Raw genomic sequence first — 72089 nt, 5'->3', positions numbered from 1 at the left:
CTCTGTTGTCTACCCAGCCACCATGTTTGCCCCCCTGTCTGCCAGGAGGGTGCCAGTGACCAAATTTAACGTGGAGACCACCCCAGCCACAAACAGATCCAGAGGACCCTGTGGTAGGACTTTTCCTGAGGCCCTTGCCTGTCATGAAACTGAAACTACTTATGTGTGCTGGAGAAGGAAGAAACTACAGTATATATAAGAACTAGGCAACAAACAGAGGAGAGATGGTCTGATGGGTGGTGAGCTGTATATTGGAAGATCTGAAAATATCTTCTGATTACCTACCTGGCAGGACCTGTTGATAAATGATGGGGCTTGGAAGTGGCAACAGCAAATGTAATTGGAAGTTAGAGACTGTAAAGTGAATGCATGCTGTTTGGTTTGAACTGAAATGTACGATACTTTTGATATGTTTGGCTGGTTAGTGGGAGGACAAAATTTTTATAATTGGATTGTCTAAAAAAAAGTAATTATTCTGATTATATTTTTTGCTGTTTGGGCAAAAATAGAAATTGTGGGGCAAAACCCTAGTACTTAATTCTGATTTTTGTACAAGTTTTGGTGGAAAATAAAACTCTCTATAGTAGGTAATTATTGTAAAAAAAAAATATTAACACTCAAAGCACTAATATATTCTGAAGCAATAATGAGTGTTTATCCTAATAAATTTAGAATTTAAAAAATTTAAATATTAAATTAGTAGTCTGATTATGAAATTTTATTAAAATGAATTTTATTCAAATATTGCTTTATGAAAGGGAAGAAGAGTTTTACAGATTCATCTAGTATTTTTTTATACCTCTTCAAAGGTAACAACTCTGAGAAGTAGACAGAGCTGATATCACTTTCCCTGATTGACAGATTGTATGACTTGCCTAAGGTCATGTGGCTACTTAAAAATTACAAGGATTAAAGGATTATAAGGAGTATACAAAGATATATAAGGATTATAAACTTGTGTTCTGTTCCAGATACTTCCAACTAAATCATATTGCCTTGCTTATTATTTTTTTCTTTCCATAAACTAAGGTCTGTGCCAGAAATGTTTTCCAACATATTTATCCATAGTACTGAGTAAAGAAAAGGGTTATTTAGGCTTTATATTTAACTACTTTTTTCAGAAAGTCTCAAATTGTTTTAAATGCTATATATTTCATCACTTGTGATATTTCACAAATAGAGCAAATGAGCCCCAGAGAGCATAGGCAAGTTGTCCAACATTACATACAAGATACATATGAAATCTTTGACAAAAAAGAAAGGCCTGCTCTTCTATATATGTTCAATACTGTGTGGGAGTGTGCTTATATATGATGATGAATAGAGCTAATTGTTAATAGCTGTGTCTAGGTCCCAGAAGAGTCAGCAAGTTCCTGTACCACTGATGGATAAATATCCAGATCCAGAAATGAGGCTAAGCAGGGAGAAAAGAGTAGCTAATGAAAAAAATATATACATCGGTTGACTTTAAGAGTTGTAGAGACCAAGAAAGACCAACAACTAGGGAATCAGAAGCATTCATTTATATGCCAAAATTTAGCCCAGAGGAAACAAAAATGGGAGTTACTGTTTCATCAGTGGTGGCAAGAGCTGATAGAAAGTTCAGGTCGCGTTGATAGAAGCATGTGGAGGCAAAAAAAGAATTCAGATTTCTGGGTGGGAAGGACTCCAACTAGAAAGAGGCTAAATTCACAGGGTGGAGTAGAGCATTGTTCTAAGCTGAACTTAGATTACTCTAAAGTAACCAGCAGATGTTAAATGATATGATTCTCTCCAGATGACACAAACTTAAGGACAAGTAAATGTATCGGTGACTCTTCCATTCTTATGGTTTACTGGTGATTTTTAAGACTTCTCAAGTGACCATTATAGATTTTATATTGTAGTCTAGATTGCAGATTGTAGATTTTGCTCTCCTAGAGTTATTCTTTTCCACCTTTGAAATATTTGGGTCGTTGTCTTTGTCTTTGCTGCTTATAAAGTTGGAGTAGGGTCTTCAAGTAACTATAGTTATTTTAATTAACTTTAAATTGTCTGGTCTTTATGTGGCCATAGCTAAGTTATTCATCCCAAAAGTATTTTCTTTGAGCTTAAATTTTTCCTTTCTCTCTACCAGGAATGATACATTTATGAAAGAGAGTGTCACCTCTCTCCTGGCATCACACCAAGCATTGCTAATTGATTACATGATTTTGCCACTGGGTCCAAGACAATGATAACAATATAGTACTTATTACATGCCAGGTACTGTTATAAGCACTTTAAAGGTATTAACTAATTTCATCCCTAGATAAACGTATAAGAGGGCTATTTTCATTGTATCTATTTTCTAGATGGGGCAACTAGGGTATAGCAAGGTTAAAAAACTTGACCCTAATCACACAGTTAATAACTTATAGAGCTAGAATTTGAATCCAGGCAGTCTAGCTGCAGATTCTATGTGCTTTACCACTAATGCTATATTATCTGATATTTTCTAACAGAAAAAGCTATGTTCTCAACCCCAAATGTCCACAGGCCTTAGTCTTATAGATTCCACATTTGTCACACTGATACAGAAGAAAGGAAAACAAATGACTAGCATGGTAGCCACACCGAGTCATAGTTCTCACTGGGTTTGCTTCCTGCATGGAGGTGTTGAATAAGGAATTAATCACACGGTCACACAACAGCTAAGTTCAACTGTGGTATACAAACTTGATTGTTTAACCCTGGGACCTAGAATGAGAGTTTGTTACTACTGTATTAACTTCCTGATGTGAAGGCTACCGTGAATGATTCTTCAGAATTTGGTGGCTGCATCTCTTATTGGAGGGTCTGCAGCAAGGAAATTAATAAAGTTGGAGACAATATTTAATAGGCAGGGAAATTAATAAAGTTGGAGACAAAACATGCAATGATTAGTGATTAGACAGGGGCACATAGATTAAGATAGCCTCTTAACAATTAATACGACATTGAATTAGTTTGCTAGAAGCCATGACTTTGGAAAACAGAGATCTGGGTTCTTCTTAGGACAGGGAAGTTTTGATATCTGAGGTCTTAGGGAGGGATAAAGAAAAGGGAAAGCAAAAGGTCAAGACAAGATGCATGTCTGGAGATGCTAGAATGCTAAAATAGTATCAGAGAACACTGTGTAGCTAGGAGCCAAGGTATGTCAAAAATAAAAACACTCAAGAAAGCTAAGTGAAAAAACACCAGACTAGGGCAGTAGTTGAGGTTTGGTTATCATTCCTGGCTCTTCTGCCAGCATTATTACTCTGTACACTGTATTATAAAATATTTTGGTTTCAGAGTTCTTGTTTATTAAATGATGAGTATTTTACTAAATAACCTCTAAAGACTCTTCTTACTGTATCTTTCTATGATTCTATGATTCATAATTCTACTAAAAACTTGAAATTCTCCCTTCTCTGTACTCCATAATACAGTCACCATAAAAGCATTGGATTTTTGCAGCTGCTCAGTTCAAAGAATTGAATTATTACCAAAAAGACCATGTCAGGCCGAGCCCGTGGCACACTCGGGAGAGTGTGGCGCTGGGAGTGCAGCAGTGCTCCCGCTGCGAGTTTGGATCCTATATGGGGATGACTGGTGCGCTCACAGCGCTCACTGGCTGAGCGCGGTGTAGCCGGTCTCAAAAAGGACAAAAAAAAAAAAAAAAAAAAAGACCATGTCACCTGGGAATTTTTTTCTTAACATCCTACCACAGGAATTCAATCTTAGGACCCTTGCCTTTGACTTTTTCCAAGGGACTTAGAAGTCTGCCATTTTGTCAAAGATCATTTATTGAATTCTTACAGTATGTGTGGATACTGGGTTAGGCATTTGGAACAGAAAGATGAGTTGTGGTTTCAAAGGCAATCAGTCTAGTGGGAGAGATAGAAATGTATGCCGTATAGACAATACCATGATAGAGACATGCATAGAATATTATGGGCACAGGGGAAAAGGGTATAGGACTCAACCCTAAAGGGGTGAGAATGAAAGGTTCCCAAGTAGATATTTTACTTTATGTGGTTCTTCAAGCATTCTAAACAAAGAGAAAAGCATGAGCAGATGAACAGAGGTGAGAAGTGGCATTATGGAAAAGGTGGACTTTATTGATTTTGTCCATCCTGTACCCCTTTTTCCTTTCTTTTTTTAGCCATAATGCCAACTGTATGATGGAACCAAGTATATTACACTGCTCCCTTGGCTATAGGGGTGGGCATATGACCCAGACATAGCCAATCTTATATACCATTCCTGAGGCCATTAAAGTTCACCCAAGAAATGGCATATAATCTAAGCCAGATCAGTTGTATTCTTTCTCTACGGTTTTAATATATGAAAATAACAAGTTAAGAACAGTGTCAAAAAATATGAGAACATATATTCTGAAGTGAGATTGCATGGATTCAAATATAAGTTCCACCACTTAGCCGTTATAACTTAGAAAATTGATTGATTGAATGATCAATTATACCTATCCATGGGGCATAGAGCTGACTGTCAGCACCTGTGTCCAAGATGTAACCATCAGATCAATACTATCAGCATGCCTACCACCTCAGATTGCAATTATTCCCCATGTCCCCCACCCAACCTCTCCCCAATCCCCATCCCCCACTCTGACCTCAGCAACTCTAGGTCTGTTCTCTCCCTCTGCAAATCAAACACACCACCATGGTCTTTCTTTCTTTCCTTCTTTCTCTCTTAGTTCCCACTTATGAGTGAGGACATGTGGTATTTTTCCTTCTGTGCCTGGCTTATTTCACTTAATGTAATTTTCTCCAAGCTCATCCATGTTGCTGCAAATGGCAGAATTTCATTACATTTTATGGCTGGGTAGTATTCCATTGCATATATATACCACATTTTCCTTATCCACTCATTTTGGTGGACATTTAGGTTGGTTCTAACTCTCAGCTATTGTAAATAGAGCTGTGATAAACATGGAAGTGCAGGTATAGCTTTGATGTAATGATTTCTGTTTCTTTGGGTATATTCACAGAAGTGGGATTGCTGAATTGTGTGGTAGATCTATCTGTAGTTGTTTGAGAAAACTCTGTACTGTTTTTCACAGTGGCTGTACTAATTTACATCCCATAAACACTGTAGGAGAGTTTCCCTTCCTCTGTATCCATGCCAACATTTGTTATTCTTAGTCATTTTGGTAATAGCCAGTCTAACTGGGGTGAAATAATATCTCAGTGTGGTTTTAATTTGCATTTCTTTCATGATTAGTGACATTGAGCATTTTTTCAAGAACCTGTTGGCCATTTGTATGTCTTCCTTTGAGAAATGTCTATTCAGCTCCTTTGCCCATTTTTTAATTGGGTTATTTGTTTTTTTACTGTGTAGTTGTTTGAGTTCTTTGTATACTCTGGATATTAATCCCTTGTCAGATGTATAGTTTGCAAATATTTTCTCCCATTCTGTAGGGTGTCTTTCTGCTCCATTGATTGCTTCCTTTGCTGTGCAGAAGCTTTTTAGTTTGATATAATCCTATTTATTATTTTTTTTTCTTTTGTTGCTTGTGCTTTCAGGATCTAATGCATAAAGTCTTTGCCCAGTCCTCCTTCCTGAAGTGTTTCCCCTATGTTTTCCTTTAGAGGTTTATAGTTTCAGGTCTTATGTTTAAGTCTTTAATCCATTTTGACTTGCTTTTGGTCTGTGGTGAGAGGAGCAGGTCTAGTTTCATTCTTCTTCATGTGGATGTCCAATTTTCCCAGCACCATTTACTGAAGAGGCAGTCTTTTCCTCAATGTACATTCTTGGTGCCTTTGTCAAAGATCAGTTGGCTGTAAGTATGTGGATTGATTTATGGATTCTCTATTCTGTTCCATTGGTCTGAGTGTTTATTTTTATGCCAGTACCATGCTATTTTGGTTACTATAGCTTTGTAGTATAATTTAAATTCAAGCAGTGTTATGCCCCCCAGCTTTATTTATTTATTCATTTGCTCAGGATTGCTTTGGCTATTTGTGGTCTCTTGTTGTTTCATGTGAATGTTAGCATTGCTTTTTCTATTTCTGTGAAGAATGTCATTGGTATTTTGATGGGGATTGCATTGACTCTGTAGATCACTTTGGGTAGTATGGACATTTTCACAATGTTGATTCTTCCAATCCAAGAGCATGGGCTATCTTTCCATGTTTTTGTGTCTTTAATTTCTTTCAGCAGTGATTTGTAGTTCTTATTGTAGAGATCTTTCGCCTCCTCGGTATTTTATTTTTTGGTTGACTATTATAAATGGGCTTGCATTAGAACTCAGAAAAATTACTCAAACTTTCTGTGCTTCAGTTTCTTCATTTGTAAAATGAAAATAACAATCGTACCTACATCATAGTCTTGCTGTGAGGATTAATGTGTTAGTACATGTAAATCACTTAAAATATTTCCTGGCACATAGTAAGTACTTACTGAATATTTTTGGTATTACTGTTGTACCATATACGCTATTGTCATATTTGTTACACACTACTGATTACTATGGAATTTTTACATTTGGATGGTGGTAGCTTTGGATCACCCCTAGAGGAAGGATTCTCAATATTGGCATTCTTGACATTGTAGGTAGTTGTTTCTTCTGAGCAGTTGTCCTGCGCATTGTAGGATGTTTAGCAGCATTCATGGCCTCTACCCATTAGATGCCAGTAGCATCACCTTAGTTGTGATAACCAAAAATATCTTTAAACATGTTCAAATGTTTTCTGGTAGTCAAAATTGTCTCTGGTTGAGAACCCTAATGTAGCCATTTTACCTTCCATCTGGAGGAAGACCATTTACTCTAGGAAAGAATGAAGTGAAAATGTAAAGAACGACAGAACAAGAGATGGGGAGATTTAGAGAGAATTAGTCCTTAGGGCAACTATGTCTTTAATTCCCATCCCTGAATCCCCTAAATTCTTCTGGTACTTGCAGGGCCCTTCTGATTTTCTTCATCCTTCTATTAAATTCTTTTGTAAATTAGTTTACTTAGGATTCCATCACTTCAACTGGAAGAAACCTGAATATTGATGCATAGAGGTTATCATTACCAGATATATATATTCTGTGTCCCCTCTGGAATGTAAGCATTATGAGAGCAGGGACATTACCTGCCATGTTCACTGCTATATTTCCAGAATTTAGAACAGTGACTGGCATATAAGAGATACTAAGTAAACATTCATGGATGCATCAGGGAAGAAACTACAAGTAGTTGGATGTTGCTAGAGCTAAAAATGTGTGAATATAAGCAAGTTATACATTTTAGGGGCAGTTAAATAGTGTTAGAAGTGCACTAACGGGAATCATCATTCCAGGGGGGGTGAAATAACATGTGAAATATCATAGCCAGGTATTATCATTTTAAGGACTGGTTGCTTAATATTGACCCTCTTTAACAAAACCTATACCCCAAAGCTACTAAAAAAACTACAGGGTCTACCTACTCGCCATCTCCAGGGATGTAAGAAATAAACTTTAGTTGATAAAACCAATGGTGCACAAGGGTACTTCAAAAAAATCATGGAAAAACAGAATTGAAAGATGTTATGAATCTTCCATGAACTTTTTGATGTACCCTTGTACAGGACCCACTTGCTCTTGCAGGAAGGAAGTTTTAGAATACATCAAGGAGTTGGAGGTCTAGGGCCTCTTTGGTCTTATTTATCTCGTTTTATTAAAGCCTTTTGCTCCCTAACTGACTGCAAAGCTCTCTGGTCCTATCATCCCTACCTCATTGTATCCTCCTTAAAATGTGTTTTTAATGCAAAGTGCTAGTTTGTGAATTTCAGTCAGAGAGTGGGATCTCCCAGAGCTATAGAACAGGTTATATAGATTTTTTTTTGTCTCCTTCTTAAGGCACATTTGTACAATATATGGAATTTAACTTAAGTCTTTCTTTCATTGTAACATACCATGTAATAGCCAGGATGTGGGAGAGAGAACATGTAGTTCCCACCTACCTCTCACCACCAGATGCTACTAATATTTAAACAAAACAAAACAAAACAAAACTTGGCATTTGCTGAATTATCCAAATTGTTTTCAACTCATTTGTAACACATAGACATGGACTTAAACAGAAAGATAGGGTAGTTTTAGCTTATCCTAAGTTTGGAAGGGCCACTAAAGAATTTAAAAGAAGTGAGTGACATAGTAAGATTTGAATTTTAGACGTCATTCTTTTGTTTATTTATTTTGTTGTATTTTTTGGCAGCTGGCTGGTACGGGCATCTGACCCCTTGACTTTGGTGTTACCAGCACTGTACTCTCCCAAGTGAGCTAACCAGCCAGCCCTAGATGTCATTCTTGTAACTGTGCAGACAAAGGACCTAAAATGAGGAAGAGACTGAAGGCAGGGAAATTAGTTTAAAAGGTTTTAATCTGGGTGAGAAATAGAACAGGCAGTGGATGCAGGGAGAAGAAGAGGAGACAGATTACAAAAATATACACAGTATTTAGAATAGGCAAGTGATTAATTAGGATGGGGGAGGTAAAGAAGGAAGAATCATACATCATACATGCCTCCTAGGTTTCTGGAATGATGGTGGCACCGAATAAAATAGAGAACACAAAGGAAGTGTAGGAGCTTGGGCTTATTTCCTGATTTTTTTGTTTTGTTTTGTTTTCTCTCCCCTGCTTTCTTATTCTGTCAGCTTTCTTTGATTGCCAAATTCCATTTTAACACTCTGACCTCCCGACTGGCTTCCTTGTAGGTATGGTCAGCATTTACTTTTCAGTTCTCTTCGAGCTATGTGTACTCATAAATCTACTCATAAATCATTTTGACAATAAACAAAATAAAACAATAGCTGGATTTAATCAAAACTTGCTATTAAAAAGAACAACATTGAAATAAAACAATATTGAACTGCAGCAACTTGGTGTTTTATTAGTATCATCAACATTACAGTCAACAAGTATTTGAGTGCCATCTCTGTGCTAAGCATTGTCCTGGGCCCTATGGAAATAAAGACCCAGAGAAGCAGCCTGGTAGAGTGGAGAGTGCTGATTTTGTAGTTAGAACTGGATTATATCTCTCTTCCACAACCTACTGGGTTTGTGACCTTGGGCTAGTAGTTAGCTCCTCAGGGACTCACTCATCTCCATCTGTAAAATGGAGACACTTGCATAATACAGACATCATTCAACTGTCATTTTAAGTGAGATAACAAATCTAAAAGCACAGTAGCTGACATACTGTATGAAGTTGATAAATGTTAGCTGCTGTGGAAATAAAATCATAATTGTGCTCTCAAGAAGCTTATAACCTTTTATATATTTTTTCTATATGAGACCTTTTATATATTTTTTCTATATGAGACTCCCACATCTTTTTTTATTATCAATTCAGAGAACAGAATAGCATTGGATTGTACTCTTATCACAGAGAGGACATAATGATTCAAATGTTAGTATCTCGTAGTCTTAGAACAGCATTCCTTCAAATCTCTGAGTATAATCAAGTACACCATTTAAAGTCTTTTGGGACTTACTTGAATGATCTGAAAAAGAAAATGAAAAAAAAGCAAATTTTTTTACAACGGTAATAAAAAAATGATTTACTACAAACAAGCAGTTAAAATACGTTAATTGGTTGTAATGTACCACCAAGAGTGTGATGGGGTTTGGATGTGAGGAAAAAGACTTTAAAAAGAAGAATCACATGAGGTAATACAAACCCAGTGTAATGAGAGTTTCTGCCAGATTGGGTTATAATGAACTTACTATGTTTTAATAAAGCTGGTAACTGAGTATCTTATTAAATTTCACTAGAATCCATTTCAGGCCATTTTATGGTAGCCCTGTTAAAATCTTTTATAAATTCAGAATTGTGCCAGATATTATGAAAAAGAAAACCTAACTGTATTACTTTACTCCCATCATATAATTTGTTTAAGATATTTGTCAATAGTTAATAAACAATATTCTTTCTCATCTCAATTTTTTGTTATAATAAGTGAGGAAAAATGTTGAAAAATAAAAACATGCATCTAAAATACTTTGCTGTCATGCAATCGGAGGAACTAAATTTTGAATGAAGCATATGTTTTAGTAAAGTTTTAAGTTAAAGAGGTAAAAAACCTTTTAGGCTCAGATTCTCAAAACTCAATGACTGAGAATTTGCAAAGTCCAAATTTATATATTACATGAAAACCTGAGTAAACTCTGCAGAATAACAAATGCCAGTAAAACAGATGGCAATGACTTCTGTGTGGGTTTGTACACGTGATGCCTTTCAACATTCAGCAATAGATTCTTTGACCATCCACATGGAAGGCCAGTGCTTGGCAGTGCTATCCAGTTGGCAAATTCTTTCTTTGTTGTCTACTATTTCTGGTTTTGTACCCTTTCCCAGACTTCCAGCTGCCTCCCCATTTATTGACAGTCAGCAGTTCTGGCTATGCTGCTGTCCTCAAACCTTCTCAGTCGAGAATTTCTCACATCAGAGTAATATATCATTTTCCCAAGGGCATTTTATTTCATAAGTTAATGCTTCAAGAGTCTCTACTGAACACAAAGCAGAAATGTACACTTAGTTCGAGTCTTGGGCAATTTTAATGGAGCATTGGACTTCTGTAAATCCGTATGATCTCCTAATCTGATGTGAAAGAGGTTCAGTTCAGACAGAAAGAGAAAGGGAGAAAACATTTCATCTATTCTTGGTGTTTTGTGGGTAGAAGAAGAGGAAGAAAGGCAGGGGAACAGGTGGTCATAAGTCTGTCCCATCATCCCTCTCTGGGTAAAAGTCCTGGAGGGAGAGGATTATTGGGCAGGAGGCTTCTGTTCTACTTCCTACTTATACTCTGCAAGAAGACAGTTTTACAGCCTGACCCAGCCCCTGCCTAATTACACAAGCTTTGAGAGTCAGAGATGATCAATGGCATCTGAGGCTTAGCAGCTTTCTTTTTTCCCGGAAAAATAGGCCTCATGGGTAAGCTTGACAAGTGGAAAACTTCAGCAGAATATGATTTAAGAGGGGCATTAAATAATGCTATAGTAGTTAAGAAAGTGTGGTACTGGCATAAAGACAGACATATAGACCAGTGGAATAGAATAGACAACTAAAAAAAACACCTCATATATATGGTCATTGATTTTTGACAGGATTACTAAGACCATTCAGTGGAGGACAGATAGTTGAAAGGACAGATAGTTCAATGATGTTGAGAAAACTGGATATGCACATGCAAAGGAATAAAGCTGGACCTTTAAATTATACTGTATACAATAATTAATTCAAAATGGATCAAAAACCTAAATGTAAGAGATAAAATATAACACTCTTAGAAGCAAACATAAGGGAAAATCTTCATGGCATTGGACTTGGCAATGATCTCTTGGGTATGACACCAAAAACACAGGCAACAAAAGGAAAAAAGAAAGGTAAATTGGACTTCATCAAAGTTAAAAATGTGCATGCATCAAAGGACACTATCAAGAGAGTGAAAGGACAACCTATGGAATGAGAGATAATATTTGCAAATCACATATCTGATATGGAATTAACAGGCAAAATATGCAAAGAACTACAACTAGACAACAACAAATAACCCAATACAAAATGGACAAAGAATAATAGATACTTCTCCAGAGAAGATATACAGATGGCCAATAAGCACATGAAAAGATGACGGTCAGTAATCATTAGAGAAATGCAAATCAAAACCACAATAAGATACCATTTCACACCCATTAGGATGTCTGTTATTTTAAAAAACAAAACAAAAGGCACCAGAAATCAGCAGGTATTGGCAAGGATGTGGAAAAATTGGAAACTTTGCGTACTTTGGTGGGAACATAAAATGATGTAACCGCTATGGAAAACAGTATGGCAATTCTTCAAAAAATTAAATGTAGAATTACTATATGATCCAGCAATTCCACTTCTGGATTTACACCCAAAATGATTGAAAGCAGGAATTCAAAATTTATATGTCCACATTACAGCAGCATTATTTACAATAACCGAAGGGTGGAAGCAACCAAAATGTCCATTGACAGACAAACGAATAAACAAAATATGGTATATCCATACAATGGAATATTATTCATCCTTAAAATGAAGTGAAATTCCGACAAATGCTACAATGTGGATGAAACTTGAAAACATTATGTTGAGTGAAATAAGCTAGTCACAGAAAGACAGATACTGTATGATTCCTGTTTTATGAGGTATCTAAAGTAGTTAAATTTATAGAGACAGAAATTAGAATAGTGGTCACCAGGGGCTGGGAGAAGGGGAGAATGGAGAGTTATTGTTTAATCACTACAGAGTTTCAGTTTGAAAAGATAAAAAAGCTTGCAAAAATAGATAGTGGTAATGGTTGCACAACAATGTGAATCTCTTTTATGCCACTGAACTGTACATTTCAAAATAGTTAAAATAAATTTTATGTTATGTGCATTTTACTTCAATAGAAAGAGGGGTATTAAAATAAATCAGTTACATATTACAAATATGTTATTCTTGTTACAAGTGTCCTAGTTACTGTGCTCACTCCCAATGTCAGCTATTCATTGGAACATTCTCTTTAAGTCTGATACCCTCCTGCTTCTCCCTTTACTGTCAACAACAGAGCCTACCTTCTTAGATGCCTTAATGCCATAACTTCATAACATGATTTCCCCTAACACTTGTTCCTCACCTCTACTCCATACCTAAATGTGCATCTATCCTTATATCCTGCTCAGTTTCCCTCCTTCTGATAAAGGCCTTGTTCCCTTTTGCAATACACAACATAAAATCCAGGCATTTACAGACACAAGAAAGATTTCCTGAGTTTATTTTATTCCCAATTAACATACCAAAAGGCAATGGTACTTGATCTAGAACTTTACCTAAGGGAAATCATGGTCAGATAGGAAGAGAAAGGGAAGAGTCTGTTCCTACCAGCTCCAGTGGAAAATGGGAATTAGGAAGGGGGTACGAGAAGCCAGCAGGCAGGGGGATGTTTATCTCCCCTCTCTGGACTGAAGTTTCAGAAAGGAGAAAGGTAATATATTGTGGCAAATCCCACGAGGCAGGGGGGATTCTGTCTTACTTCTTGTTTGGAACACTGAACGATTCTGGAGGGAGAAGGCACTGAGTTTACCTCCTTACTAGAGTCTCCCAGAGCCTCCCTGTGTTGTGAAATGTACACAGTAGTTACTGCTTCCTATGTTGAGTTGTGGAATATAGCTGTAGGTTCTGAATGGGGAGCTTATCTGTGAGAGTTCTGGCAAAGATAAAGTAGCTCTGAATATTAGTCTATTTTGTGTTGCTATACCACAATACCTGAGACTGAGTAATTTATAAAGAAAAGAAATTTATTTCTCACAGTTCTAGAGACTAAGTCCAATATTAAAGTGCTGGTATCTGGTGAGGGCCTTTTTACTGCATCATCCCATGGTGGAAGGTGAGAGAGCTTTTGTAATAAGTCCACTCTTGTGATAACTGACCTCACCCCCTTATAATGACATCAATCCATTCATGAGAGCAGAGTCCTTACAACCTAATCACCTCTTAAAGGTCTCACTTCTCAACACTATTGCATTGGAGATTAAGTTTCCAACACGTGAACACTGAAGACACATTCAAACCATAACACCCTGGATCCCATGGCCACATGATGCTAAGGCTTTTGAGCCTTTATTGTGACAGATATTGTTCTAAGCACTTACACACTTATACTCATTCATGCATCACAGCATTTTCCTGTATTAGTACCATTATAATTATTTCAAAACCCCAAATCTTATACAACTCAGCTTTGAATATCGTGCCTGCACAGTATACTCAAAATACAGCATTAGCAGGGGAATGATGTATAGTCTATTTGAGAAAGTATAATGTTGGCACATTGCAGAGTAAAGCTTTACTGCATTCACCTTATAGTTTGAGTCACTAATGCAGTTCAGTAACTTTGATTTCATTTCCTACTTCACTGGATAATTGAAGGAACCTTGGCTCTTATATCCCAGTTTCAAGTGGTGATCGTATCTTTCAAGTAGGCTTAAATCCTTCACTTGGCTGACTGTCATTATTTTGTTTCAGACTAATTTCCCACTGAGGGAATGTCCATTCTCTTTGAAGACTCATCTATGTATTGTCAGGTGCCAGTGCACTCAATCTTTTGTAATGTTGCAATGTGCCTCTTGTATCTTTGGTAGGGAGTACACTTGCAAAGGGGCCTTACTTCTTAATGTAAATAAGAAAAGGTCTCAACTGTACAGATCACTTTCTTCAATTGTTGGAGAACTATAGACATTCTCTAAATAACATTCCTCACAAAGATTTTACTTAATGTCAATTATGTGAATGATATTTGGAGACTTGCCAGAGCTATTTCTCATTCTTATGTTTATGCTCAAAGACTGAAACCATGAAATATAAAATCTCTCCCTATGTCAAAAAAGACTGCTTCCCCTACCCCCAGTGATTCTGAACAATTACTCTTTGATTCATACTCATATTCTTTCTCTCGCTGATTGCTTATGACACAGATGTTATTCTTGTTTCCCAATTTCAGTGATATGATAGGGTTCCATTACATTCTTTGCCCTTGTTTTCAGAAAACCAGAGAAGTTTACTCAATTGGACATCCCTCTGACTTGGATCCAAAATCACTCCCATCAACATCTGTGTGGTATTTGATAAATTATGTCCCCTTTCCAAATCTGACTTGCATGCATGTACCTTCTTGATCTTTATTATCTTTTTTTCTAAACTTAATCCATTAAGACATGTTGATGCCTTTATATTTTTATGTAACTTCTATTTTGACTTAGCTGCTGTGAAATCATCATTATTAACTAGGTTGTTACTTGATCCCAGTTCCTTGGAACTAGATTTGCATTTGTATTTTTCCCAGAAGTGTTATGGAAACAAACACATTGCTCTTATCTCATTCTTTTATGCTCACGGACAACTTTATCTGTACCTCTATTTTACCATTAACCACAATTTGCCTTGCATTATTTTCATATATAAGTGTCCAGCTAAGTGATTGCCCCATATCTTTCTTATTTTCTAGAGGGTAGGGACCACATATTAATCATTCCCTAGAACCTGGCACAGTGCTGTGAGTATAGAAAGCATTTAATAAAGCGATAGGTGATGCAATTTGGCTGATAATGAGCACATAGTAGTATCTGATTCTTGAAATAGCCATTATTTACCTTTCCCTCTCCCTTGCTTTCTGCTAACACATGTGGTCAAATGCCAGTACTTGCTCTAGACCATGTTTGTTTCGGGGCATGGCTCAAAGCAAGAGGCTTTGCTATTTATTGTTTAGAGTGGGGGAAGTTTGTGGTTCACTGTGTAGTTATCATGAGTGTTTTATTATGATTGTGGTTAATAATAATCATTGTGATAACTAATCCTTTTGTAGCCCTTTGCAATACTGATTATTGAATGCCAATTATGTGCTAGAAACTTTACATATTTTATCACAAATCTTCATAGCAGATATAAGGAAGTTATTATTACCAATAACATTATAAACAATGATAATATTTATTGATACCAAATATTGTGATAAGTGTTTTACAAGCATTTTCTCATTGAACTCTCATAGCAACCCTATTACATTAGAACTACTGACATATTCAGCTTACAGATAACTGAACAGGTTCAGACAGGTTAAGCAACTAGCTCCGTATCACACAGCTAGTAAAATAGACTAGAAGAAGTGGAAAAAAAATTAATGAGTAAAGATATAATAGAATTAAAGTTTAATGAGTTTAATGAAGAACAAATTCTAGGGGCCGGCCCAGTGACGCACTGCTACAGTGCACCGCTTGGGAGTGCGGTGGCGCTCCCGCCGAGGGTTCAGATCCCACATACAGACCGGCCGCTCACTGGCTGAGTGAGGTGCAGCGCAACACCGAGGGTTGCGATCCCGTTGCCGGTCCCGGTCCAGTACGGGCACGACACTGAGGGTTGCGATCCGTTGCCGGTCACGAAAAAAGACAAAAAGGAAAAAAAAAAAAAAAGAACAAATTCTATAAGTTGAAAGGACTTATCATAGACCAGAAAAATAATGAAAACATATTAAAATCTAAATTAGTTTATCTGAAAGTTTAAAATTTTATGAACAAAGGAAGAATTCTAAAAGAATCCAGCATCCCAGCTCCCAAATCAGATTACTTTAAAGGAATAAATATTAGGATGGCCTTTCAGATACCCTCCACATCATCAAATGCTAGAAGACAATGCAACTACCTAACATTTATTATTACTTATTATGTACCAGGCACTGTCCTACATAGTTAACGCTGCCTATTTCATTTAATCTTCACTACAACGTTCTGAAGTTGGTATTATTTTTTATCTTCATTTGAAGTTGAAGAACGAAGCACAATGTTTAGTCATTTCTCAAGTTCACACAGCCAGTAAGTTGCAGAAACAGAACCTCTACCTAGCTGTTTGAATCCCACACCTATCCTCCTACCACTTCAGTGCTCTGCCTAACATGCTTTAACATCTTTGTTCTCAATTGATTAAAGTCGTATCTTATGCTACTTCTTGCTTGGTTTAACGCAACACATGGACTATGTCCTGATATCAAGATTTGGATGTTTGTTTTAACACTTATTCTTCTACCGCATCCCACACCCCATGTCCAAAGTAACCCGAGGTTTAGACTTTAAACCTATTCTTGGTGCTTCCTATTTCATAAGTGAGACAGTAATTCTGAAATCTGACCCTGACAATGATTCAAAAGTCATCATTTATTGTAGCACATTTACTCTTCTGTTTTTCTCATATCTACCTTCACTCTTCCATCTTCTACCTCAGCATAAGGCTCACTAGGCTGTACTTCCTGCCTGAAACACTCTCTGTAACATCCTCCTAATGGACAGGTAGATCTGGTGCCCAAAGAGAGTCTGAATGTTAAATTTGGCTAAAATATTGCTCTGTGTATTACTTTATTGATTGAATGTTATTTCCCCCAACTATTTGTCATACTAAAAATCTCTCTTCTTGACATGAAAGTGTTATCAAAGAACAAGGACTTCAAGAATGGAACTGTGTATTCTTCTAAGGCATTGTTCTTCAGGCTTTTAGGAAACAGAGTAGGCTTAAAAATAAAACAGCTGTGAATAGAAATTATTTGTGTCAATACTTGCTATCTATATTTGCATACATGCCAATTTATAAAACAAACAATTCAAATTCATTTCTAAAAAATTTAATAACTGCCTACTCTAGGCAAAACTGTATTATCCTCTAAAGAAACCTTAATTGTTCCCTACAAAGCAGAATGCTTCTGGAACAAGATAGAACAGGCTCTGAAAGAAAACAGACTTAGTTTGAATATTGACTCCTATGCTTGACACCAGTGTGACCCTGGGCAAAATACATAAAAGTCTATTGTTACACTTCTCACTTTGTAACGGAGATGAAAAAAATATTACTCAAAGCAACATGAATGGGGCCGGCCTGTGGCTCACTCGGGAGAGTGCGGTGCTGATAACACCAAGGCCGCGGGTTCGGATCCTATATAGGGATGGCCGGTTCGCTCACTGGCTGAGCGTGGTGCTGACAACACCAAGCCAAGAGTTAAGATCCCCTTACCGGACATCTTTTAAAAAAAAAAAAAAAAAAGCAAAAAAGCAACATGAATGCAATGAGAAGCCTGAAGGGACAGCACCTCAGCAACTCCTCTATTGGAAGGAGAAAACTGGGTACAGACTTGATTCAAAATCAGCTTCTGTTTTTATTGTAAAGAAAAGGAAATTTCACAAGAAAAATCAGTTGATTCAATTATTTCAAAAGGACACAAAGACATGGGCAGCGTGACAAAAGCTACCGCTAAGTATAGCTTAAACAATAGAAATTAGTAACATCATTTAAATTAACAAGGTGACATTCAAAGTTTAATTTCTGAAATACTAAATTGATCAGACTGTGATCATTATCTAACCCAAAATATAACCTTTCCCCAATGATTTAAGCAAGTTACATTCTTATAATAATTGTCTCTAAAGTTTCCACCAATAAACAGTGTGCCCTTAGCAAACATTTTTTCACATTTTTCCCTACAGCAATTCTTTCAACATCTTTTAACAACAATTAGTATGTTATATAGTCAAAATACGTAATCTCATCCCTAAACAATGATTAGAATTGATTAGATGGGCTTTTGCCATGCTATCTGTGGACTTTTGTCCTCTAAATCAAGGGCTTTTGTCCCATATATGCATTACCTAAAAACCCTATTCTAAAAATCAACTGAGAATCAAGATTTCGAACCTTCTATAGTCTATGAGTTTCAGCTTTCTGATCAAACAAGACTTGGGGATTTTACTACTTAACTCACAATGTGATTGTGCAGATTAAATGAGATAGTGTACACTAAAACACCCAAGAAAGTTCGTGGTACATGCTAGGCATTCAAACAATGTTACCTATTCAATCTGCCTTTCCAATTGGTATTTTGAATCTGCTGGACAACAATAGTGACCGGCCAGTTTTATGAAACAGTGGGAACCCCAGAAAGTGGTTGATTCAATACCCAAAGAAATATATATAATATACAATTCCCCACTGCTAAATTTGACTGGCTTAAAAATCAAGAATGTAGCATACACATAACGCTTTTATGCATTTAAAAATGCCTTTTCTTAGATTGTATCATCTGTATTCTACAAAATTTCTGAAGCTAGATGGATAAATTATGAGGAAGTTGAGGCAAAGATAGGTTAAGTGAGTCACCCAAATCATGGAAGCTAATTAGCTAAAACTGGGTTGGTTCAGTCCAAAGAGAGAGCTCGGAAAACTCCAAAGCCAAATTAAGATTTTGAACTTTGGAGGCTTGAGGTTTCTTACTGCCAATTGTCCACCAATCATGCATAACCTGGCTAAATCCCAGGTTTTTCCATGCCAGATGGGTCATGCTGAAGTGCAGTGTGGAAGTAGGAATGAATGGCTTCCAGAGAACAATGAGATTCCAACAAGAAATTCCTAATTTGCCTTAGTTTCTTATGCTAAAACAGCAGTGGTAGGGTAACAAAATCATCTTAAAATAGCATTGTACATTTTCCTTGTTTTGATACTGTATCTTACTTATGTAAATGTTACCATTTGGGAAAACTGGGTGAATAGTGCATACAACCTTTATACATTTTTTTTGTAACTTCATGTAAATTTTAATTATCTCAAAATTAAAAATTAAAAAGGAAGCATCGCACAGCACAATCTTGTGTTATTTTGTACCTAAATTATTTTTTTAAGGAGTTTTATTAGGTTTTATTGAATTGAGATAGGAATTTAATTTTTAAAGAGTTGAGTGTGACAAAAAATCAAGGAGACACCTCCCTAAATCAAAGGTAAATTACGAAACTCAATAAAATGAAAAACACCAGACTAAGGAGGCTTCAGGACACTAGGCCAAGCTGGGCAGCATGGCATGCTATTGCCATAGATTGGTAGAGATCCTCAGGTATCCTTTTTCCTTACTAGCTATATTTCTGGCCCAAACACTATTTATGCAAGAGAATGCCATCCATGTGGCCATAGGAAATACTTTTTCTCTTCTCATGCAATCAACACTATTATGAGATACGTTCCTGCAACTGAAGAGAGAGCTCCTCTGAATATGGTTCGCCTTTAATCTGTTCCCTTGGGGTTCAGATAATATTACTGGGACCTAGACAACACTGTTAAAACAGAGACCTATGGAGGACAGCATTTCCCAGGCTATGACAGTGCTACACACTGAGTAGGCAGGACCCTTGTGAGATCTGAAATATAAAGCTGGGGTGCCCGGTTTACATATGTTTGGCTGTTTTCTTCTCATTGTTTCATTTACCTGCAATTGTTCATGATCTTCTGTCTCCAAACTGCTTCCTTCAAAGCATATCCTTACCATTATCTCCACTAGCAATCAACTCATCTCTTGATTGTCATTCTTCATTTAACAGGGATAGCTGTAAGTGCTTTCACACAAACCCTGGGGATCCAAGGCTCCATTCTGTGGTTTTCTGCCCTCATTATCCTGATTTGGACCTTCATCCCATTTGTTTGTACTGGCAGACACCTTTGTGGCTTTTGTCTGACCTGTGTCTAGTCTACTCTTACAAAGATAGCCACTCTTTAAAAGAACCATGACTGGGAAAGAAGTTAGGTTTGGGTATGTTGGTCAGGTGAGACACAGAAGAGACAGCACAACAAAACACATGAAATAACAGAAGTAGTTTATTACTTTCAGGTCTACAAGAGAAGAGGAGTCCTGACAAAGATCAACTGGAAGGTCAAGGGGGCACTGTGCTCAACCAGCAGGTGGAAAGCCAGAGCAAGATGAATCTGTGGACCAAGGCCTTTACTGTTATCTAGAGAATTACCCAAGCAGTTTCCTGATGGGAGTCCTAATTGGTAGGTTTAAGGCAAGCAGGCACAGGTTCTATGCAGTCACACTGTGACTGAGGTGGTCACTGCAGCATATCTTTGCAGTCCATATGGGGCATAGGGGTCAGTGGGGCAAGTTCAATTTATATTCAAAATGAGGGCCGGGCCCAGTGGCTCACTCGGGAGAGTGTGGCACTGGTAGCACCAAGGCCGTGGGTTCGGATCCTATATAATAGGGATAGCCAGTGTGCTCGCTGGCTGAGCGTGGTGCGGACAACACCTTGCCGAGGGCTGTGATCCCCTTACCAGTCAGAAGAAAAAAAAAAACACCAAAACAACCCCAAAATGAATGTCGAGGAAATATACAATTAGGTATTCACTACAAGACAATACTTGCTATTTCAAGGAGGAACTCAGGGAGGGCCTCCCTAAGTTTATGATAATCGAGCAGAAACCTGAATGAAGTGTGGGAGGGACTCATGAGAGGGAAGAAACTTCTAGGTAGAAAGAGTACCAAGTGCAAAGATTGAGTGAATATGAGTAAATTATTACACTAGATCCTTAGTGTTCTCTAAGGACCATACAGTGCCTTTGTAAATTTCAGTTTTCGTGAAGGCTCCTGGTAACCTTAATGCCCTGGAGGCTCCACAAGATGGTGGGTGGTAAAAGACATAGTAAGAGCAGCATTTAATTATTTTAAAAGTTTTCTTCCTCCTGGCGGGATACAGATGAATTCTGCATTTAATCCCTACTATTCTCCAAATTACCAGACTCTTCTATGAAATACATTATTTTTTCCCCAAAAGGCCTGAGGAATCTTAAACTGACTGGTCAAAGCTATTTTGTTCTGCTCCATTGTACAAAGACATATCTTTGCCAGTAACAGTCACTTTTAATTAATAAAGATTATGAAGATTGACAAAGTGACAGTCTTGCCATTTCTGTGCTCCTTTTATACTAATTGGTTTAGCTCTTAATGCTCACAAAATCTATCTCCTCTGGGGGGGGGGGCGGGGAACTATGCACATGATATGTCACCCTTCTGTTCAACTTCTCTCCCTCCAACTTTTTTCCCAATGTTTCTTTTTTCTCCTTTCCATTGATCCTGATGCAAGGACCATAACCTCTATTTTGTGTGAGATACACTATTCTTTCTTTTGCTAAAATATCTCATTTGGTCATTCTGTGCCAAAATATCTCCCACTGATTATGAGTTCTGCAGGGTTCTACCCTGGTTACTTGCAGTTATGGCTGAACAGAATCCTGGGCAATATACTCCTGGATTCAATTATGCACATGCATATAGCATACTTGGTGCAGTCAGGTGTAATACCCATAGAATTTGTATCTACGGTTTAGAGTTCTGTTAAGGAACTTTGGTTGTACTAATTAATTTGGATGATCTCTTTAAGCTGCCATAAAATTTTATTTTTAAAAAATTGACAACTAGAAAAATGCATATGGATTTGAAATTGTGACTATCTTACTTTCAGCAGTAAAGAGCCATGAATTTATAATGTTTTTATTATACATTGTTATTCCATCAAATAGCTTATAAAGACAAAATTCTTCCTAAATGAGTTCAAACACTAACTTAGGAATCGGTATTACATAACTTGTTCTGTTATTTCTGATCCAGTGGAAGTGTGGCTCTCTATTAGAATATAATTGGATATATTGGTGGGAAATAAAAAGTTAAATTAAACTGCACCGTTTTGAACTAAATTTAAATTAATTCATGTCTTTTATTGTGTATAGTGCAAATTTTCTCTTTCCAATTGTTATAAAATCTAAATTCACCTGAGATATTAAAAGTGACATCATTATGCGTCAGTCTCCATGTTGATAGGATATAATTTTATTTTGTTAGAGTGTAAGGACTGAGGCCCTCAAAGTATTTGTCATACTGTGTGATGTAGTTATGCTTAGCATTCTGATTTTTAGAACATAGCCTTAACGTGATTGACAAAATGACTTCCAAGTAATGGAGATAACTCCTCTGCTCTGTATAGCATCTAATTCTACTTTAACTTTGTTGATGCCTGGTTCCCAGCGTTATCTCTACTTTAATTAAAGTTCCTTTTTGTTCCTGCCTCTGTGTTTCTATAGCACTTTATATGTCTTTAGTATAGTGTCGAAGATATTTCATTGTTTTTATCTATTATATGAGAATACTTCAAAAAGTTCATGGAAAGATTCATATTATCTTTTAATTCTATTTATCAACAAACTTTTTGAAGTACCCTCATAGGTTCCTCTTATCCACTAAACTTTGAGAGCAGCTTCTGCGTTCTACTCAGCTTTATATCCCCTTGCCTAGCACAGTGCTTGGTATCAAGTAGGTACTCGGTGCACGTTGATGGAACGAACAAATGAACAAACGGATACTTAAGGGCAGAATATACATCACTGCAATTTTTTCTTTCATTGTAAATCACTTTCAAGAGATATTTTCTGGTAATTAGAATATTGAGTACCCTGGAAAACCTGAGAAATTCTTAGTTGAAGTACATGAAGGACACCTAAACTGATCATAAAATCTATACTAATTTTCTCAGTCATAAATCATTTAAATTGACCTTGAGGACATGCTTACTGATATGATTAGAATAGCTATTTCATGCTAATTTATTATTGATTCACAAAATCATGAGCACCACCAATAAAAAAAACAAAATATGATATCAAATACTAATGTGATACCTCTGAACATGTAATAAAAGGGAATACTGCCTTCCTTCTGAGGTTCTGAAACTGGAAATTACATTCCTCTGAGAGATGGTTGATTTATACAAAATAGTGAACTTATTTTAGTAATTTGAGCCAATGAAATCATAATTGAAAAAAAGTACTGCTGTGCCTTCTGTTTGGAGAATTTCATCTGAAATTGGAAACTATATTTAAATGACTAATGGGAAAAGTACTGACTGTGTTTAACTACTTAGAACAAGGCAAACACCCTTCTTCTTGCCAAAGAATGTAAGATTTCAACCTTAAAGTGGTAGAACAAGGCTGACAAAGTCCTTTAAGACTAGCCAGCTGTAGGTTATCTGGGTGAGATGAGTCTGAGATCACTGCTCCAGTATTGTCCTTGAAGACAACACACAAAACCTTTACACTATTCACACTGCATTTGTCAAATATTATCTACCTACTGTGGATAAATTGTAATGACTCAGTTAACTTGGAAATTAGTTACCCCCAACAACCCTGTTGTATTTAACAACAGTATCAGAGAGTTAAAGTCGGCCAGTAATTTGGTTTAGGAATTCTGGATTAGCAAATAAAATTCACGATTATTGAACTAGAACTTTTGAACTACCTCTTGCCCTGTTAATACTAGTAATATGCTGTATATATATATAAAAGGTATCTAGACCATATTATAATTTTGATAATAAAATGAGTTACATTAAACTTACTTTTAAATGTAAATATTCCTTTAAAAAGTTAAAAACTATGGGGCCGGCCCGGTGGCGCACTGCTACAGTGCGCCGCTTGGGAGCATGGCGGCGCTCCTGCCGAGGGTTCGGATCCCACATACAGACCGGTTCCCGCTCACTGGCTGAGCGAGGTGCGGCCGCAATACCGAGGGTTGCGATCCCGTTGCCGGTCCCGGTCCGGTACGGGCGCGACACTGAGGGTTGCGATCCGTTGCCGGACACGAAAAAAGACAAAAAAAAGGAAAAAAAAAAAGTTAAAAACCAGAATCATTCCATAACAGTATTGTCTCATAAACAACAGACCATTTCTGCCTTGCTCCAGCAGTCCTCTAAAAAGGATGCAGGTGTAGGCCAAGCTTTTTTCCAGGTCTGATTCCAGGAGAAAAAGAAACATTTGTCATCTCTTTTTTGTTTGGTTTTTGTAATGAATTAGACTGTCATTTCCAGCATTTGTTTTATGAAAGTACACATCTTGCAAAATGTTAATATTTATGCTAAGGAGAAGAAGGGGGGAGGGAGGGAGGGAGGGAGGGGGGGAGAGAGAGAGAGAGAGAGAGAGAGAGAGAGAGAGAGAAAAGATCTGTGATCAAGTAAATTTGGATTTCTCGGAGTTAAAAATTTACACAAGGTTCTCCCCCATTCAATAATCCAAAACCTTTTAGTGCTTTAAAATATATTAATTATACTAACAATTATTGAGAATATTCATGATTTTATCGACCCAATGTCTCAAGGGATATTAAAATTTCAAGAAACAGATTTTAGGTAATGCTAAAGTAGACAATAAGCTTCTCTGAGGGTAGGAACAATATCTAATTTATTTTTGATTCCTATTGCCTAGCACAGTACATAAGTCCATTGTGGTTCATATATTCTTAAGTACATAACATAGCTCATAAGTTTAGAGAGATAGACCTGTACCCCTCTGTATATACAATGGCTATAAGCCAAATTGAAAGTGTAGAAAATAGCTATTCTTACAAAAGTAGCCCAATAAAAAAAAATTTAAACTGTGTAAATGCTGAACATAAGCCTATGAAAGAATACTGGCATATTCAAATAGAATAGTATGAAATTTGGAATTGTTTTTCCAAACACCTATTCTCCTTGCTAACATCTTATAACCAAGTTGAACCTTGCAGCTAAATAGCTAAGATTCATTTTCATATCATGAGTGCAGATGTTTACTGTAAAATGGGAGCACTGTTAATTTTTGAAATGGACACTGATCAGATTAAAAAATGGATGAAAACTAAGAAAGATGTTACTGACAACCTAGGCAGCTTTCTGAGCTAAAGATCATCAAAAGAGCAAAATGTGTCACTCAAGACTCCATCAAGGAGACAAAAATGGAGCAACTGTTAAGATGAACTTTAGTTAATTAATTGTAACATGTCACAAGTCATGTTGGCAAAATAAAAGGAGGCGTGAACACAGGTTCAAGTAAAGAACTGTCAAAGAGAAGTCTACATTCCTATGTCAGCAACAGAGTTCTGAAGCATGCAAAACTAGAGACCAAATTCCAGGAATCATCAGGGCCACACTGATGTATGGGCACCCTATGAAAGATTTAAGAATATAAACTCCTTCTGACACATACAGGCTGTGTGACCATGGAGACATGTAGTCAACATTCTAAGCCTTTGTTTCTTCAATCTATAAAATGAGGATACAACTACTAACTGCATAGAGTTATATGAAGAATAAATATGAAAATGCATATAAAATTCTTTGTTCAGGGCCTGGCTCTAGTACAGTCGAAATAAATGGCAATATCATCATTGCTTCTACTATGGCTATCACTACCAGAATGTCAGTCTAGTTATCTCTCTCCCAATTTTTAGCCATGTGTCATTGTGCAACTTTTTTTACATGGTAGCCTAAATTGCATTATTTCTTGATTAGCTTCTGTGACCCTAATCATCCCTACCACTTGCATTAAGCTAAAGACGTCTCTGGGTACAAGTCTTCTCACCTCCAAGGTTTTTTTTTTTTTTTTTTTTTTTCTGCAGTGTTTTATTCCTGGAATACCCTTTGTCCTAACCCACTAAATGAACTTCATGGGGTAAGAGATTTTGTTTTCTGTTTCCTGTGCTTAAAACCCCTGTTAAGTTTTGTTTAAATGGGCTTTTGAATATGCTGTTTCATTCTCATGTCATTTATTTATTATTTATATACCTCTCTTGGAGAAAAGATTAGAAGTGGCTAAGTAATGTTCCAGTAAGCTTGATTTAAGAAATATAATCTCTGTATTGAAAATTATTTATTACCTGAACAACAAAAGGACTTCCTTGGATGGTGGTGGGAAAAGATGTTTACAAGGGAGGCAATTCAGAGTAAATGAGGAATCATACAGTTGCTACTTTAAAGCACACAGATTTAGAGGTTGCTTGCCAAATGTTAGAATCATAAATTAGAGACCAGGGAAGGACTTTGGGCATTCACTTGCAAAAAAGCCTCCTTTTAACAATGAGGAAGTGAGGGCCCCAAAAGTTAAGTAACCAAAATCACACAGCTAGTTAGTGGCACCTTTTGTTTTAAATAGTAATAATCAAGCAAAAATGAATTGATTATATTCTCTCAGCTATCCATGATCAGTGAAAGGCTGTCTGCCTTCCCGTAGCATTATCTGTCATATGGCGTCAGCACATCTTATTTGAGGCAAAGTACCTAGAAAGAAAACATTACTTGAATGCTAGACTCATACACCTAAAGCAATGGATAATTCAGAGCTCCTAACACTACCACTATCAGGGAGGGAGGCAAAAGATCAACAACCAATGTCATACTTATTTTTTAACAGTTCTTAGGACTCCACTTCCTTCAGCAAGGACTCAATGTTAATCAAATTGTCAGAAAAAAGCTTTTAGCTTCCTCCTTTATTTTTCAAATTTGTCCCAAGCATAAACTTATTCTTGCCCCATTCTCAGAATTTATTTACTCTTGATAAGCAGATGAAATATATATTTGGTTACTTTTACTCTGATGTATAATCATAAAATTTTAGAAACAGAAGTGTTGATACCAATATTCTGTTATCTATGCCCTATTTCTCTATGTTTTTTTTTATATTAACTATGAGAAATGTCTATCTTAGACTGTGAACTCCTGGATGGGAGGAACCTTTTCTTTACCCATTCACTTAACAAATATTTATAAACTATTGTATACCAAATCTTGGTCTAGGACTAGGGCAAGGTAAAATTCCTTGGGGGGGGAAAAAAAGAGAGAGAGAGAGTATTTCAAAAAGTTCATGGAAAAATAGAATTAAAAGGTAATAAAAATTGTTCCATGAACTTTTTGAAGTACCCTCATGTATATGCATATGTCTTTACATGTGTGTATGTGTGTGTGTGTGTGTGTGTATATATATATATATATGTCATATGCTTTGTACATAGCAGAAACTTATATGTTTAATGAATGAATAAATGATATGATACTTGTGATCTAAAAAGGCCTGAGAAAGAGAATCTGGGTACTAAACCCTGCTTCCTAATTAGACCTATGGATAACTCATCACAGAATCATGCAGTTTAATGTATTATGTAATTGGTAAACCCTGATGACACATGTTGGTGATGGTGATGGTGAATTTCATTGTCCATGATTTAAAAACAAAAGGACTGCTTTTCTCTAAGCCTGTTGAACTCTTCCATCAAATGAATTGAAAGAGTTTATGTGCTCTGAACTGAATGTCCCCAAAAACTCACTAAAGCTTGACCCCCATTGTAGCAGCCTTAAGAGGGTAGGATATCAGACTATAGCAGTGTTCAAAGGTGGATTTTTTTAAGAGGTGATTGGATCGTGAGGACTGTGCCTTCATGAATGAATTAATCCATTCATGGAGTAATGGGTTAGTGGATTAATGGGTTACCATGTGTGTGGACCGGTGGCTTTATAAGGAGAGCACACAAAAGCTCTTTTGTCATTCTTGCCATGTGATAGCCTGCATTGCTGTGAGACTATGTACAAAGTCCACACCAAGAAGAAGGCCCTCACCAGATGTGCTCCCAGACCTTGAACTTCCTGGCCTCCAAAACTGCAGGAAATAAATTTCATTTCTTTATAAATTACCCAATTTCAGGTTTTCTGTTATGAGTGACAAATTACGAACTAACACAAATTGACTGAAGAATTTGCTTCAAAGTAGGCTTTTATAAAGTCAAGTTTAATCAGTTGGATAAAGCTTTAGAATTTGCAAGATTGGCATTATCTTAATATACATTTTCTGAATTTGTTAATGTTTCTCTCAATTGTAAACTTTGAAATGGTTGGGGAAAGAACCTTTCGAAACTTAAGTACGTTATTATTATTTTTAATAAGTAAATTCTAATCTGGGAAGCTTAGTGCAAGATCATTTTGTCATGTATTGAGCCTGACTCTATAGTGCAAGGCCACATTTTTCATTCAAATATATATGCTTAATTTCCCCTGAAAATAAGAGTTTTGCTTGAGTGATTACAGAATGTGGAGCATTGATTACTTCCTACTTGAATACACAGTTCTTGCTTTGGTTCATGAGATTCTGAATATTTTAATATTTCTTGGGTTATACGCCTTTTCTGTAAGCTTACCAGTTTACAGGGAATATTAGTTAAACTTCTAGCTAATTTACAATATCTATTTTAACCTTGGAGTCTCATGAACTTCACCATTTATCTTGTGGAACTTGGTCCATAGAAGAAACGAAATGCTCTAAGCCTCCCAGTATCTCCAAGTTGCTACTTTTCTCACATATGGCTTACCAGTGTTCTTTGGAGCTTCAGTTAACTAAAGGAACAAACAAGGTCAGTTGTTCATGACTTTCTTAGACCTAAGATTTCACTGAAACTTTTTTTTTCTAGTTCTTCAGTCTCTTCTATAGTGCTTCAGCTGGACTTTACAGTACTTCAGGAAGCCCTTTCAGCCCCCTGGCTGATCTGCCCTTGACAACTTTTTTTCTCTTAACTCAGCAGAGAGAGGCCCAGAAATATAGATTGCCTTATTTGGCCCTGCTTACCAGGAACAAAGGCTGCAATCTTTTTTCCCTAGTCTGATTAAATCAGTGTGAAATACATTTTCCTGTAATGATTCTCAGCATCGTCACCTAGGTTAACATCTGGCAGCCATTGTGGCCTTGATAGAGAGGGCTGAGTTAAATTAGCTGTTCATATGCCTGTCAATAAAGCACTTATTCAAGAAAGCGCCACATGATCTAGCTCCTCTCTACTTAAAACCACAACTTGGAACACCCCTTGCCTTTTCCACTCTGCTCTAGACACTTCAAGTTTGTTTCCACACCAAGGTCTTTGCACTAACTGTTCTTTGTCCTTGGAATGATCTTTTCCCAGACTTCCCCATGACTTGCTTCCTTATTTTGTTAAGATCTCTGCTTACATGTCACCTCCTCAGATAGTCCTCTGAAAACCCTGTCTAAAATGACCTTCAACTCCTATAACATTCTCTCTCCATATCTTACTCACTCTCCTTTTCTTCATAGAATTTATCTATTTGAAGATATGCTATATATTCATGTTTGTTACTATTTATAACCCTACTAAAATGTAAGTTTTATATGGATGGGGATGTTGCCTAACTAGTTTTCATTGTTCTTACAACCCTGTACCTCAGTGCCTTGCACATAGTACGTGCTCAGAAATACTTTTTGAATGAATGAATGGATAGTAATTGAAGGCATGCTATGTGTTTGGCAGTGTTCCAAGTTCTAAGGATTCAGCAGTGAATGATACTTAGAAAATCCTTGCTTCTGTGGAACTTACATTCATTGACGACTGTTGCAAATATTCTGGTAAGAGATCATGAGACACTACTAGATTTACAGTAGTGGGGATGACAAAGGAGGATTGGATTGGGAAGATGTTTAACAGGTACAACAAATAGCCTTTGTTGATTTTCAGAATTAGGATAGTAGTTCACAGTTATGAGGAACTGGACAAAGTTTTAGTTGAGGTGAAGACCTTCTAACCTTCTTTGCTGTGCTTCATATCTTATTTCCTGAACTCTCTCTCCTTTTTCTCCAAACACTCATTGCTGTCTTTCTTCCTTATAGCTCATCAAATCTCCTCACTGGTGCAACCAGATTTTTTCTCCCCTAAGTGTCTAATATTTCAAATTTCTACCACCCTGGTTGAAATCTCTAATTCCTGGGATTCTCAGGATTCAGGCAATTATATTATCATAAAAATTCGCTACATTTAGGATGTTCTTATATTTTATGCAACAAATAGGTTTTAGCACTATTATGTGCTAAGCACTAAGGATACATAATTAAATAAAACAGACACGGTCCCTGTCTTCAACTCCCTATCACAGTCAGCAGACGAGTTCAGTGTTTTCCTTTTTAAAAAGTCCAAACTGTTAGTCAAACTGTTTCCTAGAGTTTCCTTTCTTATATGAGGAATGTCACTATTTCTCAAGTGACCAATATACCTCAAGCCTCTCCCCACCCGTTACTAATTTCACTTAAATATCAGATGCCCTCATTCAGGGGTTTCAACCCTGTGTGCATTTTCATCACTACCGCACTCAGCAGCAGAAAAAATAATTTAAACACGTTAATAAACCTCCTAACCATCAGAGTGGGATTTCCCCCAGCAACTCAGCTTTGCAGCCCTCCTTCTGTTTATTATTGAAAGGTTGCAGTGTTAAGCTAGATATTGATATTCCAATGTAACTCTCTCATTTATTTCTAGGTCAGGCTTCAGTGAATGTCTAGATTGTTTTTTCACCCTACCGTTGACTGATATGTGCAGTTTTTAAAAGCTTAAGATTCAGTGACTCATATTGCTGATCTTATTTCTCAAAAAATTAAGCAATGCTCATAAGCAATAAATACAATGGTAGCATATAATTTTACCTTAGAAAAGGTGAAGTTGTGGTTCATACAAGATGTACGGTATGTCTCTGAATGTTTCCTAACTAGGTGAGTATAGACATAGGTATAACTGGAAACTCTCTGATAAAGACCTGGACATTTTTAAACAATTTATAAAATACAGAGAGCTATACTATTCAGAGGACAGGTCTGTGGGCAGCAGTTAGATATTGGGTGAATACTGCAGTTATAATTTTAGTATAATTTTTTAAACTTTTTATTATAATCACTAGTAAAAACTAAAATGAGGTTTTAAAAACCTGAGCTGGAAGCATTAATTTTCTAGTCTTCACTTTGGATTATGTAAATCTCTGGTTGCATATGTTCACGTACAGTACATAGAATTTTTCAAAAGGGCCAGAAAATCCAGCACATCTTAGGGGCATATATATTGGTGAAACTAAAGAGAAAAAAATGTAGTCTTAAAAGTAAATTTCCTCAAATCCCCAAACTAGCTAGCCACACACACACACACAAAAAGTAAGTTTCAAGAATAATAATATCCAGAATGAAGAACTTCAGAACAGCATAAGTAAATTAGTGTTTCCCCAAGCAGTGAATCTGTAATACCAGTTTACCTTAGATATAATAATATTTTTAATAATTAAAAATTGTTTTTTTCATGAGTCTATGAGTTTGATTTTTGAAAGCTTCTAAACAAATTATATCAAAATCCCATTATTAAATATCATGTATTAACACTGAAATATAGTGATTAATATAGTTTCTCATACGTGATAGCACTTAGAAAATCTTGCCAGTTTGAAAGACCACGGACAACACGTGGATTTTTTGATTGCACAAAATGAGTTAGGATATATATTTCTATTACTAGTATTACTAATAGCTAATCTTTATTGAACACTCCCTATGTCCCAGACAATGCTTTAAGCTCTCTACATCTGTTATCTTATTTATAATCCTATGAAGAATGTATCATTAATAGTCCACTTTTCAGATGAAGAAACTGAGACACTGAGAAATTAATAACCTTGCTCAAATTCACACAGTAAGTCAAAAAAACAGGATTTGAATCTGCAAATCTAGCTCTAGAACCTGTGGTCCTAACCATGTGTCAGATAATAGAACTCAGATTTCAAAGGCTTCTATTTTCCAATTTCAAAATGCTAAACTGAGTTCACAGACTTATATGTAATCTGTCCCCAAATTTCAATAAAATACAATCTTTGTTTAAATAAATATGTTTGAATATTTGGCACTCTACTAGGCACTAGAGGTAAAATGGAGAATACACATTTATGGTCCTGCCATTAAAGGGGTCAATATGATAGTTTGAAAAGCGTGTAAAGAAATTAATGGATTTGAGAGATAGTTAGGAGGTAGAATAGTCAGGACTTGAAGAATTGGATGACAGTATTAAGGAAGGAGAAATTTAACTCAGAGTAACAGAGAAGTTGTTTGATGGGGTAGGGGGAAAATCAAGAAATCTTGTTTCTTGCTGGTTCAAAACATGCTGGTTTTGAAGTGAGTGTGGGGCATCAAAGTGGGCAACTAATAGACAGATGGAAATTTAAGTCTAGATTTCAGGAGAAAGCCCTGGACCCCAGATATTAGAATGAGAAGCCATCTGCATATAGATAGTAAATGAAGCCATAGGGGTTTTTAAGGACACAGACAGGGAGGTGAGAAGAGATCTAGAAAAAGACCAATATTTAAGAGGTAGGCAGAGGAATTGTTCCCAATCCTTGTACCTTATTGCCCTCAAGACATTCTTTTTTTAGAGGTTGCACGGCATCTCAAATAAAAGACAACGGTGTACTGCCTGCTTTGTACCTACCCTCCTGCTGAGAAAATGAGGAAAAGCTAGACAAACCTACCTGAAGGCACTGGAAAGCTAAAAATATAGGAAGGATTTGTGGTACTAATATCCCAGTGAGAAGGGAACCACAGAAGGCCTGACATTTGGCACAACTTCCCTCAAGGTACTTGCATTTCAGGAGCAACAGCTAAGAGACCTAAAGAACTGAACAGAACTTTCACCAAGGCTGAGAAAATTTATTAAAGTTCAAGTTCCCAAAAGAAGAATGAGCCATGATAAACACTTCAAGCTTTTATTTAGGATCTGAAAAAAACACACCTTAGGTGTACTGATGTAATAAAAATAGATTAGCCCTTACAAGGTCTAAAGCAGAGTCTTGAATCAGTGCATTACTTGATTGGATTAAGGTAACTGGCCCTTAACCTGAATGACTTGTAAAATGAGCATTAAATCCTCTCTGGAGGATAATAATGTTGTTCAGATTCTAAATATTTAAATTTTTTCATTCATAATGTCTGACTTTCAATCAAAACTAGCCAGTTAAAAAACGAGACATTATATGTCATGTGATGAAAAAAGTCATGACAACCTGTGAAGGAGTTTTAGCAAAACAAAACAGAGCAAGAAAACAAACCAGCTCAAGTCTCTGGATCCATCTATTAAGAGCAAGAGTCTGTGAACATTTTTGGTAAAAAGCCAGAGAGTAAATATTCTAAGTTTTGTGGGCTAGATGTGGTCACTGTTACATGTTCCCTTTTAAAAAATTTCTCACTATTAGAAAAAAGAAATTCTTAGCTCATGGGTCATAGAAAAGCATGTGGCTAGCCAAATTTGATCTAAGGACTGTAGTTTACCAACCTCTGATTCAGACAAAATATGGAGGACAGTGGAATATACTAATCTACACCATACAGAAGCAATCTGTAAAAGCCAGTCCATGGAAATTATCCAGGACAAACAACCACATTTCTTTTTTCCTTGCAATAAATAAAATGGAGTGTTAACCCAGTCATATAATTTAAAAATCATTAAAAATACATATTTGTCAGCTGCAATGTGTGGACATTAATTTAACCTTAATTTTTATAACAAAACCTTAATTTAAAAAATTAATTAAATTAATTTTTAAAATTTATAAAAAATTAACCTTAATTTTTATAACAAAACATGTATGATATTTATGGCATGAATGAAATTTTAAACACTGACTATGATATAAAGTAATTATAGTTAATATTTATGTATAATAATCATACCATGACTATTATTTTTAAAAGTGTCCTTATATTCTAAAGATACATTCTGAAATATTTATTGAAGAAATAATATCTGTGATTTCCTTCAAAATGATGTGAGGGAAGTGGATAAACTGGATTGGCCATGTGATGATTACTGGGATTATTGATGAGTACATTAAGATTAATTATATTATTCTGTCTACTTTTCTGTATGTTTAAAATTCTTTATAATATAAACATATAAAAAGTCATTAGAAAATAATTGAATGAATTTAAGAAAAAAATAGAAAAAACATGGATAATAGAAACACACCAACAAAGAGACTGAGTTGAAAGTTATTGGATAGAAACTTTAAAATTACTTTCATGAAAATGTTCAAAAATTAAATTAAAATGTAAAATATTATCAAGAAACAGGTCACTATACAAATTAACAAAATAGTAATTCTAGACCCGAAAATACAATAACTGAAATTAAAAGTCAGAAGATTAAGGCTGGCCGATTAGAGTGGTTGCTATTAAACCAAGGTCCAGGGTTTGATCCCTGTACTAGTCTGCTGCCAAAAAAAAAAAAGGTTAGATTCCTGCTTCTGTCAAGATTGAATTTTAGAAGCCAGATTTACCCCCATGCTCGAAAGAATTTTAAAAATCAGGGAAAATATATTTTTAAAAATGATTTTCAGATATTGAATATTTAGTAGCACAGAACATTGTTCTCCAAGAAATGGGAAGCAAAAAAGTGAGCCCTATGACTGTACCAGTTTCCTTCCTGAAGATAGTTTACAGGATACAGCACAGGGAGGAGTGAACTCAGGTGGGAAAAAAAGCTGTAAACATCTACACAGAATTTCCCTTAATTCTTCGCACAAGTACTAATCAGAGCATGTGTGGGAGGAAAATATCCAAGGCCAGTGGTTGGGGGTAGGGGTGGGGGTAGGGAAACACTTGATAGAATTAGAGGCAACAATCACTGGAACTAACATGGAGCTGGGAATAGTTTGTGTTTCCACCAGTCACAATGAGAAAAGAGCCTTGTAATTTATGGAAATTTGGGTAGAATATTCAGAAAGATATTGACTCAATAAGGACAAAGTTAGACCTAGAATAAAGGCTGCACTGATCTTGCCTAACACTTAAAAGCAAACCTCAAAAGGGCCAAATTATTTCCAAGTAAACTAACTGTGTCACAGCAAAAAGCTGAAGAATATTCAAAGGAATGCAAAAATAATCAGCAAGGTAAAACCCACAATGTTTAGCATTCAGTCAAAAATCACCAAGCAAAGGGCTGGCCAATTAACTCAGTTGGTTAGAGAGCAGTATTAAAACACCAAGGTCAAGGGTTCAAATCACCACACAGGCCAGCCACCAAAATAAAATTAAAAAAAACAACAACCCCAAAACCAAGCATGGGCTGGCCCGTGACTCACTCGAGAGAGTGTGGTGCTGATAACACCAAGGCCACGGGTTCAGATCCTATATAGGGGTGGCTGGTTGCTCACTTGGGAGAGTGTGGTGCTGACAACACCAAGTCAAGGGTTAAGATCCTTTACCAGTCATCTTTTAAAAACAAAACAAAACAACAACAAAAAACCAAGCATGCAAAGAAGCAGAAAAATAGAACCCAGAATGAGGAAAAAAACCAATCAATAGAAACAGACCAAGAAATACAACACATGATAGAATTAGTAGTCAAAGACATTAAAAAAATTATGTTAATGATTTTCATATATTCAAGGTGACTGCTGTTAAGTGGAATCATGGAATACATGAAAGACATCCAAATAAAACTTCTAGAGAAGAAAACTACAATGCTCGAGAGAAAAATTATACTGGATAGGATTAACAGCAGATTCAAAACTAGAAAAGGAATTATTAGTGAACTTAAATACAGAGCAATAGACAATATCTAAAATAAAACACATAGAGAAAACAAAAAGTTTAAAAAATGAACAGAGCATCAGTGAATGCTTGGAAAATATACATGTAATTATAGTCCTTAAAGAAAAGAGGAAAGGAAAATATCTGAAGAAATAAAGGCTAAAAATTTCCCAAAATTGATAAAAACTGTTGGTCCTCATATCCAAGATGCTCAGAGTCCTCAATAAATCTACCAGTCTCTTTCGAATTGTTTTTCTCTATAACCACCATTGTTTTTGACAGTGTCTTCAGGCTTGAACTTCCTGACACTCTGTTGCAAATGAAATTAGTTCCTTTGGAAAGAGTTTTGGAGCTAGCTCTGTATTAAGCTTTGCTTTTTTCCCAGGGTTAAATCTCTGAGTTATGGCCCTAGATCTGGGTACAGGGAAAGTGGTGTACTTTTCTCTGTGTGACACTCCCCCCAGCCGCCCCTTAAGAGCTGAGTGCCCTGAGTGAGGGGGTGAACAGTAGTCTCAGGTATGCTTGAATTGCCTCTCTTGGTATAAAGTCTCTGCCTTATGAGCTATGGTAGGGGAATCTGGGCCCCAATATTCTCAGTATGTTGCATCCAAGTATGTTGCATTTTCATCTCATGACAAGAGATTGCGTGGAAGAAGAGAGCACCATCTCTTGGCCACATTCACCCAGAACATACCTTCTGCAACATATAGCTGGGGCAGGAACAGAAATGTTGATATCCTACCTCTCCCCAGGAAGATAACATAGCCCTCTAGTTGATTTCTGGGAAAAGAAGCCATATGTTCTTGACTGCGGCAGTCTGGAATGAAATTTTTATCATGTTATCTGGATAGCATAAGAAGGGAGGGAACAGATTGTGGTTCAAATGCCACAGACTCTTACTGCTCTTGCCAAGTTTTAGTAAATTTTCTTGAATAAATGTTTCTTCATTTGTTATATATCCTTTTATATTGCTTTTTCAGGGCAATACAAGGGACAAATTCAAATACTGACTATAAAAACTATCCCTGCAAAGGAGTTGATGAAGTTTGGATGTGTTGTCCCCTCCAAAACTCATGTGGAAATTTGATCTCCAATGTGGCAGTGTTGGAAACTGATTGAGTCATGGGGGCAGATCCCTCATGAATGGATTAATGCTCTCTCTGGGGGAGGGGGAAGTGATGAGTGAGTTCTCGCTCTATTAGTTCCTGTGAGAGCTTGTTGTTTATAGGACCCTGACACCTCCTCTCTTGCTTCCTCTCTCTTGCTTCCTCTAGCCGTGTGATCTGCTTGCACCCACCGGCTGCCTGCCACTTTCCACCATGAGTAGAAGCAGCCTGAGGCCCGTGCCGGATGCAGCTGTCCCAGAATTGTAATCCGAATAAACTTCTTTTCCTTATAAGTTACCCAGTCTCAGGTATTTCTGTTATAGCAACACAAAACAGACTAAAACAGGAGTATACCTTTAATTGGATCAGTTTGTAAAGGGATTTATGTCTCAGGGCATTGTTGTAAATAACAGAGCAACCAGCCAGCAAGTAGTGGAATTTAACAGATGGATGTGGTTGGCAAAAGAGACAATCAAAGAGAGACCTACCAAAATCACTGTCATCAAAGAGAGGGTAACTGTGTACATACCCAAGGCTATATTCTTTTAAGAGCAACAACAGAGGTTTGACACTGGGCAAAGGGGGATAAACAAAAGGGACAGACTTCCCTAATATAATACAGCCAGCCAACAAACAAACAAGCAAACAACAAAATAAGCCCTGGAGTTGGTAGTCAATGTAAGGAAGAAAGTGAGGCAAATTATATAAAACACAGAGATTATTTGGGCAAAGGTTTGGGACTGCAGCCTGGAAAAACCACCTGGCAGCAGTTGTAAACAGATTTTTAAAAGGAGAAATGGGGAAGTTAAGGGGTGGTTTCAAAGTCGTTAGCCAAAAAATTACATTGGTATACTAAACTAACATGAGCTACTGATTAGCTATTCTCTTTGCATCATAAATTTCAGGAACCTTACAACATAGTAAGGGTGAGGGTTGTACTGTAGACTTTGTTATTTGGATAGTTTATACCCATTAGGGTGGCAACTAGCATGGAAACAATTGCCAAAGCATGCAACTTAGCAATTATCCTACACATGGGTGAGGGGGACGTGACCGAAGCCTTATACTTGTATCTCTCTGGGCCCGATAAGTCTAGCAGACCTCACATGGCTCAGATTATTCTAGGCCACTTTTCTTTCTCAGGCAGGACCAGTACTCAGAGTTGTTACAATACATTATCTAAAATATCTAGTTTTCAACAAAAAATGTAAGACATGCAAAGAAACATAAAAGTCTGATCCAAACATGGGAAAATAATGCAGCCAACAGAAACTGCCTGTGAGAGTGAACAGATGTCAGATTAAATACATAGACAACTTCAAAGTAGTCATTATTCTCATAAGTGTGTTCAAAGAACTGAAGGAAACCATGATTTAAAAAGGAAGGTCTGATAACCACATCTCCTGAAATTGAAAATATCAATAAAGAGTTGGAAATTATTAAAAAGAACCAAATGAAAATCCTTGAGTTGAAAAGCACAATAACTAAAATGAAAATTTCACTAGAGGGGCTCAAGAGTAGATATGAACTGGCAGAAGAAAGAATTAACAAACTTGAAGACAGATTGATAGAAATTATACAATCCAAAGAGCAGAGAGAACAAATAATAAAGAAAAATAAACAAAGCTTCAGAGAAATGTGGGACACCATAAGCATACCAGCTAATGTTTAATAGGAGGGTCAGAAGAAGAGGAGAGAGAGAAAGGAGCAGAAAAAATGTTTAAAGAATTCAGAGGAACAAATGAAGAGAACCAGAAATGGTAAATAAAAAGTTAAACACATCCTGTAAATATACCTTGTTTCTCCTTTATTTTCTTAGATTTTATAAAGAACATAATTATTTTATATCACAATAAGTATAACAGTGCATTGTTGCATTTGCAACATACAAGGGTACTTTAAAAAGTTCATGGAAAATGGAATTAAAAGATAATACAAATCTTTCCATGAACTTTTTGAAGACCCCTTGTATATCATATAATATGTATAATAATAAAAAAAAGAAAGGGGGAAAGGATTATATAGGAGTAACATTTTTCTATCTCACTAGAATTAGTATCAGTTAACTTATGAGAAATAGATGCATAATTCAAAGATATATAGTAAAAAGTTATTAAAGAAATTAAAATGTTACAATAGAAAATATTTAATGCAAAACAAAGTAGTAAAGAAGAAAGAGAGACACAAAAATGTCATGAGAAGTCTGGCCAGTTAGCTCAGTTGGTTAGAGCTCAGCCTTATAAAAACAAGGTTCAGATCCCCATACCAGCCAGTTGCCAAAACAACAACAAAACCCAAAACAAGCAAACAAACAAAAAAAAAATGAGAGAGCAAGAGCACACTTAGTAGCACTCAGACCATGGTTTCAATACCATTCCCCAATAAACGGAACCAGCGTAGAAGAAAGGGCTGGTTCTAGGACTGGGAAAAGAAATATACAAGATGACCCTATAGCACCTTTACTGCCAGAAAATAAGGAAATGCTGAAAAAAAAAAAAAAAGAAAAGAAAAGTAAAAGCTCATAATTCACGGAAGAATATGAACAGTGGAGGCTAGAAAAGCATGGAATTACATTTTTTAAATGCTTAAAGATAATAATTTTCAAGTTAGAATTTCGCACCAAAGAAAAAAATGTCTTAAAAAAGATGTCATGAACTAGGCCGAACTTTTGAGAGCTAAACTGCCAGGTGTAGGAGCAGTCAAAGCAACAAGCCAAAAATGAAAGTTGCACTCAAGGATGTACTCACTTACTGATAGTATAAGCAAGAGGCTAAACCAGAGAATAAGCTGACTTCTCCCTGCTACATTTTCCTCCATGGAACATCACGCTGATTGAGGGTCAGATGAATCAGCACAGATGCAGGGGTCATTTCACTGCTGAGGGAGCCTCACAAAAAGGGTTCTTAGAGTTCTATGGACTCGGGGGCTGGGAAGAGAAGGGAGAAGGAGGTCTGGGAGTAGATAAGTACTGAGTACTGAGGCAGAGTAAAGTGTCTTCAAAGTTTCCCCTTCCTCCCCAGAGTAAGGAGGCCTCAGCAGAAGTGCCTGAGGAAGGCTTTGACCAAAGGTTGCAGACAAAGAGACTCCAAATAAAAGCACCTGGGCTTAGAATACAAATATTCATAAAAACATGGATGGCCTGAGAGGTCTGAGTTCTTGACTGCAATTCCCTTCAGCAATGGCCATGGACTGGGTATCATGTCTAGTCGGAACAGGGCAGCTTTCTTTCATAAGATCTGTCAGGTAAAGCTTTGGTAATAGGCTATGAAAAATCACACATAGGCCCTGAAAAATCACATTTAGTTTTTGTGGCCAGGAACTGGATGCCTTAAAAATAAGATGTAATCAAGGGATTCTCTGAAAAACAAAAACTATAAAACTTTGTCATCAGTAGCCTTGTACTAAAGGAAATATCAAAAGAGAGTTCTTCAGTTAGAAAAAATATATATATGTATATAAGTCCAGATGGAAGCATGAAGGACAGAAGAATAAAAAGAGTATATATACGTGGGTAAATGTAAGTGAATATTTGCTATAAAAACAATAATAATGTCATGCTAAATTACTACTGAGGGAAAAACAAAAGAATGTATAACTAGTGAGCTAATAAAGGGGAAAATGGAATAATAAAAATTGTAATTATTCCAAAAATAGGCTTCAAAAGAGAAAAGAGATTATAGAACAGATCCACATATAAATAACAAAGAGTAAATAGCAGATTTAAGCTCGCCATCCTGAGAAACTAATGCATTAAGCAGATAAAAATATTAAGATTATACAGAATTGTAGCAACATGGTTAATAAAATTAATTATTGTTTATACAAACATCAAAAACTGCATAATACAAATTCTTGAAACAGTTACTCAAACTGGCCTATGCTAAGCAATAATGCAAGCCTCACCTAATTTTAAGAACTGAAAACCCACAAATTATATTATCTGACCAAAGTGGGAATAATCTTAAAAGTATTAACAAAAGACAGAATGAGGAAATCAGGTCCTCAAATGTTTGAAAATTTAGTGATACTCTTCTAAATAATCCATGAGTAAAGGAAAAATAACTGGAAACGAGAACATTTATTGAATTGAATGACAGTGAAAGTATAATATAGCAAAACCTGCTGGAGGCACATAAAGCCACACTGAAGTATAATGAGTAGCCTGAAATACATATATTAGAAAAGAATAAAATGGTATCTCCTGAGGGGCTAAGAAGAATGTGCTTGAGAATTATCAGCCCAAGGGAAGAAAGAGGGGAGCATTTACCCTCTTGCTTTTATCCTCCATTGGTCAAGAGTTTCTCCAAAAATTTTTAACTCCCTCATATGTCTAGGATGTGTATGCATGGGTGAAGGGTGGATTCCACACATCTGAGGTTGTGGAATAAGATGAGACCCAGTGAGGTGGTGTAAGGTGAGATACAGTGCTGTCAGGCTGTAGTGGTGTGAAGTTGGTTGACACAGTAATGTCTGGAGTAAAAGGTAGGCCTAGAGTATGTGAGAGCATGCCCAAGATATGCCCAATACAGCATTTATTTCAAGTCAAAAAAAGAAATAGCAAACTAAAGTAAAAACAAATAGCAAATGGAATGAAATAAAAAAAGAAGAAAATAACAACATAAAAAAGAAATATGCGATAGAAAGTACCAACAAGCTCAGAATTTATTTATTTGGAAAAGACTAATAAAATTGATAAACCCCTGGCAGGACTGAAAAAGAAAAAAGGGCAGTAGAGGGAAAGAGAGAGAGAGAAGGTACAAATTGTGCATAATAAGAATAATAGAATGAGCAAAATAGAAGTGTCCGTCATGGTTCCACCACAGAAATATAGTAATCACCCCTTACCTGTGGTTTCACTTTCGGTAGTCTCAGTTACCCACAGTCAACCACAGTCTGAAAGTATTAAATGAAAAATTTCAGAAATAAACAGTTCAATTTTTGCCCTTTTCTAACCCCTTCTCTATGGTACAGTCCAAATTGATTTTCTAAATTGCAAATAACAAAACTGGCCATGACACTCCCTTGTTCAAAACCTTCCTTTCTCTCAAGATGAAGTCCACTGACTATACTGTAACTCATAAATTGCTTAATGATCAGGCTCCTATTTCTCCAGCCTCACCTCTTGCCTTCACTTTTTATCCCCTCTTCCCACCAAATGCTCACAGAATGTACTCCATCCATACTATGTAATTTTAAACCACTAAAATATACTGTTCTTTCTTCAAGACTCCAGAGTTCCTAGGTTGAAAGGCTTTAGGGCAATATTGCTGGAAGATGGTGCTAAAAGAGTTGTCTTGAAGCTGTATTTCCATAACAAATGAATCTGTGTGTGTGTGTGTGTTTTGTAGTTTGGCGATGGTGCTAGTAGAGATTATGAGGGGCTAAAGCCTCCCTTGCCACCAATTTGCTCCAGACCTTTGCACTTGTAAATCATGATTTCTAGAGCATTTTTCCTCTCACTCTGCTTCCACCTAATCATCAGATTATTCATCCGGTTCAGATGTTACCTCAAGGGCTGGCTGGTAAGCTCGGTTGGTTAAAGTGCAGTGTTATAACACCACGGTCAAGTGTTCTCCAAACCTTCCAGCCACTAAAACAAAACAAAAAAGATGTCACTACCTCCAGAAAGTCTTCCCTAACTCTTCTAAGCCAGATTAGGTGTCCCTCTTCAGTGTAACTCTAGCACTGTTAACTTGGTTCCTGCACAGCATTATAACATATTGAAGTCACGAGTTAGTCAAAGGAGAAATTCTAAAAATCTTTATCTCTTTCTTCTCTGGTTGACAACATGGAGGTTATAGGATGATTAGAGGAGCCAGAGCACTAGAATGCATAATACCTAGTATTTGAGAACACAGAGGAAGGCTTAGAGCCTCAGACTTGGGTATGCCCAGTAATTTTAAGTGGACAACAGAAAGATGACTGGAGGAAGGGTGTGGGTGGAGTACAGAAAGAAATAAGATATAAATTGCAACACGAGGCTAGAAACTAGGCAGTCTAAGACCATGCAGAGCCTTTTTGGCTTTATTAAGAAATTTGGTTTTTATTTTTAGTACAGTGAGATGTTGCTAAAGGATTTTTTTTTAATCATGAGAAAATCTCTTATTAAGTAAAAAAAGATGAAAGTGCACAACACAATCGACAGAGGCTAACATTTACTAAAAAATAAAAGGCATATACAATATTTATAAATAGAAAATTCATGAAAAATATACAATAAACTGTATGGTATTACATATTATACATTGCTTATGTTTATGTTTTCATTCTAGTGCATGATTACTTTTTCAAATAAACAATTTTTTTTTATAATCAATAAAAGATAGGTTAAAAATCCTGATCTGCTTACTTACTGTGTGATATCGGACAAGTGACTTCATCTCTCTGAACCTTAGCTTCCTCATATGTAAATAGGGATTCTAGTCATACATGCATCTGGTTGTGAAGATTAAATAAATTAAAAAGAAATGCTTAAGACAGAGCCTGACACATAGTAAGCACTCACTATATCTTACCTATTACCATCTTTTTTGCCTTTGTTGAAAGTCACACAAATCAGCAGAGCACAATAGTTAAGAACACGAACTTTATAGTCAGATCTGAGTTCAAAATGTTTCTGCTACATACTCATTGTGTGACCTTTGCTGGGTCACTTCCCTTGTCCAAGCCTCTGTTTCCTTAATGTAAGTGTGGACAAAATGAAAGTACTTATCCCCAGGGTTGTTGTGAATCCTGTGCCACAATAATAATAATGACAGCTCCCACTTTTTGGGCACTTTCTGTCTACCAAGTTATATTAAGTGATTACAGATATTGGTCTGTATCATAAATATTCTTCTTATTGTTAGTATTAATGGGTATATGGGTGGAGAGAAAGTAATATCAGTAGCAGTAACTTCTGTAATAGGCATTGGACGAGTACCAGTTGTTTCTCCAAGAAAACACAGAGATACAATAAGTTTATTTAATAATTTCAGTATCTTCCAACTCCCCTGGACAAGTCTCCCTACCATCAAGCCATAACCTTCACAAAGTCAGTCATGCTGCTGTCCAGGGTGATGCACATAGATGCCAAGCCATTTGTGGTCCAGGTAGGATAGTATATAGGGTCTCTGAACATTATATCTGGCACCAAGTCAGAAAAGTGTTTCTTCATTGTGTTTATCCACCTGCTATTCATCAGTTGCGGTTGATAGTCAATGTGACTGGTGAGATGGTGCAGGACTACCATGTTGTCACTCTTCAAAATGACATACAAGAAAGGTCTGCCTGTGATATTGGCAGATAGGATAGATACACTCTAGGTTGATGAGACCAATATACTTCTCATATTGCTTTTCCTTCATTGAGAGGTTACTTCTGGGGACCAGGGACAAGCCAAAATGCATAGTCCTCTTGGGGAAAGACATTTATCCATCCCATCAGGTATCAGGGCTTGTCCTTGGACAACTTGAACATTCTCAACACCACCATCTTCTGAAAGTGATGCTTGATCTTGCCTTGCTCAGGCCTCTGATGATGAAAGCTAACACAACCTTATTAGTCATCCTTTCCAGACAGGTGGTCTAGAAATCCCTGTCTGGTTCTTTCTAAATGATGGCAAAAAGGTTATCTTTGACTGACAGGTGGCTGCTTTGCTTCAGTTAGCCAGTAGTTCTACCTGTACATGTCCTCCTAAAATTCAAGGTCCCATCTGCATTCTGCTGACTATGTCTTTAAGATATATAAAGATACATTAGTCCAATGCATCATGAATTTCCACTGCCTTCTCTGAACTCAGAAGGTTGTGGGTCTAATTCATGAAGCCATAGAGACTGGGTTTTCTGAATCAGCCCTGGGCCCAGTCTCAAGCATAGATAGTATTGTCTAAGCAAATGAAGCAACTCAGTGTGTTCAGCTGCTCTGCCATCATACCACTCATGGTAGCCTGTGAGCTGAGTATCATGAAAAAAAATATGGCCACAGGACCAAAGTAGCAACTGAAGCTCATCTAGACTTTAGAATGGCTGCACTCAGTTCCCAGTCTCACAATACTAATCTAGCCACTGCCATAGCTATAGTCATCTTGACTTCCAGAAAATATGTGGTCAAAGAAAACCTTGGACACTACTATGTTGGTCACATGACTAGTAATGCTCAAGTATTTTTAACCAGGGCTGCTTCAAGATACAACCTGTTTAAAAGGAAAAAAAAAATCTTTGTGTGCATTGGGGATGGATGCAGGGGAGACTGGAGTCAGCAAAACCAATTAGAGTGGGAGGAGTGCCTTTTGTTATTCATAATAAGCCCCTTTCAACCATATCTGAGTTTGTGCTAATAAGGCGACTCTTGGAGGATGGAGAATGGTTGCCAGAGGAATCAACCATGTGATTAGAGGGTTGCAACTTTTAGCCCCATCCTCTGACCTGTGGGGAGAGGAGAGGGGCTGGAGATTGAGTCAATCACCAATGGTCAACGATTTAATCAACTGTGCCTGCGTAATGGGGCCTCCATAAAAACTCTAAAAGATGGGGCTCAGAGAACTTCTGGGTTGGTGAACACATCGAGGTGCTGGGAGAGTGGTGTTTCATGGCAGAGAGCATGGAAGTTTCATGCCCTTCCCCCATATCTTGCCTTATACATCGTTTCCTTTTAGTTATCCCTGGGCTGTGTCTTTTATAATAAACCTGTATTAGTAAGTAAAGTGTTTCCCTGGTTTCTGTGAGCTGTTGTAGTAAATTGTCAAACTTGAGGAGGGGGTCATAGGAGCCCCTGGTTTGTAACCAAGTTGGACAGTACTATTAGTAACCTGGGGACCTGCTACTTTGTGACTGGCATCTGAGGAAGGGAGCAGGCAGTCTTGTGGGACTGAATCCTTAACCTGTGGGGTCTGTGCTAACTCCAGGTAGTTAGAGTCAAATTTAATTAAATTGTAAGAATTCAGTTGATGTCTGCAGAGAATTGAAGAATTGCTTTGTGTGGAAAACCCACACATTTGGTGTCAGAAGTGTTGTGTATAGAAAGAATTCTATCTTTAGAAAGTATTACAGTAATCGAGGCTAGAGGTGATCTTGGCTTGGATAGTGCTGTGGCAATAGAAGAGAGTATTTTTACATTTGTATGTAAAATTTATTTTAATGGAGACTTGAAAAAGCATCACATTTGATATTCCAAGTGAGAAATGCATTAAATACATTCATTCTACTGTGGGGAGAGTGGCCAGGCATGGATTCATGTGAAGTACTTAATCTGGGCCATAAAGTATGGAATAGCCTTTGATGGATAGAGAGGAGGAAAGAGACAGGGGAAACAGAATGAACAATGTGTGGGGATACAGAATTTTAAAAGGGTGCTTAGGAAGCAGTAAATGGAACAATTTAACTGGAGTAGACAGGTTTTTTAAGATCAGGGTGGAAATTAATGCTGGTAAAATAGATTGGTGCCAGATTGTGAAAGCCCTTGCACATGTAGCTAGGTAGTTTTAATTTTATCCTCTTGGCAATGGGAAAATATCAATGCTTTTGAACAGGAAACTGGAAAAAACAAAATGTTGGTTTAAGATTAATCTGGCAGTGGTGAGTAGGAGTGATGAGGAGAGAGTCTGAAGGTAGGGAGGCCAATTAGCAAGTTACTATAGTATTCCAGGCACACATGCCTGATCTTCAGTTAAATTTTTTTAAAAAGCCAAATAAATGACTGGATTATGAATGAGATAATCTTTTGAATTAGCCAGATGTCAACGGGAATAGGAAAATCCTGCTATAAATATCATTAGAAAGGAAAAATCTATAGGACTGGGGAAAGCTATATAAATCTTTTAAGAAATTTTTTAGAGCAGTTTTAGGTTCTCAGCAAAATTAAGAGGAAAGTACAGAGAGTTTCTATATACTCCCTGCCCCAACCTATACACAGCCTCCTCATTATCAACACCCCCTACCAGAGTGGTACATTTGTTACAATCAATGCTCCTAGGTTGACATATCATTATCACCCAGTGTTCATAGTGTACATTAGGGATCACTCGGTGTTGTACATTTTATGAGTTTTGGATAAATGTGTAATGGCATGTATTCATCATTAGAGTATCATGCAAAGTATTTTTCACTGCCCTAAAATTCCTCTGTGCTCTACCTATTCGTCCCTCCCTTGTCTCATCCTCTAACTAACCTAATATCTTTACTGTCTCCATAGTTTTGCCTTTTCCAGAATGTCATACAGTTGGAATCGTACAGATTGGCTTCTTAAATGCATATTAATATACATTTAAGTTTCCTCTATGTCTTTTCATGTTTTGATAGCCATTTCTTTCTAGTGCTGAATAATATTCCATTGTCTAGATGCACCACAGTTTGTTTATCCATTCCTGTATTGAAGGACATCTTGGTTTCTCCCAGTTTTGGGTGATTATGAACAAAGCTTCTATAATTTATGTACATGTTTTTTGTGTGGATGAAAGTTTTAACCTCAACTGGGTAAATAATTAGAAGCGTGATTGCTGAATTGTATATCTTAGTCTGTTTCTGTTGCTTATAACAAAATACTTGGAACTGGGTGATTTATAAAGAAAACAAAATTTATTGCTTACAGTCTCAGAAGCTGGGAAGTCCAAAGTCCAGAGAGCACATCTGGTGAGGGTCTTGGTGGTGACAACAGTGACTGCAGGATATCACATTGTGGACTGGTGGAGCATAAAGAGAGACTAACCTCCTGATTCACTGTCCTTTTAAAGCCTTCCAAACCATCCTCCTGACCACCATTTTTGATCCTTTCACTATGGCATGGCATTACAATCTAATCACCTCTTCAAGGTCCCACCTTTCAATTACCATAATAGAATTTCCCACTCTCAGCAGTTACAGTGGGAATTAAGTTTTGGGGGGACATTCAACCCAAGTCACATGGTAAGGCAGTATTCAGCTCTGTAAGAACCTGATAAACTGTTTTCTAAAGTGACTGTTCCATTTTGGATTTCCACCAGCAATGAATGAGAGTTTCTGTTGCTCGCATCCTGGTTAACATTTGCTACTGTCAGTGAAACAAAACAAAATGTGCCACCCCAAAAATATATTTTTTGGCATATTTTGAGATAGCTATTCAGAGGGGCTGCAGACCTAGGAATAGTTCTAAAAAGCTTTCTTTTTGTGGGGGGAGATTCACAGCTGCAGAGGAAATCTACATTAGTGAAGTAAATAGTGGATGCGAACAGGCTTTCTCTATGACTCCCTTATCTGCCTTATCGATCTAGGAAAGATTATCTCACAGGAAAAGGAGACTGAAGGTCTGATACTTTTTTTAATTTAATTTTTTCATTGTAAATGTTTGTGGGGTACAGTTTGTTGTTTCAATAAATGCATATATTGCATAATGATCTTATCAGAAGAGTGAGCATATCTATCATTTCTTTGTACTTATAACATTCAAGATCTTCTGATCTAGATATCTTGAAATATACAATACAGTATTAGTAACTATTGTCACCCTAGGGAAGCAGAACTTATTCTTCCTAACTGTAACTTTGTGTTTTTGTACCAGTCTACCAAGCTTTCCTTGTCCTCCCACCCCTTCCCTTTCCCTGCTTCTGCTAACTACTATTCTACTCTATTACTTTCTTTTTCTCTCTTTTTCTAATTTACCGTTTTAATTGACCCATGATAATTGTATATGTTTGTGGAGTACAATATGATATGTGGGTACATTCATACAGTGTGCAATGATCATATCAGGGTGCTTAGTATGTTCATCTCGAACATTTGTCACTTCTTTGCATTAAGAACATTCAACATCATCTTGACTAGCTATAGGTCTGACACTATTAAAGGTATGACAGAAACTTTTACCACAGACTACCACTTATTCTTTCTCAGAGCTGCTACCTGAGTGATTTTGTCTGCATAACAAAACAGCCTTCGCTAGCCATGTGTTTCCTCCCATCACTCTCTCGTAATCTGTCACCATCTCTTACTAGGAGTGCCCAACCTTCTATTCTTTCCTGTATGGTATAAAAACTTCAGTCATCTTGTCCTTCTTTGAGTCTCATAATTTGTGGGTGGCTCTCATGCCTAAGAACATTACAATTTTTTATTTTTTGTTTATTATTAGCATATTCATTCTTACAAATTGTGATATTTCTTTATGCCCTTTGTCCGAACTATCACTCACCAAACTCCCTCCCTCTGTTCCCCACCCCAGTATCCTTAGGTTTGCTTTCTCCTTCTGAAAGTTTAATATATTATTGTGGCCTTTTCTTTCTTTCTTTCCTTCATTCCTTCCTCCCTCCCTTCCTCCGTTCCTCCCTTCCCTCCCTTCCTAGCAGCCCATTATGAGTGAGAACCTGCAGTACTTCTGTTTCTTTGTCTGCCTTATTTCACTTAACATAATTTTCTCCAGACTCATCTGTGTTGCTGCAAATGGCAGAACTTCATTCTTTTTTATGGCTGAGTAGTATTCCATTGTGTATATATACCACATTTTCTGCATCCAACTGGTTGTCCACTGATGGACACTTAGGTTGGTTCCATATTTGGACTATTGTAAATAGAGCTGCAATTAACATGGGAGTACAGGTATCCCTTTGACATGATGATCTCCTTTCCTCTGGATATATGCCCAGTAGTGGGATTGCTGGTAGCTCTATCTGTAGTTGTTTGAGAAACCTCCATACTGTTTACCTTGATGGCTGTCCTAGATTACAGTCCCACCAACAGTGTAGAAGAGTTTCCCTTTCCCCACATCCTCACCAGCATTTGTTATTCTCAGTCTTTTTAATATTGACCAGTATAACTGAGGTGAGAAGATATCTCAGTGTGGTTTTGATTTGCATTTCCCTGATGACTAGTGATGCTCATCATTTTTTCATGTACCTGTTGGCCATTTGTATGACTTCCTTTGAAAAGTGTCTACTCAGCTCCTTTGCCCATTTTTTAGTTGGATTATTTGTTTTTTTACTATACAGTTGTTTGAGTTCTTTGCAGATTCTGGATATTAATCCCTTGTCAGATGTATAGTTTGGAAATATTTTCTCCCATTCTGTAGCTTGTCTTTCCACTCTGTTGATTGTTTCCTTTGCTGTGCAAAAGTTTATTAGCTTGATATAATCCCATTTATTAATTTTTTCCTTTGTTGCTTGTGCTTTTGGGGTCATATTCATAAAGTCTTTGCGCAGTCCTATTACCTGGAGTATTTCCCCTATATTTTCCTTTAGTAATTTTATGTCTTCAGGTCTTATATTTAAGTGTGTAATACACTTTGAGTTGATTTTGTTATATGGTGAGAGGTACAGGTCCAGTTTCATTTTTCTACATATGGATGTCCAATTTTCCCAGCACCATTTATTGAAGAGGCAGACTTTTCCCCAATGTATGTTCTTGCTGACTTTGTCAGAGATCAGTTGGCTTTAAGCATGTGGGTTGATTCCCAGGTTTTCTATTCTGTTGCATTGATCTGAGTGTCTGTTTTTGTACTAGTACCATGCCATTTCGGTCACAATAGCTTTGTAATATAATTTGAAGGTGCGGAGTGTTATGCCTCTGGCTTTATTTTTTTATTCAGGATTGCTTTGGCTATTTGGGGTCTTTTGTTGATCCATATGAATGTTTGAATTGCTTTTTCTATTTCTGTGAAAAAAAGTCATTGGTATTTTGATGGGGATTGCATTGAATCTGTCGATTGCTTTGGGCAGAATGGACATCTTCGTGATAGTAATTCTTCCCATCCAAGAGCATAGGACATCTTCCCACCTTTTTGCATCCTCTTTAATTTCTTTCAGTTGTGTTTTGTAGTTCTCATTGTAGAGATCTTACACCTTCTTGGTTAAATTGATACCTAGATATTTTATTTGTTTGGTGACTACTGTAAATGGGCTTGCTTTCTTGATTTCATTTTGTGCTATTGGAGTTTAAAAACTCTATTGATTTTTGGGTGTTGATTTTATATCCTGCAACACCACTGAAATTGTCAATCACCTGTAAGAGTTTTTTGGTAGAGTCTATAGGTTTTTTTTTTGTTTGTTTTGTTTTGTTTTTTATATATATATAAGATCATGTCATCACCAAACAAGGACAGTTTGACTTTGTCCTCTCTAATCTGGATGCCCTTTATTTCTTTCTCTTGCCTGATTGCTCTGGCTAGTACTTCTAATACTATGTTAAATAGGAGTGGTGGGAGTGGGCATCCTTGTTTCATTCCTGCCCCCAAGGGAAAAGCTGAGATCTTTTTAGCTCTCATTCAGGATGATATTGGTGATTGGTCTGTCATAAATGGCTTTCATTGTTTTGAGGTAATTTCCCTCCACACCTAATTTGCTGAGAGTCTTAATCATGAAGGATGTTGAATTTTGTTGAATGCCTTTTCTGTATCAATTGAGATAACCATATGGTTTTTGTCCTTGGTTTTGTTGATGTGGTGTATCACATTTATTGACTTGCATATGTTGAACCAAACTTGCATCCCTGAGATGAATCCCACTTGATCACGGTGTATATTTTTTTTGATGTGTTGTTGTAATGTGATTGCTAGTATTTTGTTGAGGATTTTTGCATCTATGTTCATCAAGGATATTGGCCTGTGGTTTTCCTTTTCTGTTGTGTCTTTATCTTGCTTTGGTATCAGGGTGATGCTGGCTTCATAGAATGAGTTTGGGAGAATGGCTTCTGTTTCAATTTATTGGAAAAGTTTGAAGAGAGGTGATACTAATTCTTTAAAGGCTTGATAGAATTCAGCTATAAAGCCATCTGGTCCTGGGAATTTCTTTGTTGGAAGATTTCTGATTACTGCTTCAGTCTCCTTGCTTGTTATTGTTCTTTTCAGGTTCTCTATTTCTTCTTGGTTCAGTCTTGCTAATTTGAATGTGTCCAAAAATTCACCCATTTACTCTAAGCTTTCATATTTGTTGGTGTACTATTGTTTATAATAATCTCTGATTATTCTTTGTATTTCTGTGGTATCAGTTGTAATGTCTCCCTTTTCATTTCTGATTTTTGTTATTTTGATCTTCTCTTCTTTTTTTTGTTAGTCCAGCTAATGTTTGTCTATTTTATTTATCTTCTCAAAAAACCAACTTCTTGTTTCATTGATCTTTTGTATTGTTTTTTGGGTCTCTATTTCATTTAGTTCTGCCCTGATCTTGATTATTTCTTTCTGTCTACTACTTTTAGTATTGGATTGTTGCTGCTTTTCTAGTTCTTTGAGGTATGTGTTAGGTCATTTTTTTGAAATTTTTTCATTCTTTTGATGTAAGCATTTATTGCAATAAACTTCCCTCTTAGTACTGCTTTTGCAGTATCCCATAATTTTTGGTATGATGTATCTTTATTTTTGCTAGTTTCAAGAAATTTTTTGAATTCCTGTTTAATTTCTTCTTGGACCCACAGGTCATTCTGGAGTGTGTTGTTCAGTTCCCATGCACTCGACTAGTTTTCAGAACTTTGCTAGTTATTGATTTCCAGTTTTAATCCATTGTGGTCTAAAAAGATACTTGGGCTGATTTCAAGTTTTTAAAATTTGCTAAGACTTGTGATGTGATCTAGTATGTGGTATGTGGTCTATCCTGGAAAATGTTTCACATGTTGATGATAAGAATGTATATTCTCCGGTTGTTGGATGAAATGTTCTGTAGATGTCTGCCAGATCCTATTGGTCTAAGGTGTAGTTTAAATCCTGTGTTTCTTTGTTGATCTGTTACCTGAAAGATCTGTCTAACACTGAGAGGGGATGTCAGGTCACCCACTGTTATCATATTTGGGTCTATCTCTTATTTTAGGTCTAAGAGTGAATGCTTTACATATCTAGGTTCTCCATTGTTGGGTGTATACATATCTATGATTATTGTGTTTTCTAACTGGATAGATCACTTTATCATTATATAATGGCTTTCTTTGTCTCTATTTATGATTTTTGGCTTGAAGTCTATTTACACAATATAGGAATAGCTAGATCCTCTTGTTTTTGGTTTCTGTTTGCATAGTACACCTTTTGCCATCCCTTCGCTTTTAGTCTGTCTTTGTCTTTATAGGTGAGGTGGGTTCCTTGAAGGCAGCATATTGTGGGGTCTAGCTTTTAAATCCAGTCTATTAGTCTGTGTCTTTTGAATGGAGAGTTTAATCTATTTACATTTAGGGTCATTATTGATAATTATTGTTTTACTCCTCTCATTATGTTGTTTTTTGTTTAGATGTTTTAAACATCATTTGTCCCTTTCTTCCCCTTTAATTTTTCATCTTTAATGTTAGTTGGATTTTTGAGGTGATGTAATTTAGCTTCTTTCTTTTTCTCACTTGCACTTTGGTTTTAATGGCAGGTTTTGATCTTTCTTGTGAATCTGTGATACTGATTATCATTTTTTAGATTATGGGTGCAGGACTCCTTTGAGTATTTCTTGCAGGGCTGGTTATGAGTTAGTGAACTCCCATAATTTTTGTCTGTCAGGGAAATGCGCCATTTCTCCCTCATTTCTGAAGGATAGCCATGCTGGGTATAGGATTCTTGGCTGGTAATTTTTTTTTTTTTTTTAGTCTTTTGAATATATCATCCCATTTTCTTCTTGCCTGTAAGGTTTCAGTTGAGAAGTCTACTGTTAGTCTGATGGGGGCTCCCTTAGAGGTGACTTGATGCTTTTCTTTTGATGCTTTAAGAATTCTCTCTTTGTCTTTGAGTTTTGCCAGTGTGACTATCACATGTCTTTGAGGGGATCTTTTTGGATTGAATCTGTTTGGAGGTCTTTGGGCTTCCTGGATCTGAAGGTCTGTATCCCTGCCTGTACCTGGGAAGTTTTCTGTTATTACTTCCTTGAATAAATTTTTGATGCCTTTTCCTTTTTCCTCCCTTTCTGGAATACCCATGATTTGGATGTTTGTGTGCTTGAGGTTGTCTGCTAGCTTTCTTAAATTGACTTCATTTTTTTAAATTATTGATGGAGTTTGGATGTGTTGTCCCCTCCAAAACTCATGCAGAAATTTGTTCCTCAATGTGGCAGTGTTGGAAACGGATTGAGTCATGTGGGCGGATCCCTCATGAATGGATTAATGCTCTCTCTTGGGGTGTGGGGGTCCTGAGTGAGATTTTGCTCTATGAGTTCCCATGAGAGCTGGCTGTTTATAGGACCTTGACACCTCCTCTTTCTCTCTCTCTTGCTTCCTCTTGCCATGTGATCTGTTTGTACCCACCGGCTGCCTGGCGCTTTCCACCATGAGTAGAAGCAGCCTGAGGCCCATGCAAGATGCAGCTGTCCCAGAATCATAAGCCAAATAAACTTCTGTTCTTTATAGATTACCCAGTCTCTGGTAATTCTGTTATAGCAACACAAAACAGAGTAATACATTTTTTTTCCTTTTTCTTGTCTACATGGGTTATTTCAAAAAGACCATCTTTGAGGTCTGAAATTCTATCTTCTGCTTGCTCTAGCCTGCTGCTCAAGCTTTCTATTCTGTTTCCTTTTTTAAAATTTCATTCAGAGAATCCTTCATTTCTAGAAGTTCTGTTGCACTCTTTTTTAAGTTATTAATCTCTTTGTAAATTTCTTCCTTCATATCCTGGATATTTTTTTCATGTTTCACTGTGTTCTCTAGTTGATTCTTCTCTTATTTCTTAGAGTTTTCTTAAAATCATTGCTTGGAATTCCTTTTCAGACATTTCAAGGGTTTCTGGCTCTATGGGGTCTGGTACTTAAGAATTACCATATTCTCTTGGTGGTGTCATATCTTCTTGTTTATTCGTACTTCTAGAATTTTTACAATGATGCTTAGTCATCTGGTAGAACATTTATTTTTTTTTCTATCCCTCTGGAGTGACTCTTATTTATGCAGTTCAATGTGCTGTGGGCTGCTTTGGCTCCTGTTTGGTCAGTGCATGGGTCCTGCTCACTCAAGTGGGTGGCCTGTAAGGTGGGCGGTGGGGCCTGCATGCACCCATTCAGTGCTCAGTTGTGGGTGGGGCCTGTGGCCGCATCAGTCCTGGGGAACAGCTCAGATTCTGTGCGCTAACCTCACTTGTTATAAATTTTGTTTGGTTTTTCTCCTTTCAATCAGTCTACTGTCCATTCATTTCACAGACTAAAATAACTGAAACTTCAGAGGGAAAAGGGGAAATTTTAAACTTTCCTACTTCACTGTTTTGGGTTTTAGCTATTCCACTACATATGTAGTGGTATCTCATTGTTGTTTGAATTTGCAATTCCCTAATGACATATAATATGGGGCATCTTTTTGTATGATTATTTGACATCTGTATGTCTTTTTTGGTGAGGTATCTGTTCAGGCCTTTTGAATTAGCCAGATGACAGTGAGAATGGGAAAATCCTGCTAAAAATGTCATTAGAAAGGAAAAATCTATAGCACTTGGAAAGTTACTTTTGAGCCTTTTGTTACATATGAGCCTTAGTTTACATGTCTATAAAATGGCCATGCATTTTTTCTGTGCTTAATAAAGTACCTGGCACATATCAAGGATCTTTTTTTTCCTTTACTTGATTTTTAGACATACAATCCAAAGTTACAGAAAAGTTAGATATCGAAGTCTGATTCAAAGACTTTCTCAAATGTACTAACATTGAATGAATAATGGACTGTACTAGTTATTATAATATTAACCCAATTAACAAAGACAAATAATCAAGAGAAGGATGTAGGGAGGAAGATGAGTTAGATTTTTTGTGTATCAACCCATTCAAATGTAAGATTCTTTCTTGTGGTCAGAATTGCTGAATCAGATTAAGAGTCCTCCCCAGAAACCAATTTGATACTAGTTAGTGTATTACTCCATTTTTTTTGCTTATAGCAAAATACCTGGAACTGGGTAATTTGTAATAAAACAAAATTTATTGCTTACAGTTTCAGAGGCTGGGAAGTCCAAAGTCCAGAGAGCACATCTGGTGAGGGTCTTCCTTGGTGGTGGCTTCAGTGATACAGGGTATCACATTGCAAAATGGTGGAAGCAGAGAGAGAGAGAGAGAGAGAGACTCTCAATGCCCACAATCACCATTAAATCATCAACTTAATCACCTTTTCAAGGCCCCACCTCTCAATTATCATAATAGGATTTCCCACTCTCAATACTTACAGTGGGAATTAAACTTCAATGACTTTGGGGAGTCATTCAGTCCACTGCAATAAGGTTACCAAGGAAGAGATTAAATAGAAGGGTCAAAGAAGAATTTATGCTCCTGACCAGTTAAAAAACTTTTCCTAACAGTTGCTAAATTTTTGTAATTTAGGGAATATGCCACAATAGTGAGTTCTATTTACACATCTCCTTCCAAGTACCGAGCAAGTATAAATCCATCATATGGAATTAAATACAATTCCATAACTTCTTTGTAAATTGATAGATCTGGAAAGTGAATCTAAAAGAGGCTACAAAAATTAGCAAATTGTAGCAGTATTGGAGGCTCAAGCAATACTAAACTATATATTTGAACTTCAATAAATAAATCATTATTTACTTTATTTTGTAAATCAGAATTACAGCATATACAGAAATAGTATGAAGTCAACCAAGGACTCAAATTTATTGTTAGGAACTGTTTGTTCCTCCCTGCTTTAATTTACTTACCTGAACTTGTCATCTTATCTCTTTGCCTGATTCTTACTTTGGTAGCACCCCTCTTTCAATTAAAGTCTTTGTTCTAGTCACTTTATCCTAGACATTCCCTCTTTTCCTGCCACTCGAGTCTTAGCCCAATCATCAATCCTAATTTTGTTGTCAGATGTCCATAGATGCTTTTACATGACTATTTATTTTATCTATTTTTTTTTTCACAATCTGGCTCCTTCTTCTTAGGATTCTTTACACACAGGATGTCTAAATTCCTTAGTCTACTGCCCAGCCTCCCAGCATGTTTCACTCAGGCCCAACATCTTATGTAATACCCTCCTCTCCAGACATTTCCTATCATCTGCCTCCATTAGAACTTACTTGTCTCCTGATCCATTATCTCAGGGCCCAGATATCTAGTTAAGTGCTACTGTCTAAAATGTTGGTGTTCCCCAAAAGATAGAAAGATGATATTCCATGCTCTTGGATTGGAAGAATTAACATTGTGAAAATTTCTTTTTTTTTTTTTGTGACCAGTAAGGGGATCATATCCCTTGGCTTGGTGTCGTCTGCGCTCAGCCAGTGAGCGCACCGGCCATCCCTATATAGGATCCGAACCTGCGACGGGAGCGCTGCTGCACTTCCAGCGCCGCACTCTCACAAGTGAGCCATGGGGTCGGCCCTTGTGAAAATTTCTATACTATCTAAAGCGATCTACAGATACAGTGCAATCTCCATCAAAATACCAATGACATTCTTCGCAGAAATTGAGAAAACAATCTTACCCTTCATAAGCAAGGAAAAAAAAGACCCCCAACAGCCAAAGCTATCCTGAGCAAAAAAATAAATAAATAAAGCCAGAGGCATAACACTACTTGACTTCAGATTATACTGACTTCAGATTGTACTAAAAAGCTATTCTAACCAAAACTGCATGGTATTGGTGTAAAAATAGACATTCAGACCAAGGGAATACAATTGAGAACCCAGAAATCATTCCTCAGGCTTACAGCCATCTGATATTGGACAAAAGCAACAAAATCTACATTGAGGAAAAGATGGCCTCTTCAACAGGAGGTGCTGAGAAAACTGGATATCCATATGCAGGAGAATGAAACTACATATGCACCTCTCACCATACAATAAAATCAACTCAAAATGGATTAAAGACTTAAGGATAAGACCTAAAACTGTAACATTACTAAGGGAAAATATAGGTGAAACACTTCAGGAACTAGGTCTGGGCATATACTTTATGAATATAAGGCCAAAAGAACTAGCAGTAAAAGAAAAAAATAAACAAATGGGACTATATCAAACTAAAAAGCTTCTACACAGCAAAGGAAACAATCAACAGAGTGAAAACACAGCCTACAGAGTGGGAGAAAATTTTTGCTAATGTATCTGACAAAGAATTAATATCCATAATATACAAGGAACTCAAGCAATTATATGGTAAAAAAACAAATAACCCAATTAAAAATTGGGCAAAGGAGCTGAATAGACATTTTTCAAAGGAAGACATACAAATGGCCAACAGGTACATGAAAAATTGCTCAACATCACTAGTCATCAGGGAACTGCAAATTAAAACTATGTTGAGATACCAGCTCACCCCAGTTAGACTGGCTATAATGAAAAAGACAGTGAATAACAAATGCTGGTGAGGGTGTGGAGAGAAAGGAACACTCTTACACTGTTGGTGGGACTGTAAATTAGTACAACCACTATGGAAAACAGTATGGAGGTTTCTCAAACAACTACAGATAGATCTTCCATACGAACTAGCAAGCCCACTTCTGGGTATATACCCAGAGGAATGGAAATCATCATGTCAAAGGGATACCTGCACTCCCATGTTCATCGCATCCCTGTTTACAATAGCCAAGACATGGAACCTACCTAAATGTCCATCGATGGATGATTGGTTAAGGAAACTGGGGTATATATACACCATGGAATGCTACTCTGCCACAAAAAAGAATGAAATACTCCCATTTGCATCAACATGGTTGAGTCTGGAGAAACTTATGTTGAGTGAAATAAGCAAAACAGAGGGATAAATACCACATGTCCTCACTCATATGTGGGAGCTAAGAGAGAAAGAAGGAAGGAAAGAAAGACCACAGTAGTTCATTGGACTTGCAGAGGGAGAGAACATTCCTTGGGCTAAAACGGGAGGAAAGAGGGAGGGAGGGGGAGATTGGGGATAACTGAGTGGGGGAAATGGGGTACAAATGCAATTTGTGGTAATGGGTATGCTGCAGCATGAATCTGGCCCTCATATCATGGGCATGATAAGTGATAATCAGCTTTGTATCTAATGAATATTCATAACCAATAAAAGAAAATAAATAAATAAAATGTTGGTGTTTCCCCCAAATTAATATGTTGGAAACTTAATACCTAATGTATTAAAAGGCAGGGCATTTGGGAAGTAATAAAGTCATGAGGGCTTCAGCCTCATGAATATAACTAATGCCATTATAAAAGAGACTCAAATGTGCTCCTTTGCCTCTTGCACCATGTGAGGACACAGTGTTCAACACTTCCACCATATGATACAGCAACAAAGTGCCATCTATGAAGAGAGTGAGCTTTTACCAGATGCCAAATCTGCTCATGCCTTGACCTTGGTTTTCTAAGCCTACAGAACTGTGAGCAATAAATTTCTGTTCTGTATAAATTACCCAGTCTGAAGTGTTTTGTTATAGCAGCCCAAACAGACTAAGACATAAGGTTACTCCAAAAAATAAAAACTAGTTTTGTATTAGTGACTGATTATAAGTTTAGATGCCATTTCTACCAAGAAATAAAATTCTATTTTTTCTTGGCTTTGGCTTTTCACTCTTTAACTCTGAATAAGTATAACTCGTAAGGGAGCTATAGTGAGGGTTTGAATTACCTTTGAAATATCTTTCAAAACATGTGAGTATCACATAGTCAATACTGTAGTCATCAAATTTCTCACTGTTTCTGAAGAATTATGTCCTGAGAATGTGTATTTATACACAGTTAAATACTCTGGAAAAATTTACTCTTTTTGTACAAATATATTTTACATTTGACATCGAATGCATATTGAATATAATTTTCTCTGTACAGCCCAGTTATGATATTTCCCAAATGTGATTATCATATTTGAATATGGTATATTCCACAAAGATGAATTTTTTTTTTTATATTTTGAGGGTAAATCAATGAAACATAAAATTAAACAAAATGATAAAGAGAATTGAGGACCCTATTACAGATAGTGAATGAAAAAAATGAGCCTTCATCAAGGGTAATATAAACCATAAAGCAACCTGATAAATTAGAATAAAAATATCTTGGAGCCATTAACAATTTTACCAGCTTAAAAATATGCACAAATATCACCATCTCCTCTATTCATACCTTGTGCATCCATGTCAGAATCCAAGCCCTCTCAATACTCCTCAGAAAGATGATAGAGCTAGGGTTCTGTTTTTAGCAAATACACCTCAGCAACAAACTCACATTAAACCCAAATAAATTATAATAGAGTCCTTTAAAATGAGATAATTGCTATGTTCTCTATGAAGCGGTCACCAGTCAACTTCATCTAGAAGTAAGTTCTTTCTTTCCTGAACTCTATCCTACTTTTCTAGCACCTGTATCACGGTGTAATATGTATGGCAATAGTTTGTGTAAATTTTTTGTCCTTTGACTAAAGTATACATTACCTGAAGGAAGAGACCTGTACTATCTTTGAATCTCTAGTACCTACTAGAGTGTCTAAGCCATCAAAAAGAATAATCATATCTAAAATAAATATGTAATTCCACTTTTATTGATTAATTCACCATCAATTCAGTTGTTCAACAAATATTTATTAAGCACCTATAACGTGCAAGGCATTCTCCTAGTTAGAAGGTGCTATAGTTTGAACGTTCCTCCAAAACTCATATTGAAGCTTGATTCCCATTGTAACAGTGTTAAAAGGGTGGGAAATCCTACTATGGTATTTGAAAGGTGGGGCCTTTGAGAGGTGGGGCCTTTGAGAGGTGATTGAATTGTGATTGCTATTGTCATGAATGGATTAATCCATTCATGGATTAATGGGTTAATGGGTAAATACTTTATCATGGAGTTGCACTAGTGGCTTTATATGGAGAGCAAGTGAGCATGCTCTTGCTGTTGCTCTCTTGCTATATGATGGCCTGTGCCACTTTGGGACTCTGCAAGAGTCCCACCAGGAAGGATTTTCCCAGATGCACCCTCTCGACTTTGAACTGGTTTAGGTATTAATGATTGATTATAAGTTAATACACAAGTTTTACCAAGAAATAAAATTTTATTTTTCCTTGGCTTTTCATTCTTTAAATAAGTATAGCTTGGATCCCAGAGCAGAAAAAAGGCTTTAGTGAAAAAAACTGGTGAAATTCAAATAAAGTCTGGAATTTAGTTAGCAGTAATATACCAATATTGGTTTCTTAGTTTTGACAAATACATTATGGAAATGTAAGATGTTAACAATGGGGTAAATTGGGTAAGGAATATAAAGGAACTATCTGCACTATCTTTGCAACTATTCTGCAACTCTAACATTATTTCTAAATAAAAAGATTAAGAAATGGTATTAGTCCATTTTCTGTTGCTTATAATAGAATACCTGACACTGGATAATTTATAAAGAAATAATATTTATTTCTTATAGTTTTGGAGACTGGAAAGCTCATGATCCAGGGCATACATCTAGTGAGGGCCTTCTGGGTGCGAACTCTCTGTAGGGTCCCATGGCAATGCAGGGTTTCACATGGTGAGAGAAATGGAGTGAGGAAGAGAGCTAAGTTTCTCACTTATTCTCCTTTTAAAGTCATCAGAACTAAACCTGTGGCAACCCGTAAAACCATCAACCCATTACTCCACAAATGGATCAATCCATTCATGAGAGCACAGCCATCAGGATCTAATCACCCCTTAAAGACCCCACGTTCCATCACCACATTGGAGGTTGTTTTAACATGAGCTTGGGGGGACATTCAAACCACAGCAAGAATGTAATAAGTGATTCGAACAATATGTATAGATCCATTAAATAATTTGGGGGTCTTGCTAAATCTATCTTACTGCTATATGTCTTTACCTTCTTGGAGGCCCTCTCCATCCTCCTATCCATTTGCACCACATCTAGAATCATCTGCCTACAAAAATGCTTTCATTATTCTTCTCTGCTCAACAAACGTATTGTGGCTATCTATTTCTGTGGGAGAAATCCCAAATTTCTCAGGTAAATATGCAAGTTTTCTTCATCAACTGATCTTTCCAAACTTATGTATGTATTAATTGTATGGATGACCAAGTAACAAATGTTTATTATGCACCAACTATCAGTCAAACATTCTGCTGAGAACTTGGTACTGGAGAGAGATTTAAGATGCTGTACCTGTCCTGGACTTCTAAACAGAAACAATTCTAAATGTTATAATTATTATAAATGTTATAAGTGCTAAAGTAGAATGGAGAAAATAACAATACATAGATAAATAGCTCACAGAGAAGAGAATGTGAGAGCTGAATTTTAAATGGAGGTAGATGTTTACCAAGCAGAGAAGGGCATTTCATTCAAAGAGAAACAATGACAAACTCAGGACTCCACAAAATACATGTGTAGGGGAAAGTGATTTAGAGTGTAGGGTATGTGGTAGAGAAAGGCAGATGAGACTAGGACAAGTTAAAGTCAGATTGTGAAGGGTCTTGGATTCTTGGTTAAGAAATTTTACTTTCTTTATGGAAGCCATGAAAATGTCTTTGCTAAAATGTTAAGTCATCAAGCACAGCATTATATATCATTTCACATTGTTCCCTAGTTGTGTTTTGTATGAAACACTATAATAAATTTTGCATTTCTACCTGAGTTGCAAACCAAGTCTTCTATTCCCAGGTCTCAATATTACATGGCGGAATAATGGGTTCATTCAGCCATGGTTCCTGAAAACATTTTGCTTAACTTACCCTTATTTATTTATGCCAGCCATTCTTGCTCATTTGAAAGACAAAGTCAATGTAAAATAAATTTCTTGTTTTTTGGGATCCACATAAATGAACATTCTCATTCTCGTATTTGCATTTCCAAAAAATCCACCGGATACATAACTGCATTTCTTTTTGTTGTTAAATTTTTGAATCAGTCAGGATTATACTGTGCACAAAATACTATTTGGTCATTTGTCCAGTGGCCTTGAATTGTGTGTGAGTACTTTTCGAATCCGTAAGGAAGAAATTTGCTGTACCTGGGAACTTTGCCCAAAAACCTGGAATCATGGGGATTTTCTCAGCTTGTCTTATGGTGACAGTTATCATGAATAAAATTGGGTTATGGGCTCTGTTCTTGTTCCCCTTAAAATCCCTAATGTTGCTGCTGACCAATACGTTATCCTTATGTCTTTGAGAGATAAAGAATTGCTGAACATTGTGTAGTCAATTTTTTTCTTCACTCTTTCTCTTTAAGAGAAGTAGATTGCATGTAACACTTTTGCACTGCCAGAGAAAATCAATTATAGTTTTTTTTTTCTTCAGAAGCTTGCAATTTTATTTGGTTCTGTTGAACCAAAATAGTGTTTTAATAAGTTTTGAAATAGTTGACAGTATTTAAAAAATCAGGTCTTACCTAAAAATATAGATTTCAAACATTATAGTGTTAGTAAGCAAGGATTTCACATGTAATCTATAAGCAACAGCTGCCTAATAGTAGCTCGCCATTCAGATGGAAGTCAGGAATACAGATTATAGTTTTAAGACCAACAAATGTGTGAGACATTTTCATCTCTATCTTCCAGATGAGAAAACAAATATGAAGAAGCTAAGTAAATACTTTAAAATCACAGGGCCAATTAATAGTGGTTCCAGGACTAGTCCAGGTCTCTTGAAGCAGTAATTTACAAAAACTGTAAAGTTCACCAATAGCCAAGATAACACAAATGCATTTTACTAGAACATTAGAAAATGATCAAATAGCCTGATGCAGAATACACTGGCCAAATTTTCATCATGGAAAGATGCTCTTCTGTGGATTGAAATTTTGAAGGCAGATGTAGCTGAAAGCAACCAGGGAAATGACAAAAATAAAATCGGGTTTGTCATAAAATTTATTCACAGATGAGAAAAGGAATATTCTTCCTGTACTATATCAACCACTGCATACAAGAATATTTTATGCACCTGACAGAATAATAACAATACAAAAAAAGAGCACATTTAATTGAATGAAAACCAAATAGACAAGATTGTGTATGCAAATCCAAGCATCTATAATGGTCACCACTGGTGATCCAGATAATCACACTCTAAAATAAAACTCCTGATTACTTTGAGTTGGGAATTAGGCTGTGTGATCTGTGTGACAGCTGTGACAGGTAATAAAAGAGAAGTTCCAATAAAGAGACACAGTGCTGCATAATAATGTTACAAAAAGCAACAGATAAAATCAAGATTCATTAGAATTTGAACTTATGGTTAGCAAAGATAGTTTAATTCTATACAGATTTAGGAATAGGGGGAAATTCTTTTTTTCATAAATTAACAGGAGATATGGGTAGTCTCAAGGTAAGATGATATCTATATTTTCTGATATACCTAAGCTTTCTGGAAGCAGTCTTTATGTTTTCTGTTATTGATCTGTGAAGCTTATTTTGCTATTCCAATTCCCAGGAAGTGAAAAATACCATAAATTTTCTTTCACTTCACAATTTCTTTTTACTATACCTCTTCTTTGGGGACCTTCTTTCACCAGCCCAATGACTAGCCAATTAATTTATATCACAAGTGAGAGGAAATTAATATAATGTGTTCAAAACATATAATGGATATCTTACTCATAGATGTGAAAATAAAATTTTCCTTACATTTAATGAGAACAATGAATATTCAGCCTTAAGTATAATTGGATAATAGGCCACATGACATAATTTATTTTCCAAATTCTAGGATATCAGTATAACAACTCTCTTAAAAAACTACCACTCATAATTTCTTCCCCATGCCAAAATAAGAAAAATATTAAATTGAGGGTTAGAGAAAGAAAGAATGTCATAAAGAGACATTTCATATTTTTTTCTCATTAAGTAGAATGCATGCCGATTATTTTTCACAGACCTTTTTTTCTCCTCATATAACCACAGGGCTTTGTTTTAAAGAAAATTCCACCTGTGTCATGACTCTTTTTTTAAAAAAAAAATTTAATTGAAACGATTATACGTATTTATGGAATACAGATTTTATTATCAGTATTTGTGTATAGTATGGCATGATCAAATCAATATTATTAGCATGCTCATCATTGAAAATCAGAATTACTCTTTGTGTCCCTTGCCCAATTACTCCCTGACTTTTAAATAAAACTGGAAGGTAAGGCATTTTTCCAATGAGAAAACCGAGGAAGCAGACATTAAATAACTGTACTAGTTTTCTATTGCTGGGTAAGAAATTACCAAAATTGCAGTGGCTTCAAATAACATGAACTTGTTATTTCTCAGTTCCATGGGTAAGAAGGCCAGGTGGGCTGGGCTTGTTTCTCTGCTCCAGGTTTTACAGGGCTGAAATCAAAATCTAAGCTCATCTGTTCTTATCTGAAGGCTTTAATGGAAAACCCTCTTTCATGCTCATTCCACCTGTTGGTGGGATTTTATTCCATGTGACTGTAGGACTGAAGTACCATTTCCTTGCTGGTTCCTGGTTGGGGTTGCTTTCATCTTCATCTTCTAGAGACTATATGTTCCTTGGCTAGTGACGCCTTTCAAGGGCTCATGTGATTAGATTGAGTCCACTAAAATAATCCAGAATAATCTCCCTGTTTATAGGCCTGTACTCTTTTTGTTTGTTTGTTTTGTTTTGTTTTGTTTTTTGGTGGCTGGCCAGTATAGGGATCTGAACCATTGGCCTTGGTGTTATCAAAAACCACACTCTAACCAACTGAGCTAGCCAGCCTTAATTACAAATTCAAATTCCCTTTTGCCACATAAGGTAACATGTTCACAAATTCTGAGATTGACAGCATGGATAGCTGATCTGCCCCCCAGTCAGCACAGGACCATTTACTAAAGACTGGTCAGGAATACAGATCTGCAGTGGGTGCAGTTTGCTGAAAAGTCTCAGGCCCAGACCAGAGTTTCCACACAACCCTGGTGTACCAGACCTCACAAGACTTGGAAGTGCTTACAAGGCCAACAATTAAAACCCAAGCTGCACAAAAAGCCTTCCCCAAAGAATCAGCAGCAAAGCAGCAATTTAGCTCAACTACAGGGCTCATGTGCTGGTCCCCACAGGAAGCTCCTCCCTTTCAGAAGTAAGGAAAGGACAACAAATTAGTTCCAGTGCAGAGTATAAGTGGTGGGAACAGCAAATAATCCAACACAGAACTGAAAGAAAGAACAAAATAACCACGGATCAGAGACAAAGTTTGATATTAACTAGTAAAGGTCTAACACCACCAAGGAACACCTATAAAACCTAGAAGGACTGGAAGCTCCCAAGGCTCCCAAGACTCCCAAGCCAGGGAGCAGGGAGGGCCAAAAGACTTGGCCACGCCCCCCACCTCTGCAGCCAGCCCAGTGACAATCACCAGGCTGCCACAAGAAACACCCCAGGCTCCTGAGCCAGGGCAGTGGGGGACCAAGGGCTTCAGCCACACTCCCCCTGATATCTGCATCCAGTCCAGTAAGGACTGAGCCATGACTGGAAGCCCCCTTGTCTCCCCTGCAGGAATGAGGGGGATTCCATGGGACTCAGCCATGCCCCCTCTTTCCTCCTTCTCCCACGCTATTTCCTTTCCCCTTCTCCTCTCCCTCACCCCCCAACTGCTCCATAACATCTTAGAATGTATAAAAATAATATTAATAAATAAACTTAAAAAAAATGTAAAAAAAAAATAATTCTGAGATTAGCACATAGATGTCTTTGGTAGCGGGGGAAAGTATTTGGCCTACCGTAGTGATCTACCCAAGACCAGCTAGTAAATGGTGTAGTAGTTTGTTAAAATCTAGGGCTCTTCCCTTTTAGTGCGTAATCTTTCTGCTATACTTTGCTACCCTCCCAGTTATTTCCTTTCCAGGTTAGTTCACAAAGAACCTCTAAACCACCACTACCACATTGAGCAGTAAATATTGTACCTTGAGAATAAGCAATGTTGTTGAAAATTAAAAAAAAAATAGAAACTTTGTTAAGAATTTCAAGAAGCCAGAGGCTTCTAAGTAACTTATTACTCCCAGGGAAGAAATCTGCCACTTTTCAGTCAAAAGCTCACAATTTTAATTACATAAAGCTAATAGGTAAAGGAAACTCCATTTCCTTATAATAAGATATCATATTTTCGTGACATGGAAAATTTTTTTAAATTTATTTTTAATTGTCCATATTTGTGGGGTACAGTGTGTTGTTTCAATACATAAAAATAGAGTGTACAATGATTCACTTAGAGTAGGTAACATATCTATCACCTAAACACTTTTTTCTTTGTGGTGATTATATTCAAGATCCTTTCTTCTAGCTATTTAGAAATAGACAATATAATATTATTAGCTCCAGCCAGCCTTGAACACAGAATTTATTTTTCCTATCTACTACTTATAACTTTGTACCCATTAATCCACCTCTTCTCCACACACACACCCACCACCTCTCTTCCTTTCCCAGACCCTGATAACCATTATTCTACTCTCTACTTCTATAAGAAGCACATATGTTTTTTTCTTTTTTAAATTCTACATATGAATGAAATCATACAGTATTTGTCTTTCTATGCCTGGCTTACTCCAGTTAACATGATAGCCCCCAGTTCCATCCATGTTGCTACAAATGACAGAATTTCATGTTTTTTTATAACTGGATAGAATTCTGTTGTGTTTATATACCACATATTTTTATCCAATCATCCATTGATGGAAATTTAGGCTGGTTCCACCTGTTGGCTACTGTGAATAGTGCTGCAATGAACATGAGAGTGCAGGTATCTCTTCGATATATTCCTTTCCTTTGGGAATATACCCAGTAGTGGGACCGCTGAGTCATGAGGTAGTTTTATTCTCAGTTTTTTGAGGAACCTTATACTGTTTTCCATAATGTCTGTATTAGTTTACATTTCTGCCAACAATTTAGGAGAGTTGCCTTTTCTCCACATCCTTGACAGCATTTGTTATTTGTATCTTTGACAGAAAACAGAAGTAGCCATTCTAACTGGAGTGAGCTGATTTCTCATTGTTGTTTTGATTTGCATTCCCTTGATAATTAGTGATGTTGAGCATATTTTCATGCACCTGTTGGCCATTTGTATGTATTCTTTTGAGAAATGTCTATTTAGGTCCTTTGTCTTTTTTTATACACTTTTTAAAAATTTTTCACACTTAATGTACATGTTTGTGGGGTATAGAGTGTTGTTTCAATACATGCATGTACTTTTGTACCTGTTAATTCGCTACTTTGTTCTCCCCCCACCTGTTCCCTCTCCCTTCCAAACCTCTGGTGACCATTATTCTACTCTTTACTTCTATGAGAATCACTTTGTTTTTTGTTCTTTTTAGATTCCACACACGAGTGAGATCACGTGGTATTTTTCTTTCTGTGCCTGGCTTACTTCAGTTAACATGATGGTCTACAGTTCCGTACATGTTGCTGCTAATGAAAGAATTTCATTTTTTATATAGCTGAATAGAATTCCATTGCACTTATATACCACAGTTTTTATAGCTAGTCACCCATTCAATAGTCATTTAAATTGAGGGGTTCAGCTCTTAGCTATTGCAAATAGTGCTGCAACGAACATGGGAGTGCAGATATCTCTTTGATATATTGATTTCCTTTCCTTTCGGTATATACCCAGCAGTGAGATTGCTGGGTCATAAGGTAGTTTTATTTTTAGTTTGTTGAGGAACCTCCATACTCTTTTCCTTAATGGCTGTATTAATTTACATTTCCACCAGCACTGTAGGACAGTACCCTTTTCTCCACATCCTTGTTAGCATTTGTTATTCTCAGTTAGCCAGTCTAACGGGGGTGAGATGATATCTAATTGTGGTTTTAGTTTGCATTTCATTGATGATTAGTGATGGTGAGCAGTTTTTCATGTGCCTGTTGGCCATTTGTATGTCTTCTTTTGAGAAATGTTTATTCAGTTCCTTTGCCCATTTTTAATTGGGTTATTTGGTTTTTTGCCTTGTTTTAGTTCCTTATGTATTATGGATATTAGCCCCTTGTCAGATGCACAGCTTGAAAACAGTTTCACCCATTCTGTAGATTGTCTCTTTAGTTTGTTAATTGTGTCCTTTGCTGTGCAGAAGCTTTTTGGTTTGATGCAGTCTCATTTGCGTATTTTTCTTTAGTTGTCTGCCTTTGTAGTGTTGTTCAAAAAAGCACTGTCCAGTAAAATTTTATGTAGCATTTCCTCTATGTTTTCTTATAGAAGTTTTATAGTTTCAGGTCATAATTATAAATCTTTAATCCGTTTTCAGTTGATTTTTGTGTGTGGTTAGAGATAGGGGTCTAGTTTCAATCTTCCTCATATGGATATCTAGTTTTCCCAGCACCATTTATTGAAGAGGCTATCCTTTCCTCAGTGTATATTCTTGACACCTTTGTCAAAAACTGGTTGATTATAAATGCATGGATTTATTTCTGGGTTCTCTATCCTGTTCCATTGATCTATTTGTCTGTTTTAATGCCAGTACTAGGCTGTTTTGGTTATTATAGCTTTATAGTATATTTTGAAGCTGGGTAGTGTTATGCCTCCAGCATTGTTCTTCTTGCTATACAGGGTCTTTTGTGGTTCCATACAAATTTTAGGATTTACTCTTTCTGGGAAGAATGTCATTTGTATTATGATAGGGATTGTGTTGAATCTGTAGATTGCTTTGGATAATATTAACATTTTGATGATATTTATTTTTCCTACCCATGAACACATGATACCTTTCCATTTATTTGTGTCTTCCTCAATTTCTTTCACCAATGTTTTATAGTTTTCCTTGCAGAGATCTTCCACCTCCTTGGTTAGATTTACTCCTAGCAGATTATTTCCATTGCTGTCCAGAAGCTTTTTAGTTTGATGTAATCTATTTGTCTATTTTTGCTTTTGTTACCTGTGCCTTTGAAGTCTTTTTCCAGAAAGCATTGCCCAGTCCAATTTATGTAGTGTTTCCCCTATGTTTTCTTCTAGTAGTTTCATAGTTTTGGCTCTTAAATTTAAGTCTTTAATCCATTTTGAGTTGATTTTAGTGTATGGTGAGAGGTAGGGGCCTAGTTTCTTTCTTCTATATATGGATCTCCAGTTTTCCCAGCACAATTTATTGAAGAGGCTGTCTTTTCCCCAGTGTATAGTCTTGGAACTTTAGAACATGACAAAATATTGATTAGAAAAATGAACAAAGATCAGCCGGGATGTAATGAATGCCTTCCCACCTGATAAAGTAATTTGAGGGGCTCAAACTTTGGCCTCTCTTACTGCATAACTTCAGTCAAAAGCCATACATTTTCTGATTTAAATTTCACTTGGAGGCTACACACACACATACACACTCACTCAGAATTGTCAGAAGTTGGCCTCCCATTTTAAGCTTAGTGATTATAATCAAGAGATCTCAGTTCCAGTCTTAGATATGCCATTATCTGTGTGACTTCAGACCAATCATTTCAATTTTCTGAGCCTCAATTTCCAGCTTAGAAATAGGGAATTCTAAGATAACAGGCATGACCTAGATAATCTTTAACATTCACAATAGCTCTAATTTTCTATGCTTCCATTATCTCAAATATTCAAATTAAATATCTTTTGCCTCTTATCCATTTATAAAGTGCTATTTTGCTAGAAAAGTCTCTGAATCTTTGATGGCATTTTGAATGAGAGATCTTAGATGCCAAACTATGAATATTTTGAATTTAAAATCCAATTAGTCTTCTATACAGCTAAATTATTGCCTTTGGTTTTATTGTTATATTCTCAGTAAAGAGCATGCTTTCTGAACAATGATGTCTATACTATCTTTAAAGAGTTACTCTCCGACTTGAGAATATTCAGTGGATAAATTGCCTTTGAAAGCAACTTAATAACTCTTATTTTAACTTTACATTTTCTATGTATTTTGGAAGATGGAGGTAAAAACACATAGGCTGAAAACCCCAGTCTCAAAGCCTCCTACTCCATTTTGAATGACATTGAAAAAGTTGGATCAAATTTCTAACAGGAATATGGACTAGGAGGACAAATCTTTGACCTTTGCATTTAGCAATTTAGTAAAATGGCTATGAGAAAGACAGCAATGTAAAACTTTTTAGTTGAGGTAGGCTAACTTCTGTAACTAGCCAACCCCCAAATTTCAGTGGCTTAACACAAGTGTATTTCATTACTCAGAACCTTTTGTTGGGGTTGGTGGGGATGATGAGAATGAGGGAACTTCTGCTCTACATAGTTATTCAGGAGCACAGGATGCTAGCAGCTCTGCAATCTTCAATAGATGATTTCCAAGGTCACCCTGGGAGTCAAAATACAGCCAGCACACTAGGAAATCTTGCATGAAGGATGGCAAATGGAATATTTTAATGGGTCAAGCTTGAAAGAGTGTACTTTTTTTTCTTTACATACCTGTGTATATAGGTCATTATATAGTCACACCTAACTGCAAAGGAGGCTGGGAAATGCAGTCCAGTCATGTGCCCAGGAAGAAGAGGAAATGTGATTGATAATGAGATAGAGATCTCTTTCACACATTATTTTAACTAGTGAGAAGTGACAAGCTAGTTAATACTCAAATTCAGAGAATTCACATTTGTAGTTAGTTGGGCATCTATACAGTATTACATTCCTATTTTTAAACAATAAAATCTTTTTAAAAGTTTAGCAGTTATATTGAGGTATAATTTACACAGCATAATATTATATTATAAGGGTACAATTCAATGATTTTTAGTAAATTTATACTGTTGTGCAATTATCACCACAATCCAGTTTTAAAATATTTGTATCAAGCCACAAATTTCACTTATACTCATTTGTAGTCAACTCCCACTCGCATCCCCAGTCCTAGGCAGCCACTGATGTGCTTTCTGTCTCTCTAGTTTTGCCTTTTCTGGAAATTCATTATAAATGAAATCATACAATGTGTAATCTTTAAATCTACCTTCTTCCACTTAAAATAATTTTTTGAAAGTTCATCCACGTTGTTGCATGTGTCAGTAGTTCATTCCTTCTTACTGCTTATATGGATGCACCAGAGTTTGTTTATTCATTCACCAGTTGATGGACATTTACATTGGTTCTAGTTTAGAGTTGTTACAAATAAAGCTGCTGAGAATATTTTTATATAGGTCTTTGTGTAAAATGTGTAAATAAATTACTTCATTTATTTAAGGTAGAGACCTAGGAGTGAAATTGCTGGGTCAAATGGTAATTTGTTAATATTTTGAGAAACTGCAAAACTGTTTTCCAAAGTGGCTGCACCATTTTACATTTTCCCCCACCATGCATGAGGGTTCCAGTTCCTCCACATCTTCATCTGCACTTGGTATTGTCTGTTTTTTAATTATAGCCATTCTACAGTTGGTATCTCACTGTAGCTTTAATCTACTTCCTTTTGGAATTTGAAACTTAATGCCCTGACAATATGAACAGAAAATAATCCCAATAGTTTTATAAGTATTTACATCATCATTGACAATATTCAAGGAACCTAACTACATATAGGCATTCATATTCTATTTCTTCTTTTCCAAAAATTTGCCTAGTGCTATGCATACTAAAGTACTTTGTTGTAATAAGCCTGTATCAGTCAGAGTTCTCCAGAGAAAAACAGAGCCAGGAGATTCAGATTATAGACATAACACACTCACACACACCCACATACCTATACATATATATATGTAATTTAATTCAAGGAATTGGCTTACACACTTGTGGACTCTGGAAAGTCAGAAATCTGTGGGACAGGCTGGCAGACTGAAACACTGGCAGG

At 36.6% G+C, this 72089-nt stretch overlaps 1 pseudogene; it reads left to right on the top strand.

The window, feature by feature from the left end:
* LOC103597382 overlaps positions 1-199 on the top strand; it is a 952-nt pseudogene extending 753 nt beyond the window's left edge.
* The last annotated feature ends 71890 nt before the right edge of the window (positions 200-72089 follow it).

The sequence above is a fragment of the Galeopterus variegatus genome, unplaced genomic scaffold (genome assembly GCF_000696425.1).
Source record: "Galeopterus variegatus unplaced genomic scaffold, G_variegatus-3.0.2 Scaffold2296, whole genome shotgun sequence".
NCBI classification, from domain to species: domain Eukaryota; kingdom Metazoa; phylum Chordata; class Mammalia; order Dermoptera; family Cynocephalidae; genus Galeopterus; species Galeopterus variegatus.
This window is presented reverse-complemented; position numbering and strand designations above follow the sequence as displayed.